The sequence below is a fragment of the Seriola lalandi genome, unplaced genomic scaffold, assembly GCF_002814215.2.
Source record: "Seriola lalandi dorsalis isolate HSWRI2012SDOR001 ecotype SW California unplaced genomic scaffold, Sedor1 jcf7180002054966, whole genome shotgun sequence".
Classification (NCBI taxonomy): domain Eukaryota; kingdom Metazoa; phylum Chordata; class Actinopteri; order Carangiformes; family Carangidae; genus Seriola; species Seriola lalandi.
The window spans coordinates 197,805-269,893 of NW_019525517.1; the positions used below are offsets into that span (position 1 = coordinate 197,805).

At 41.2% G+C, this 72,089-nt stretch overlaps 1 protein-coding gene across 1 annotated transcript; it reads right to left on the minus strand.

The window, feature by feature from the left end:
* Positions 1–17,027: 17,027 nt before the first annotated feature.
* On the minus strand, positions 17,028–22,332 carry spry2 (sprouty RTK signaling antagonist 2). Its single transcript, XM_023395598.2, has 2 exons — positions 21,849–22,332; positions 17,028–19,088 (listed from the first exon to the last, which is right to left on the minus strand). Exon 2 carries the CDS (start codon positions 19,038–19,040, stop codon positions 17,979–17,981), a length of 1,062 nt encoding a protein of 353 aa, XP_023251366.1. The 5' UTR covers positions 19,041–19,088; positions 21,849–22,332; the 3' UTR covers positions 17,028–17,978.
* Positions 22,333–72,089: the final 49,757 nt, after the last annotated feature.

Below are 72,089 nucleotides of genomic sequence, written 5' to 3' on the forward strand. Positions count from 1 at the left end.
CTCAAAGACAGCTGTTAGACCAGACTGTGCAACAAACAGAAAAGCTGTCTTTTTTTTATAAGCCTTGTTTGTCTTCTGCACCATTTATCCCTTGTTCCCATGCAGCAGTGTTTTTCTGGAACAGCACTTATACACACGTGCGCACACAGGTACAAGCTCAGTGTCGGCAAATATTGACATCCTACTGTGGATGTCACCTGGGAATAATATACCAGCGACACAGCCGCCTATTACTCAGCAGAAGTCACAGGGCGCCGCATCCAGCAGCATGAGGATGTCTCTGCAGGAGGGCGGCTGTGAATGTGGGTAGATTTGGTGATGCACATTTTTTATAAATACATGTCCATCTTGAGTCTTGTTTCCGAACAGCACCCAGAGTGTATGTCAAAGAGTACAGAAGGTCAAAGTCGCCTCACAGATAAATCCAACAAAAATGGCCTATAGCATCACAGATTCTGCCAATTACAGCTTCATTAGCTGTAAACGTATAGACACATGCATTTTTCTGCCTTTAGTATTCAGCAAACCTCATCTATGTTCTGGAGTTTCATGCCTGAGGAACTGACTATGGATCATAACATCCGTCATCACAGAGCATTTAATCTTATTTCTTATTTTCAGCATGCAGCTGGTTTCCCCCTTTGAATGTTCTTCCTCTTTTTTGTTTCTTTATGAAAACAGAAGTGTTCAACTGTGTTCAAGCATGTAATTAGCTCCATCCCAACAACAATGGAGAGTGATATGAAATGAACTAGAGTACATTATCAGCTAACTGTACCAGGAGTGCGAGTTGTTCAGTTATACTGACAATAATATAATGGGTTCTGCTCACAGAGAGCCGGCCTGGTGCAGTTCCTCCCTGATTGTTTTTCGTGTTTAAAACTAAAATGAATGTTGCTGTGAATTTGAACTCGAGTGATCCCTTGGCTTTTCCTCTAACGCTGCCATTAGGCTGCCATTTTTGTTTGTTAGTGAGACGTCTCAACGGCTACTTTTGCCACAGACATTCATCATCCCCTCAGGATCTATTAATACTTTGGTGATCCCCTAAATTTTCATCCTATGCAAACACTAGGTCAAAACTTTTATTTGTCCAATACTTTGGTTTCTGATCAAACACCTACTTAGGAAATTAAGATGATGAACATTTTACACATTATATCTCTTAAACATTAGCACATTGTCACTGTTAGTGTGTCGCTAGCGTGTAGCCTCTGACATATTCAGTAGGTGTGAATGGAGTTATCCCTCTTGCACACGGCTATAGAGGCTTGTAAAGACGCAAACGTGTAAATGGGATGGTGTGAGGTGGCCAGCTGGTGAACACAATGGTTGTTGTGTTCACCAGCAGAAGGGGGTGGGTGAGCGGCAGAGAGGGTAACGAGTGTAGCCTATGTGCTGGAAAATAGACATTTTAAGAATTCCGATGTATGTCCGAACATGAACTTTATCTCTCCTCAAACCATAGACAGGTTGGTGCGTCGACAAAAACCACTCTTCCGTTTAGTGTCTACAGAGCAGCTCACTTTCTATCTGATGACATTTCAAGTCTGGAGTCTGAGCTCTCTGGTTTCCAGAGAGACCTACATTCCCTTTAACTCCTTCATGTGTGGAGAGCCCTGACACGTGGAGTCGTGGAACTCCTGGAGAGCGACCTCTTCATATTTTCACAGTAAACAGTAACCCACCAAAAACTCTTGCTCCCTCTCCTTCATCTCTGAACAGTGGCCTCCTTTCAGGGCCATTACTTAAGGGCCCTATTAATAATTTGACAAGTTTTCTCAAAGATTAATTACGGCCAGCTTCGAGGCTGCAATTATGCAGGGTGGAGAGACTCCGTAAACCTTCTCCAGCTCCATTTCCAGGCCCAATTTTCCACTTATCAAGATGTCAATGGGGAGGAGAGGTTGTCTAACATTCTCTCTGATGCATAGATCCCCATTAGTAGAAAGGAATAAACAGCACTTACTGGCAAATGCTCTCCGATTCCCCAGCAGACGGCTGAGATTGAATGCGGGACTGGAGTCAATAGGAGCAATCTTTTAAGACCAAGACAAAATACAGCTGGGACTGGTCCCATCAGAGAACTTGGAGAGGGGTAGTCTTTCAAATTTGTCAGGATGATAACGCTAAGGTGAGTGTTTCCTCTTGACATGAAGCGATGCTGCTGAACTACAGGAAGGGTAAAGCAGCATTCAGACCAACTTGAGCAGGAGTACTAGGAGGAGGTAGGAGGCTCCAGCAAAACAATGTGGCTGGATCATCAATGTCTTTACAACATTAAATAGCAATCCATTTAATATTGGTTGAGAGATTTCAGTATGGACCGAACTGGTGGACCGACATCGCTATCTGTATAGATCCAGGCCAATGGCGTGTTCAAAAACCAAGTCAAAGACACGATGAGTCAATAGCCATTGCCATAAGACTCAGCATTTTAAATATTGATTTGCTTTTTAAATTGATTCAAGTTCAATTCCAACATGGAAAGCAAAGTCTAACAGTCCTCAGTGAGCAGACAAAGTAATACACTCACACACTCAAAACATTCAAGGCAATTATAGCTGGAGTTTGACCCACTTCTGGCTCTATATGATGAAGTGTTGAACTTGCGACTGCAGGGTGAGGTGGCAAGTAGCAGCCAGACACCATATATCACCGCTGAAGAGTGGAAGGCTCCTGTCCTCCACAGCAGATGGTTGGTACCGAGCCAGCTAGCCTGCGCTCGAGTGTGTGTGTGTGTGTGTGTGTGTGTGTTTGTGTGTGAGAGAGAGAGCAAGAGAAAGAGAGAGAGAATACAATGCAGCAAGTGTCCCCATGCTGTGGTCTGCCAGAGATAAGAGCCACCTGCCTGTCCCATTCTCCCCTCTGCTGAGTTCAAACAGAGCCCTCAGCTTTACTACAACCCATATACCGGACAAATTAATCACGTGCATATGTGTTATCAATTTAAATCATTTTGGGATGTAAATATTACTTGTCAAGTTAAGAAATATTTTGTATAAGTATCTATAATGCTGTTTTTGCTCCCCTTAAAGAAATGTATTTTTACTGGAATAAACAACATCTTCTGCGACTTGTCATCATATCTTGTTTTCATCATGTAAATATTGTCTTCTTTACATTGAATGCTGAAGCATTATCATCCATGTATGCGCTCAGTGAGAAAGAGAGAGAGAGCGGGGGACGGAGAGGTGAACTCAGAGCACAAAGGCCAGATTGTTTCTCCTTGCTGTCTGTCCGTGATAACAATGAGCCATTCATTTGCCCTGCGATGGGCCCTAATTAATTCCAACTTTACATTCTGACCTACAATCTCCCCCCTGCTCATCCCATTCCCCCCCCCCCAGATCCATCAATTAATCCATCCAGCCAGATGACTTCACCCTCTGTCTTCATCTCCTTCACTTCCCTCCTTTTCTGTTGAAAATGCCAGTTCACTGCGCCCACGAACCACATGTCCTTCCTCTGTCTCCTCTGCGAATGTACTAAAACAATTGTGTGTTCACACATCCAGCAGGAACGGAGCAACTTTGACATTCATTTGAAATTGTGTTTTCCTAGCCACCTAATTATTGTAAATCCAATATCCACTCTTCTTTTCGCTCTGGTTCTGTTCTCCACCAACTGCTGACTCCGACTCTTCAGGTGCTAAATGTGATGCTAATGTTCACCGGTCACACGTATTGCACAGTGGGTTTCTGAGGTTTATTTACATTTTTTTTAGGAATGTTGCGGGAAAATTAAAGTTGCAGGGATTGAAAAACAATGAACTTAAAGATGTGAAAATGCTCTGTAAAGCTCAGGGAAACTGCTGACTCGTACATCACTACGAGGAACACCTTTCACATTACACAGTGTATGTGAGCCATTGTTGATAATAAAAATACTGATTTGTGCAGCTTTAAATTTCACAAAAAAAAAAAGTGTTAAAAAGTGTTATTTTTCAGCCCCGCCTCCACCAACCTGCCGTGTGTGAGTAAATTCCCACCTAAATCCCCCCCTACAGAATTAAACTGTACAGGCACATTTTATTTTAGGCTCACTGAGGCTGCTGGAGACACTAACCATTCATGTCAATCAGTTAAATAAATCTCACTTTTGGCATTGAAAGCACATGTAGTCATTCCTCTTTTCTTCATCTGATTGCTTCTACTTGGATATGAATGTGCCTCCCTCTTTCTTCCAAAATGGATTTTCTCTTTTGTATACTTTTTGAATTATGGTGTAAAAAAGAAAAGAAAAGAAAGTCTAGTCTTTTCTCTTTGGTTCTGTGAGACTGACATCAAAGGCTGACATTTACCATTTATGTCCCAGATAACAAAAAAGAAAATGTGCTGAAAACTCCAGTGCTGCTGCTGCTGCACTGTGATAATAACAAAAACAACAACAACAAAAGATCCAGCAGTTTTTTAACAGTGTGAATGTCACAATATCAGCGACAGGCCAACGGTCTCCATCAAAACAGACACAAACAGTGATGACTGAAAAGGCAACAGGACACCTTTTAATTGACACAGAGACTTGGTTTAACTGGATGCAAAACTCAAACTGAAAATAACACCATGGTGTGGGCATATTATAGCTAGTGTTGATCCTCAAAAGAAAACCTGGTATGAGTTATATGTAATTCATTTATCAGAGCATTTGCTGGTTTATCAACTTATTTTCTGTTTTAAATACTACATGTATCGTGAACTGAGGAAGCATCTGCCCACGTGACAGAAAGTGATCAAACCATACGTCAGGTTTCTGATGTTTACACACAATCACACTTATTTATAGATCTATAGAAATGAGTAAGTACCAAAAGATGAGCATTATTTCCACATATCTTGATTTTTCTTGTTCCAAGATATTGATGGTGCAATTATAGCTTTTATTTTTGAAGTTGTTTGAAGTAAAAATCCTATTTTACAACTTTTTTAAACTACAGCAACTTATTTTTTTTCCAGTTTACAGTCTGTAAAAGGTTAAAACTGAGCAACTTTTGTTATGTTTGCAACCCTAGCAACACCTGCACGAGTTGCACCCTGCAGGTATCTGGAAAGCCCACAGCGATCTGTACATCAGATCTTCATTATTTTTTTGTCTGTGTGGGTACAAGTCCCATCCCTCTCCTCCCTCGAGACCTCACTCTGCTCACTATGGGTTAGACACACACACACACACTTCAAAATGGTCCCTTTGCCGCAGTCTCAGCCCCTGCTCTCCCCCTGTCAAACAGAGCTTGGCGCTGTTTCCTTTTTCCTGCCCTACATCCGAAATGCGAGGAGAGAAGTGAGCTGAATTAAGAGGACGAGAGCTGAGGGAGAAAGGGGGGAGGCTGGGAGGAGAGAGAGAGAGAGAGAGAGAGGGAGAGAGAGAGAGGATGGAGGGGGTTGACATAGAGACAGAAAAGAGAGGCAGGGGGAACAGAGAGGCGAGAGAGGGATATATAGCATGAAATGTGTGGGAGGAGAAGGGGGAGGGTTGGGAGGAGGGGGCGTCTGTGGTGGGGGGAGTTGGTGGGGAGGGGGGAGCACAAAATGAAGAACAGAGGCTGCTTTGTCGATAGCAACAGCAAACTTTACGGCGATCATTTGCTGCGCTCACTCTGTGGCCTCAAAGAGCAGCAGTCTGTTTGTGCGGGGAGTTTGTGTGTGTGTGTGTGTGTGTGTGTGTGTGTGCACAGAGTGTGTCTACACCCGCATGTGTGTCTGTTTGAGTCTAAACATGAAGGAGCTGTAGTCCACCTCCTTCCAAGAAACACATGGAAAACACACACGTCCACACACTCGCAGGATATTGGGTTGGTTAAAGAGGCCGTAACATGAAGCTTAGCTTGGCACAGGTAGACCAGATCCTTGATAAGTAACTTCCTCTTTTGCACAGAGGGGATTATGGGGAGGCCAACAAAAATAAGATTATAGACAGTATTTCTCCGGCTATAAAGAATAAGACATGAAGTGACTCTTTGGTTAACGGCCATCATTCACAGATCATATTCTGAAGACCGTGCCAAAATACTGGACGTAGCTTTTTATATAGCCTGTGATGCTACCAGATGCATTTAGCATTGTGTTTGCTTGATTACAGTTTTAATCACATAAACACATGGAGTGAATCCGAACAAATGTGTTTAATTTCTTCCTCAGAAAACACTAAAAAACATACTTCTTTTTTAATTATTAAAAACCTTTCCTGCTTTTCTGCGAATGTGTTGCTACTTTTGTTGGGCGTGACCACCACCTGCCGATCAGTGGAATAGTGTGAAATCATTTAAACCATCAGCCGTGCACGTTCACATGTGAAATACACTGCAAAACAAAGCTCATCAAGACGTTGCATCACAGCGTTCGAGGTTAAGATGAACTCTTTGACAAGTGTTTTATAGGCGTACAGGTTCACAGTATAGCTCAGGTGATACTGGGTTTTAAAGCCAATACTGAACATTTTATTTTAGTATTACTGAATATTGAAGGTGCCCTCCATCAATGTACACGTCAATAAAGTTGAAGATCTTGTGAGAGATAATAATGGTAAAAATCTGTGCAGCAGAGGAGGAGAAATGCTGAGTATTAGCCCCTAGTATGTGTCAATGTTCAAAAATGAAGCATCCTACATTTCCCATAATGCAACTCAATGGCATCTTTTTTTAGACCTCCCTTGCCTGTTAAGAGCCCCCATCTTTCAAACTACTTTCTACTTGTTTGTAAGAGCTTGTGTAACGTTTTCTAACTATGATTACATCATCAAGTTTGGCAAATTAAAAATGTGATTAACAGAGACACTCTGTTGACTCGGTTCAGGTTTTGCAAATTCGTTTGCAGTGGAAAACGATCTTGTTCCCTTAAGGAGCAGAATCCTGACCGTGACCCCACATAAAATTAGTCAAGTTGTACAGGTCTGTCATAACTCAGAAAGGTTTGATGGCTTCTCTTGTAGAACAGCACCTCGCAGCTGTTTTAAGACCAATAAAAGGTTATATCTTTGTTTATCTCTCGGGCTGGAGGAGGACAGTGCAGCTCCCTGAAAGGACTCCAAAACAAATGGTGTTTGACTGCTTTTATGTCGGAGGTAGTGACTGAACTTTAGTAAAGAAGAAAAAGCTGAGAGTCAGAGAGTCTTGCACTTCTCGAGAGCCTTGTAGGCCAGAAGCTTATAACTGCTAAGCCCCTCCCCCAAACCAACCAAAATCTAATTAAATCAACTAACATCTATTTCTCACAAAGTTCAACTCCAGTGCCAATTTTCATGTTAAACAGATATAACTTATTGACAGAAACCAAGTTCAAAAACTTCTAATAAATCCCAAAACTTTACCACAGTTTCATTAATTGTGTAACACAAGCCAAACATGGTTTCATCTGCATCATCAGCACACCTGTGCAGGTAGCGCAGGTGTGGTAGGAGGACCGTGATTATAGTGACCTTTGGTAAAAATGAGTAACTGAGACAAGAAACTGACCTGAATTGACTGATGTGTTATGTAAAGTGTTTCTTTTATCAGGCACATTACTGCATTTGGTGGTTTTAATTAACAATAATCCAATATGAATATAAACTGTCAGATTAAAAATAAACAACTCATCTACAAGTCAATTCATTCTAACTTCATCTACAGTTTGGGCTGCATACTAAAAAAGCCTTAAGCTTACAAGTGTGTATATTTCTCTAGGAATGTGAAAATGTCCCGACTCCCCCTCCTATAAAACACAATATTCATCACACAACCTCTCTTGCTTTCTGTCTTGAATGCAGCCACTGAACCTGCCCACAGGCGTGGACACCTAATAGTCCAGCCAACGGTGTTAAATAAGCAAAACTCAAGTAGGCATGATGATTTCATTGGCTGTCCCCCGCACCTGAAAGGGAAACTTATGTAATCTGACGCGGCGTTTGACTGTGCGTAGAAAAGTCATGCAGATTTGTTGAGTTTCATGAATTACCTCCACTGTCACTTGTAGAGGGAGTGAAATTATCTCACCAAACCCCCGGGTATTTTTTTTTTTATCGTTTTCAGAAGTGAAAAATAAATGCTTGTTTGAAGATGTCAGCAAGATTTAAAGGATTGCTGGGTTGAATCTTTTTTTTTCTTTTTTTTTTTACAGCGTTCCCTCCCTCTCTTCCCGGTTGCACTGAAGGTTTTTCTGAGGGCTCCATTCATCCTTCTTTGCCTGTGTGCCACAGCCAAGGCCTGGCTACAAGCATGTCGACAGCCTGGGTAGTACAGTGTGTGTGTGTGTGTGTGTGAGAGACAGTGAGTTTTGGTTTGTAAGGGTCTCTTTCTTCAGGGTCATTGAGCGCAGGTGACCACAGGAAGTTGTTTTCCAGAGCTTTTCCAGTGGTGTGTGTGTTTGTGTGTGTGTGTTCAGCTTAGGACTGTCTCACCACAGGAACTTCCTCTTTGGGCAAACACACACACAAACACATACACGGATACACACTCACCTGGACACACACAAAATTCCTAAAGGGACAAGCGCTCCCATGTGAGTTATTCATCCAGTGTTGGTGTCAGTGTGCGTGGAGGAAAATCAATGTTAATGCGGTGCGTTCATGAGCCCCTGGAGACTTTAGCATTGATTTTGACTTTTGCTTTAACTATTATATGACAAAAAGTCGATTTTTGTGTGGGCAGTCGAGACATCACAGGAAGTCTATTGCTCTTGATGAGAGTTTTGTGCCAAAAAATCCTCCATCCTCAATTCTGTGTTTTGACTCTTGTTTTTAGAAAAACCTAAAAAAGCTGATTGTTGTGCCCCAGCCTTAAATGGTCAGTCCTCCCCCCGTCATTGCAGACATGCCTCGTTATTTTGATAGGCAACTTAACTTGCAGGAAAGTGCCACACTTCTACACCAAATGAGCTCAAGCGAGACTCTGTTTTCTATATTAATCAAGCAGGCATTCCAAGCTGAAGGAATTCTGTTGCTTTTGGCTCTGGGCCAGCTGCAGTGCTGCTTCTTAAGACGCCTCGCAGTGAAATGACATGTTAAGTGTGCGGCTTGTTTTCTCTAACTTTGGGGTCCCAGCAATGAGGCAATCTCTGTCTAGTGGCCTACGGCGAATCGGAGATGAAACATACGGTAAGTTCTATGAAGACATACTTACATTTTGCAATTGATACATCTGTTTTGACTTGTTTTAAACCGTCCTTATATATTCTGGACTTAAAGATTGAGGGATATTGTGGGATATTTTATTTACTATACATTTCTAGTGGCCATTACACATGAAAAAAAACAGAAATTTGAATAATCCAAATTTCTTTCGTAAGGAAATATAAACTGTAATGATACCACAGATATTATGCATATTTTTCATATTCAAATTTTGAAAATATTACAAGACATATTAGTGGTAATAGCATGTAAGCTAAGCTGCTTGGTGGGCATTTCCCATGGCAGCAGCTGACTGCAAAATAAATCCGGCCCATACTTGGGCCAAGTGCTTGCTTTCTTCTGGCCCAGTATACACCCTGTTCCACGGGCCGAATCTGGCCCATATACAGCATGGTTGTAAGATGCTACTTCTACATCTGGACCTATTCTGGCACACACAGGAAATCCTCTGCCTGTCTGTCAAAGGCGAAGGATAACAGCCAGACTCTGCCAAGATGTAGCAGTATATGGGCCAGACTCGGGCCGAAGATCCAGGCATATGTTGGGTCAGAAGTTTCATTTTGCTATCTAGACTGAGGGCCATTTTTGTGAAAAGACTCACTATCAGCACGCTGGAGCATGTTGGGAATGTTGAAGTCAGTTTGTATAAATGGAAGCTAGCAAGCTAGGCTAACTAGCTTCCGCTCTGAAGCTAGTTAGCCTAACTTGCTAATGTTATGTTATTCCTAGTAGACATTATTTGTTGTAAATATTATTCTAACACCTATTTTGGCCAAATCAATACATTGCACTGAATATTGTATAAGCCTGTCATATACACATTCTCTGATTTCTGTTGATAGCTCCTCCTAAATAAACATATTTCTGACATCATTTCTGCAATATTTTAAGGCAATGTGATCATCTAGTGGTGTTTTCTCTAATGATTTCCATGATAATTTTAGCCTTTTTGCACACTGGCATCCCAAAGCTACGTGCCCCTGCTGCCTCTTCATATTCTCTGTATATCATGGCTGTAAAGCAGCTTGTTGCTCTGAACAGAGAAGCCTTTATCTCATGAAATATTGCACCTGTGCTCGTTGCAGAGTGGACAGATTTGGCAGAAAGCCTCTCTCTCTCTCTCTCTCTCTCTCTCTCTCTCTCTCTCTCATATGCCTCTCTCTCTCTCTTGTCTTGTCGCTGGTTGTTTGGAATCCGAAGGAATCTCAGGTATGCCGACAATCTCTACAGCCATTGACAAATTTCTGTCTTCAGGCTGGGGAAGCGCACACACATAAATGCTCTCAAGTGCACATAATGGACACACGCGTACATACACACACACACACACACACACACACACACACACACCTTGGCTTGGCTCGGCTGTCATCATCAGCTTGTCAGCGTACCGCACCTGTGAGTGGTAACAAGACCCCGTGGCTCGCAGCGCTCTCATAGCTGCCTGACAGACTCAAGAGATCAATTTCCTCCAGCAGGGAGCATCGAGAACAGTGCTTCAGAGAGAAGCAAACTATAACATATCTTTACGTTTACTTGAAAAACAATCAGCTTCAACACAACATTCAAAAATGATATCAGTGCACACAACAACTAGAAGTGTTTAGCAGTTGGTCTACTATGGGACGGAGGTTGTTTGAGGTTTTTGTAAAGCAACCCCCCATTTCCTCTGCAAACGTGTACATGCACACATTCAGTGGTTAACACCTGTAAACAGTGAGTTATTTGGAATTGTCAAAAAGCAGCAGTCTGACGCCACATTGCACTTAAGGGTAGTAAATGGTGTGAGTTCGCACACACTCACCCACGCTCTGATTCTAACACTGACCTAAAAACTACAGGAGTGCTAGATGTTGTAATGTGTTTACAGGCCTCGACTATGTTAAAAGAATCAAGTATCACTGAGGTCGAGACAAGATTAACGGCGTGTCTACACAAAGCGTCTTCTAGTTTGTCTGTCTCACTGACATGCGATGGAAAAGATTCACTCATATTTCAATCACACAGGCCACATAATAGCTCAGCTGTTGCTGCTCGGCTAGCATGCTGCTACAGCTACATCTTCTGTGTTGACAGTGTAAGGGTCATGCTAGCAAAGGTTTTGCCAGATCTCCAAGGAAAAGTGTACACGACAGTGAGTAGCAGGTCATATCCGGGCCAAAATAAAAATATGAGCACCATATCATTGTTTTCTAAAGCTGAAAGAGGCAACTGGCTTCCCCTCAGACTTCGCTGTCAAAAGAAATCAATTCTAAGATGCGATGCTCCACGTGTGCCAGCGCCTGTCTAAAAATTTACAAAAGGCAAAATCCAATTAAATACATGCCTGGAAGTCTTGTGTATTTCAGTGTTTCACACGTAATGGCACATTTCAGTTCAGTGCAGCCTGTCTTAGTTACAGTCTCTTAACTTCTTATGACATACCTGACGCATCGTTAGGTTTGAGCCATAGAAAGGGGAAATCTGTTTTTAATGGAGCTGAATGGCAGACAGGTTGATCATATCTTTTTCTTCAACAGCTTTGTTCCACATGATCTCACTCCCTCCCCTCACCCCAATCCCCAGCTTGCAACAGAAGGATGACAATGGAGACATATATAGTAATATCGCGCTGGCATCGCCTCTGAACTCTACACTGCTGCCTCGTAAGATGCACACACTAATGTAATGGTTAGCAGTGGTTAGGAGGAAGGACATTAGCAGAACAGGTTTTATATCTTCCGCTTCTTCAAAGCTTCGATTTAAAGTTAGTGTGTGTGTGCTGTACTCTACCATATCATCATTTTTCATAACACCATCTACATCTATGTAGATTTGACTTGTAAATGTCCTCACCTTCCTTCCTCACGATGTCATTTGAATAATGTGAGCCGACTCTCAATGACACTATTCAGGTAGAGGGTTACATGATGTCACTGCTCCTGAAAAAGGAAACGTTGGTTTGCAAATTCTGGCCAGTTAAACTGAAAAAAAAAAATCTGACTCAAACATGGAAATGTATTAGCCTAAAGCCCATTGTATGTAGCTTCCCCATTGTATTAAAGGAACCTTGTAGCATGCATGAAATACATGAAATCTAGCACATACACTATTTCACAGGGAAAAAGCAAAGATTTGTACCAATCTGTGCTGCTTAATCTTTGGTGGGTCATTGGTGGGTCCTCACCCCCATGTTTGAAATCACTGTATTAAAATGAAATTTTAAAAGCTGAACTCATCCATATCTTTTTAATAAAAAATGTATGAAATTAGTAATGTGTAAATGTGAAAGATGTCGCTCATGGCGACACACCCAGACAAAAAGATCACCCGACTGCTCATTATGACCGGCACCAAATTTCAATTCATCACGTGGCCAGAAACTATGCAAATGCTAACGCTAGTGACTGCTAACATTACTCCATGCCTGTTAGATGTGTAAACATGCATGTGTTTGCTAATATGTTCGCTAAATCAACTTTGCGGTGGTAATATGTCAGAGTCAGTTACCTTGTCCTCTGAATCTGCCCTTATCATAAAAGTATACGATATCACATGCGTGTGCTGTTAAAGCTCCCACACGTCAACAAGAAGTTCCACATCAAGATAAAAGAAAAGAAAAAAATAGATTCGTTTCATAGCATTAACACATTATGGTGAAGCAACTTAGAAATTAGTCATTTGACAATGTCAATTAATCATTTCTCTTTTTATTTACAGACATGTGGGAAAAATAGGTCCCTCAAGGTTTTTTTTTTTTTTATTTCTTGGGAGACGCTATCTGGTTTTCACTAGTGTAAGTGACCTAGTTTTATCTGTGATGTCTGCCAACAGTGGCGGCTGAAGGTATACTATATATATATACACTAACGTCTGCTATTCTCTTCATAGAACGTACAGTCTTACTATATAATTCAAAGTCAGTTACTGATTACACACATGCATCCACATGTGTAAGCACCCTCCCAAAACACACACACACCCACATACACATAATTGCCACCATCACACACATCCACACACTAAATGCGATGTGGTATAGTGAGCTGTCAGACCGCACTAATTCCTCTTTTTATGTGTGTCTGTCCTACTGTGTAGCACAGGGATCAGGATTGCCTTTCAGGATAACAACTGAAGCTCTAAGCTCTTAGTGTGTGTGTGTGTGTGTGTGTGTGTATGTGTGTGTATCTGGGTGAACAACAATTGGCCGCTAAGCTGTAAAGAGCCTTGCAGCCACGGTGTCGCCAACAAATATCCACTGGCTGTCAGCAACGGACCAACTTTGTGTGTGTGTGTGTGTGTGTGTGTGTGTGTGTGTGCAGATGAGCCAACTTCCTGTGCTAGATTGAAGTTAAGTGCTGCTATTAGACTTAGGCCTCCAGTCGGGCTTTATTGTCTGGGCCAAAGACTCGATTATGCTAACAGAAACACACACGTGTGCAAGAATACACATGCATGTATGAACGTTAGCACACATGCACGCACACAGGTGTTAATGTTCAACATGTGCAAAGACCTGTCTGCAGCCCTTCGTCCTGCACACACACACACACACACACACACACACACACACACACACACACACACACACACACACACACACACCCTCCATCTCCTTCACACCCACTGTTTATGACAGGTACTCTCTGGTGTCTCTCTTGCTCCCTGCGTCCTTGCCGCTCTAATCTTCCTCCTCAAGGCATAACAGTAGTTCAGCTGTCACAGAGCGAGACCTGCGTTGCATAAGATTTCGATTTCCAACTGTAGGCGCGCCCCGTAATTCACCTTGCAGAGCTGTACTCTCACCCAAAGGTGCGGAGGTGGACGTGTCTCCTAACATGTCTCTAAAACCTGAATATGAAAAAAGCCAAAAATCGTAAAATAAAAAGAGAAATTCCAGATGTTATGTTTAGTCATTAAAGGTAAAAAGACGATGAGGTGGAGTTTTGCTTGTCACTGATTTCATTTACTTAAAAAAAAAAACCCCAAAAAAGCTGCAGTTGTCTTTATGTAATTGGGCTGAACGCATAGTGAAGTGTGACAGTAGCAGAGGACAAGCTCAGTGGAAAGTTAAACCGCATTCAGGTGGGGTGATGCGCTTCAGCTCAGAGCTCGAGATGTGAGTCTCTCTTTCTCAGCCGCCCACATCGGAAAACAAGAAAGTGAAGTTCAGCTTCTGAGAAAACGCTCTCTCTGGTAGAGAAGAGAAAGGTGTGGTGGTGACTTTTTTTTTTTCTTTTGCACCTACAGTACGTTTTGTGGGGGTTTTAACACCATGGCCTCTTTCCATACACGTCAAACGGACTTTTCTGCAACAAGCACGGATCAGTGTGAATTATACCAGTACGAAACTTGATCTTAATTCGACCTATTAAAAGGTTTGGTTTAGAAAGCAGGTGATTTGGGGGCGTGGACTTCTCCAGACACTTCTTAAAAACCCTATCTCAGTTTAGCAATAATAACAGTGTAACTCGAAGAAAGGAGTTTATGCCTTTGTCACTGTCACACAATAAACCACAGGGACAAAGTCCACACGCTTACAGGAAGATGATTTACCACAAAACACAGAAAAAAAAGTTTGATCAGAGGTTAAACCTGATTTTACAGAAACGAGACGTCCTCTCCTTTCCTTCCTTCCTGTATTTTTACTGCGCTCAGATCAGTCAAACCGGTGTGTAAATGCTTGACACCAAATGTAATGCATTTAAATGCAACAGTGATTTGAATTTGCATTAATTGATACTGTTTGTAAATTTGTTATTTGGTAATCCGTCTATAATGTTTCGTATTTCTGAGCCACACAATGTGTTTAACATGCAGAGATTGAGGAAAACTAAACATGCAGCACAGAACTACAGAACTATACCAGTTCCCCTCGTAACATATGATGCACTGTCCAGGTTTAAACCACCTTCTGCTGCCTCAAACAATTCTGGAGGCATGAAGTAACAGTGGAAGTAACCACATTTACCCGTGAGAACTTTTAATTACATGTACTTTAATGTGTCTTACTGTGATTACTTTGATACTTCTTTATCTTTACTTTATATTGCATATATTTTGCCTCGCTGTGTGATATTTCTGCAGCAATGACCTGTTTCCTTCCGTCCAGGGGCCTTTTGGAAATCCATTTTATTCTCTTTATATGTTTTCATAGGGTGGCGCAGACCTCTCTCGCCACCCTCTCCCTCTCTCTCACAGTGCTGTTTGATTGCTTAAGCCTGGCCGTCAGACAGACAGACAATGCGTCCATGAAGAATAGCCTCGCTTCCTTCCTGTCTTCCTGTGCTGCATTCTGCCTTGGTGAGCAGGGTGAATAGGCCGCTCTGCCCCACAGCCGCCATGAACCGCAGGGGCCACGGCGGCTAAAACCAACAAAGAGAGCCGTTCTGGGGCCTTTTTTTTTCCCCAATTCACATCCCCTCCTCCTCCTCCTCCTCCTCCTCCTCCTCCTCCTCCTCCTCCTGCTAGTCTCTGCTGCCAAATCACTGGGACTGCCGGGCGGATAAACAATCTCTCTGCACTCTTGTGTTTCTTGTTTTTTATCCTTTTATGCACCAATTCTTGCTCTTTGCTTGTTTTTCTTTTCTTTTAATCATTTTCTGCACTAATTTTTACTTATAACATGTTGCCAACAAACTCTTCCACATAAAGAAAAAACAAAAAAAACTGAAATGACCTGAGAAAATCCAAGTGAGCCATTTTCTTTTCAAGCGTTCTCATATACTTTGTGACATAACTTTTTCCTCATTAGCACGACTGGAAAACTCACGTACTTTTACTTTTAAGCTGCATATTCCAACAGATTACTATTTTTTCTTCGACACATCCATCTGATCGCCCTACCCAACCCCAACAAGACAACCATCTCCCTATGGGAATACCAAGTAGGAGCAGGTAGCTGAGAGGAGCGTTGGGGAGCCAAAATAACCCCCCGACTATTGAAAACAGGATGAATGCATGCCGGGCTGAATACAGGGGTAAACTGTTAGGTCTTTGTCATTCAAAGTGATGCTTTTAACCCTTTGCGGTCCCTCTTCCTAACAACCCCCCCCTCCTCCTCCACACCCACCCTTTCCCTCTTCATTCACAGCTGAGACAATGCGGGAGAGAGGAGGCCTGCGACTGGAAAGATAAAGACTAAACACAAGATCAACTCTCCCTTTTCTGTCTCTAATGGGATTCTGCCCGTTATGTTTCCATCTCCTCTCCTCCTCACCGCTGTAAAATAGGTGAAAGTTGATAATTATGGAAAGAACCCCCCCACCCCTATCCTCTCCGTCAGTCAAACGCTGGGGGATGAATAACAAACAAGTGAGTGCAGGTTGGGCCTCGGCGTGTCAATCACAGCTCTGAATGCATACTGTGTCGCAAACATGTCCGTATGCTGTCAACAAGTGTCAGGGGCTTATGTTTCAGGCTTATGTTTCGCCTGCAGGGATATTCAAAACCAAGGAATTCCTGAACAAAACTTTGATAAAAAAAAAAAAAATGCATGGAGAAAAAAAAGGCTAAGATCTGCAGGATCATGAGGAACGTGTATGAAATGAACTGGGAGTCAAGCCAGATTGTAATAGTAGGTTTACATGAATGCATATCTGCAACAATGCAGGTGGAGTGTTTGATTTATACGATGAAAAAGAAGCCACAGAACCAAATTTTGGAGGTAAAGTAAGTCATTTTCTGGAGTGCACGAGCACATTCCTATACACACAGCTTTACCAGAGCCAGATGTCTCTGTTAAAGAGGGCCCAAAGGTGAACATGAACGCATCCTCGTTTGATCTGTCTAAACATCGTGGAGTGATTCTGCGGCACAGACAAAGTGGCAGAGGAAGGTCGATGACAGCTCTCGTGCAGATGTTCAATTAAAACTGTCCATGCAGACGCTTAAATGAAACCATACATTGATTTAAAAGAGACAATAACAGAGCAGAAAAAATAATCCGTCAGACTTCAAGGTTTAATTTCAAACGTTAATATATTTGTCTTCTAATTCATAGTGAACTATTCATCCAGCTTTGACAGTCCTACAGGTCACCTCTAATCTGCAGTGACTACAGAATAGCCCCAAAAAGAGGTGACACATTTAACAATGCGTTCTCAAAATAAATATTTTTCATTATAAAATAATAAACCTTCAAATAAATATATATTTTTTAACTTTACACTAAGCAATGTTGGAATTAGAAAATATTTTTTTCCATAAAAGGTCACTGTACAATTTACAAGTAGAAGGGATAAGATTTTTCCTTTGTAAATTACATAAAAATGATTGATATACATTCCAGTGAATGTAAAAAAAAAAAAACATTGTATGAATGACGTTTACTGATTCATATAAATGTGAATTTATCGAGGTGCCTCTGGTATGGCAGAAAACTTTTCACAGTTGAAGTATTATTATATGTACAAAAATAAAACATCTGTCAAACTCATTTTCTAATGTACATAGCCTTTGCATTTACTACTTTACATATAGTTAGTAACAGGAGTCTGTTCTTAGAATATAAGTTGTATTAAATGTTAAAAAAAAAAAAAAAGGCTATCCATTTGGACTCTCGTAGCAACAACACCATATCTGAGCTCTATCTGGGCAAATTATTCTTCAGGACAAAACAGTAGTTGAATGTGTCTTCATACCTTTAAACATGTGGAGCGCTTATTTTGGTTTACCTTTCAAGTGAAACTTATAACGCTAAGATGAGTGAATGCACCTCCAGCGTGGACCTGGTGGGCATGAATGATGGAAAACACTAACTCAAGCACAACAGCATCATTAGCTTCTTAATCGAACCTTCCCACTACACAGCTACAGGGCCAAGACGTCTATCAGTTCAGTCGACATGGAGTCTTTCCATCCTTCTGCATTTCAGCACACATTAACCATCTCGTCTACGTTTGCTTGCCGTCATCCTCACAGTGGATTGGTTTTGTGTTCTTGCACCGACAGCCGGGTCGTGTGACTCGGTCATAGCAGCTCTGGCACGCGGTGACACATCCTTTAGCCGGGAGGTAGCACAGGATACAGGGGAAGAGCAGGGAGAGGAGGGACACGGTGGTCCAGCGGACGCAGCAGTGAGACTGCGTGCACGAGAAGGGCTTGTCAGCGCACGTGTCCTCGTCGTCGCTGGAGCAGTGGTAGAACAGCCCCTTGACGCAGCAGACGCACGTCCCGTACTCCACCGCGTTCTGCGCCGAGCACACGCACCTCCGGCCGCACATCCAGCAGGAGGGAAGCACCCGCGGGCGACTGCACTCCAAACACTGGCACCGACCACAGTCCTCACACTTGTTTGAGTGTTTCCCGAGATTTTTATGGCCTCCGCTGCCTGGCACTGCCACCACCGCCATGGACTCATCGTTCAGGGGTTTCAACTCTTCTGAATTCAGCTCTGCTCGTTTGGGCTGGGTCCTGATGATCTGGTCGCCCCCTGCTGGGCTGCTGAGGAGCCTCTGGCCCGAAGAAGTGCTCCCCACGCTGGTCCTGATACTACTCTGGGAGTCCTCTACACTGGAGGACCGCAACACACCCTCCCTGGAAGAAATGGATGTATTTGTGTTTCCATGCTGAGTCAATGACTGCAGGTTGCGGAGGTTATTAGGCCTCTCTTCCCGAGTCTCCTGCTGCCCACTTGTCCTTGAACCAGGTGACGACAACAAGTCGTTCTTCTGTTGCCTTTGCTGAGTGGCCGGAGACCTTTGGGCGACTGTGGGCCCTTCTGAATATTCATTACTACTCCCAGTTATCCTAATCTGATCCAGAGATAGCACTGCTAGAGTATGGGGCGGCTGCCCGTTGTTCAGCCCAGTATCTAGCGGACCATTGTGGGTTTGAGGAGGCCATGGTTGCGGTGTCCCTTCGTCATGCGGCGTGCCCGACAAGCTGGTCGATGACGGTGACCGTCCGTGGTGTCCTCCTCCCCCGTCGCTGTCGTTCTGACTTCTGGAATCCATCTCGGGACTGAAGGGCCACTCTGACTGGCATGGGACACATCTGAAGTCCTGTAAAAGAAACACACATTTTATATCCGTCTGTTACCAGCCATGCAAATGATGCCATGCAAATCATAACTGATATCTGTACAAGCACCACTATGGAAATAAGGCCCAACAAACACACACATTGTTGGGGACAGAGATGGGTGCGTTTGATTACGTAGTTCACATAACATTTTAAGCCAGTAGTTGAGGGGTGGTTGGGCCTTTCACTCAAGAAACAGTCAATGTAACTATGGCAACAGGCTTTTTGTGTCCACTATGAACAAAATTTGATTGCACAAAGCTGTTGCAAGTTCCAGATCCAAACTTAATGTTTAAGAACTGTTAAGTTCCTGTTTTGCCACACATACTGTGTGACTCAATGACTAACCAGACTAATATTGATTGATTGACAAAAACCCTCCATAAATAAAGACGTTGGTTTGGACCTCAGAGCTAAAAAGTATTAATTAGTTGATGAACAGAAAATCAATCTGCGTAGCGGCCTCAAAAGTTAAGATGGCGGCCGTGAACTGCAACGTCCCTGGTTCAAGTTTAGTCTGGAACCTTTGCTGCAACTCTCGCCCTCATTTCCTGTCATCTGTCCACCGTCTGTAGCAAAGGCGTAAATACCCTAAAATACTTCAAAATAAATAAATACAGAAAGAAAATATTTTCGTAAATACTGACTGACTGCCACACTTCTTAAATTAATATATCCTGTTTTGTTTTTTATACCAAACATAATATTGTTAGATTTTGTGCTTTAATAAACTATGATGGACTTTTTTTCTTTTTTATTATTTTCTGTCATTCTATGGACCAAACGATTAATCGAGGAAACATCAGATTAGAGCCAAATAAATCAGCCGCTATCTTCTTAATCTAATAATCAAGCCGGTGAGGATGTCATACTTTTTTGTCATACATAATAGTAATGTGAATATTATTGGGTTTTGGATTGTTGGTCAGATAACACAAGACACCTGAAGACTGGGGGACATTATAACAGACATTTTTCTGACATATTATAGACGAAAGGACTAATCAATAAAATAATGAGCAGATTAATCGATAATGGAAATAATTGTTAGTTGCAGCCTTAATGGACACGTGCTTATACTTATAATTTATTACAGCGTGTCGAACAACAGCAAATATATGTCTTCAATTTACAATTTCCTTATATCTTGGAGGAGAGGGTGTGTATGCCGATGTTCAAAGTTAAGTTCATTTCTGTGGGTTTATCGAGGATTTAAGAAAGCAGGGCACTTTACTGAAGACTGATGAGGGTCAAACACAGACATGGGAAAAGATAAAGCACTTGTAAGAGGGAACTACATGGCTTAAAGGAGGGCACTAAATTGCTTTTTGTTAATTACTGGGCAGCCGTCTGATGCAAGACTTCAATACCATGTGTACATTTAAGTTTCTAACCCTGAACAACAATGCTGACCCCTCGTCTATAGGGACTCACATGCCCCAGATCAGTTATTACCTCACAGATTCATTGTATGGAGAGGGTAAGGATTAACATATTGCACTGTCACTCTGCATTAATCTAACATATTCAAATGCACAGCCTTGTTTTCACTAACATATCACACCAAAGTAAAGAAACTGACAGTGGTGGCCTTAATTCTCCTTCCTTGCGCTAATTAGCTTTCAAATGCCTTCTTTGGAGGGGGGGTAGGGGGTGGGGGGGTGAGGCCCCCCTTTCAATGACAATACAGGAAGGGCTTTTGTTTGTTGCATGACAAATGGCCTGCGGCAACCTTACCCCATTCTAACACATTTACATTGTGACACTCTTGAAAAGAAGATGAGTGACAAGATTAAAAAGTTTGGAGCATGAAAGAGCCCATGTAAACCGTGAGTGATGCGCTCAAGGGTGGTGATGGTGGGAGTGAAGCACTGCTCTGTGAGCATGCATGAGGGTTCTTTGGGATTTATGAGCTTTCTGCTCCACATGAAGGGCTTGCAAGGCACACTCAAATTTTAATCTAGATGGAAGGGGTGGGGGTGCACAGCCCCTCATCTCCTTATAGGACCTGTGTGCAAGCCATGTTGGCCACAGTGAGTGGGTGGCTGAGGTGTGAGGGCTGATGGGAGTAAACTGGAGCAAGCTGATGGCATCCGCTCTTAAAAATGACAGTTCAAGACTAAAGTTCTGCATGGGGAAAACTGACAAATGACAAGGCTGCAGCCAAATATTAACACAATATGCTGGGCTAAATATAGAAATCCTGTGAGTAATATTGTTCCTGATACACACAACTGATGAGTTAAGTGTTTTCCACTAGTGTTAGAGTCATAAAAGCTCAGCAGATACACAATGTGCTCAGGGGGAGGAAACGCAAGACTACACTTTCTGTGGACGCACATATGAGCAAACACATGTGTCAGCTTGGACACTACTTACCTAATAAAGCAGACAGCGGCAGCGTTATCAACAATTAAGTTAGACATTAGACTCAGTCCAGGGAAAGACACAGGCTGAATATTAGATAGTGCGAAAAACACCTGTCTTCCTTAGCGGAAAAATGCACTAAGTCAAAAATGGCCACGGATAAGAAGTTCAAACTTGTCAAAGTTACGACAGCCCTTTCTAGTAAAACCATAACATATGTAAAGCCTATAGTGAGCTAAAGGAAGCGGGGGGGATATGGGAACAGGTTACACATGATAACAAACAAAAAGTACAATAACACGTGAGTCAAGAAACAAGTGTTGTTTTGAAAATGAGTCTTCAACTGTTTGTAGTTTACAAAAGGCGACACTTACCGTGCTTCCGACACTTCAGCCCCCGTTTAGGTGAAATATATCCAATTTGGGCGAGAGTTTATTCCCTACATCAGCAGTTCAGTCGGGGAAGCCGTCGTTAAAATCCATTGAGAAAGTTTCCGAGTGGAGCGCATTTTCATTAAAAGCAGCGCTAAGACGTAAATCCCGTGTTTTGCGCAAGAGCACGAGGCAAAAACTTTCAGTCAGTCACCGCCGGAGGGTAAACTTAGCTTGACTCCACTTTTCCTGCAACAAGGAGGAGGAGAAGAAGAAGAAGAAGAAGAAGAAAAAAGAAAGAAAGAAAGAGAAGCGAGCGACAAAAAACTCCAGCTCCGAAAGTTTTAATTTGGCGTGTTTTATCCGCAAGGCTCTGAGAGGTTGCAAGTACTTTTCCTCGTGTGTGAGTGTTTTTTTCTGCTCTTTCCGGAGAGGAGGTCGGGATTTGGGCTGTAAATGGCGTCAAGCTGAAGGGGGGAACAGAGCGCTTGTTGTTGCAGCGGATATCTCGCATCCGGTGCTCAGCCATTGGCTGCTAGAGAGCAGCCATTCACACCCAGTCTGATCAATTCTACAGCAGCAGCCAAGCACTGCTGGTCAACTGCTGCCCTCCTGAAGTCTTTAGTTTCTTATCAGAGCTGACCCATTTTTTTCTTCCTACATTACCACTGCTCTGAAATGATCTGTTACAGCAGGTCATGCTGGTGGAGATGGTGGATAGTTCAAGTTTCACACAGGCTGAAAATGAGCAGGTTGTCACCAGATCACTAATGGAAACAATTACTCACTACAAGACTTTTGCAACATCGTCTTCATCTAAATTCATGGAATACATCATATAAAAAAACAAACTAAGTGTCACGAGAAAAGACAAAAATCTAACTCAAATATCTGTGGTTGTATTTTTGTATTGTATTTAACTTTAGTTTTTCCATTTCATGTAACTTTATACTTCCACAAAACTTCAGAGGGACCTATTGTACTTTTTACTCCACTACATTTATCTGACTTAACACAAAATATGTGATAATCCTATAGATCAAACTGCCCAATAACACAGGAAGTAGCTCATATTAGCTGCAGCTTGATAAAATACAATATTTAAATGATTATAATAATCCAGTCATATAATGTGGATGATAACTCATCATCATCATATACTCAATATATTTTTAGTATATTTTGCCAGTCATACTTATGTACTTTTACTTTGAAGGACTTTTACTTATAGAGGATTTTTATTAAAATTGTATCGGAGTATTTGTACATTGCAGTATTGCTACTCTGACTTAAGTGAAGGATGAAAATACTTGCAAACAGACCATTATTTCCCAATACTACTAGTAAAGTATTAAACATTAAATAGAAATAACAAAGTACATCAATACAACCACAGATATTTTAATAGGAATTATAGAATTTGTACTTTAATTTTGCCCACATATGATAGAAGAAAATCTTCTTTTTTATTTTTTATTTCTAACATTTCATAGAAAACTATGAACTTTGTTTACTTTTCTTCATTTTTATATTTCATATAACTTTAATTAAGATCTGGATACATACAATTGGAGCAGATAAGTTCAAAACAAAGTGAGTGGTGTTAGTGCAAGGACTGCAGCGTCAGATAACTTCTATCAAAATGAAGTGCACTAGAGTCACACAGGAGACACAGGAGTAGTTTTTTTGCATATTGACTCGCCTTTGACTTAGAGAGAAGCTAGTTAATCATACTGAGCATCCCTGGACACTGTTCATTCTGAACCATTAGAGGCTCTTTGCCAGGCTGATATAGATCTGAAGTTAAATGCAATCCACGGGAAGTGATACAACTAATTAGCAAACCAATACTCTGTTTACTCTCAGCTGTTGTGAATAATTGTGGAGCAGCACTCCCATGTGGACGCTCCCAAACACTGCAGCTTACAATCAATACAGGATAATAGGATTTGACACTTAAAAAGATTTAAAAAAAAAGAAGTCTAAATAAATGATCAGAGCAGCTTAAATGTCGATGACAACCATCTGGAAAGTTTATTAATTATTCTTATAATCAATTTTGATTATCTGAGGCTCTATTTTTGTTATACAGCAATTCACTCCCACATACAGTTTGGCCTGTTATAAAGCAATGTAATAAATAAATACATAAATAAAAACACCAGTGAGGGAACATGAAACAATAGCATGTCAGGATCCAAACACAGAGCTTCACTGAAAACAATGTGAGCTGAGACATCTCTCACCCTCTTTCCTCTATTTTAGTAATAGAGTGTGTGAGCAATTCCAGACAGAATAATTATGAAGTTGGGAGAACCACACCACTGGGAGAGGTCACTTTAATCAACTCAGAGTATGACTTGGCAAATTAACTTGGATCCAGATCAGGAGGCTTTCAGACTTCCCTATTTCTTTTAACAATTTGTCTTCCTTTGTTATTCCTGTCTCCCTGGTTGTTGTTCATTTACCTGCAAAGCTTTTTATTCTTGTTCATAGTGTTGCAATAATTAAAATGTTACATGCTTACAGCAGGAGCATGTTATGGGAAAAGGTTTTGTTGGAGATTTCTTGCACGTAGAGGCAGAAATATAAAAAACAAAACAAAAAACAAGTAATCTTGATGGTAAGCTCAGCAGATATTAACGTATATTTGCTGGCACTGACCGAAGTCCCAGCTCCACACATGTGCAACTCTTTGCCCATTTCTCGATTAGCCGGGAGTTCGGCGGAGTCAGGCACTGCCAAGATGGCAGACGTCTTCTCTGAGCTTCGAGACCGCTCTTCAGAAACCTGTGAGCGACGTCACAGAGGCTACGTCCATCTTTATTCACAGTCTATGGCCTCAGCACTTCACCAACTAGCCTTGCAAGTTGTCACTATATTACCAAGCTTTCGACCCCATTTACTTCACATGGATGAGCAAATGTCATAGCATAAAAACAAAATGACCTATTTGTACAACCTTTAAATTTATGCTGGTTTTCTGCACACAGATGTCCCAGCATTACCCCTGAACATAAGACCTGAATAAAGAGTATTATCTGCAAGAGCACATGATCTTCCCTTTTTGTTTTTCTCTTGCCGAAATTCACTTCCTTCTCATTTCAGCAATTTTCTGAATAAACAACAAGTTTCATTTACTTACTTTTCACATCTGTTGTGCTATGATGCAACGGCAACAAATTTGAAAAAGTATCCTCAATAGACGCACTTCTGCTGATGAGCTATGCAGCCAGGCGTAAGTATGAGTGAAGGGTGAAGAATTAGGCTGATGACTAATTTTCCTCTTATTTTAGATTCACACTGACATCCTGCTGATTATGTAAACATGTGACTTGTTTTTTTCTTCGCTGGGAAACGAGCACTCAAGTGGACAGACAACCCTCATTTCCCTCCTTACTTAGGGCACACCATGCACCTTCAATCAGAACTGTTTCCTTAAGGGACTTAGTGCAATCAAGTGTGGATGTACAACACTCAGGGCCTTTATAGGCTGTTTGCCTGCTCCACCCAAAGCTAGAAATAACTAAAAACCATTAAATTAAGGCACCTTTAGCATTTGCATTCACTAGATAAATACTAGAAAGTGTGATTCCTGGACTCCAGCGCAAGAAAAGTAAAGATAAATATACCTGTAGCACACTCTAAATTAATAACATGGTGATAGGCAATAACATTGCTTCGCCCATCTTGTTCCCAGAAAATCTGTTGATCCACCTTGACAATAAAAGACCACTTAGTTGAATTTAGCTTGCATTCCAGTAGTGTTGGAGGCTTTAACATCCATCATGTACGTTCGCTCAGCCATCTCTCAGGCTGCCGCATCAAACATGTTTAAAGTCCATTGACCATGGAGCCAGCCATGTCTGAAAATTGAGTATTTAATGACCACAGAGTTACAGCAATTCCAAAAGTTTTTGTCCTGCGCTACAAGCAATGGTCTTTCTTTTCTTCTCCCGGAATACCTGAACAGTGAATCTCACTCCCGCTGCGCCCGGCAGAATAAAAAAAGAGAAAATTGAAATGAAACCTAAAACCCCTGCTGCTGCGGGAGATGAACTGTGTCTGGATTGTCAAGCAGACACCGCAAACTGTTTGAAATAGCCTTGTAAAAGGACAGACTCTCAAAGTCCATCGCCTCTCCTCCCTCGCTGGCACACATGCCGAGACTGAGCTCAGGCTGCTGTATTGTTGTGATATGATCCTGATGAATGGGCCATTACAGGTGCCAGGTTTAGCATTGTTCTGCATTTATTCAGAAACGTGTCTATACAAATATAACAAAGACATTCATTTTACAATGTCTTTATCGATCGATGATTGATTGACTTTGCTAAGACCACACATGCTACTGTCAAGCTTTCCGTTCTCACATGGCTAACAGCTGCAGATTTATCACTGAGAAGCCTTGACAAAGACTCTTTGATTTCAGACCAGGTTGACAAAAGCAGGCTTCTCATTTCCAGCCAACCAGCAAGATAGAGCTTAAATTCAGTAATAAAGCAGAACCACCTTAAGGTCCTCATCATGCCAGTTGATACTGCACATCTCAGGCAAATTTTTCAATTAAATTAGCACAAAGCAGATTTGAGGACCTGAGGGAGTTTCCACAGTCAGTAAACCAGCCTGTGTTGGCTTGTAGCAGTGATTATTTTATCTCTTAAAGTAGGAAAGCAAAAAGAAAGAAATCATACTATTTGGTTGAATGCCCACCGCAACCAGTGGACTCAAGCAGCCAGTGTCGAAGGGGTCGCAAGTAGACATGACTTCACAAGCCGAAAAGGTTGGCAGCCACTCAGGTCCTCAAATCTGCTTTGTGTGGAATCTCACCTGCTGTGCCCGAACCAGCACTGTGCTGGTCACATTTTGGAATTGACTCAGAGCTCCTTTGACTTTGTCGACCTCTGAAAGGAAAGTTATTCGAGTCCAAAAGGGAGGAAGCTATTTATTTTTTATTTTTTGCACGTTGAAATGTATATGATTCTTCTTCTTTGGCGTAATAAATACTGTAATGAAGACGGCCTGCAGGATCACACATTGAGTGGATGGTGTAACTTGTTTTTGCTTTCTGCTTCGTCTGGGGCCTTAATTTGACATTTGTTTGGCAATTGATTAATTTAAAGTTAGAACTGACTGATTGATTTTTAAAGTGGCTATTGCCAACAGACACAGAACAATGTCTGATTGGCTCGGACCAAGAGGGTGTTATGTTGTAGCCGGTTGAAGAGAAATGACCTTCATGATGAATTGGATTTTCACTGTTATTGCTCCACATGTCAGAAATAAAATCTACTAAAATCTTATTGTCACATTTGAGGACATCACCACTTGTAACTTTGAGCACTTAATCCATAAAGTATGATATAGTCCCTCTCTTGAACAACTCCCAACCTCTGAACATAAACACATCATTCAGAATATCCATTAGTTAGTTTATTCTGTATTCCGCTCTGTGTGCTAATGTGAATAGCATGACCCTGTGGAGTTCACAGCTTTGAATACTGACTCTGTTCCAACTCTTGTTGACTTCTCTGCAGCCTCTGCTTTTCATTACAATACAGAGAATACGCACAGTACACTGAGGCTATGCTGAAGCGTCTCAGTGGAAACTCATAGCATGCCTGGTCGGGGCTGAATTGGAGAGGAGAAAAGGGAATCACAGAATAGTTGCTGTTGGTGCCACGAGTCGTGATATGGGTACTGAGTGAGGCTCGGCTCGCTCTGCTTTTGTCTGGGTGGTGAGAACCTGGCTATTGACTGGCTGAAAACACTGCAGAAATGTCCACCTCAACAAGGAATTTAATGTGGTGCATTTCCTATTTAGATTACACGCATTTCCAGTATGTTGAAATGATTTCACTTGGCTCCGGTAAATTTCAACATTGTTCTGTTAACTGTGGAAGAAGCAATTATAAAGCATTATTAATCTTTATACTCTCCATACTCTGCACTAACTAACTATCAGCCATGTAAATGAAAGCGTTACAGGATTACACTGAGTTACAAACTCAAAAAGTTTAGTTTTAAGCAGGTGGTGACTTGACTGACTGAATCCTGTTTTTCTCCTTGAGGCTTACCATCGCTGTATTTACACACTGTTCAGTACAAACCTGTATGATAGCCTCGACTCGGTGGTGCTGATACCACCTCTCATACATACTACTGGAACAAATGCGAAACATGCAGCTCGTACACTGAAGAATACAGAAGGAGCGACCGCAGAGCTTCAGAGCTCGCCATGATTCTTTCATATACCAGAGTCACAGCAGCTCCGTGCTTGTTAGCGTGTTAGCTTGTCAGCCTGTGGATATTATCCCAGGCTGTCTGCACACTTTGTGAGAGTCACTGCTGCACTGTGGTTGACAGACAACTTTTGGTGCCTGTTAGTGTGAATTCCTGTTTAGCATTTTGATTTAAATACTTTTATCGTCTCCGGGTCATTTTTAGTTTCTGCTACTGACGTGATACAACATCACTGCACATACGAGTTTTGTTTATTTACTGTTGAGATATCGCATTACACATGTAGCATCAACACAGCATTGTCACAGTAAGTTCTACAGAGAGTTTCCTGCTTTATGTAGACTGCAGCATCATATTTTGCGGATAATGAGGCATGTATGCAGGTATCCACTTGATACCTACTGACAGCCCTCCCTGCACTAATGGTCCTAACAGCTGGACTGAAGAACATGTGATGTATTTATAAACTGACCATGTTAATGTTCCTAACAGCTGCTGTCGACGTGTTCACACATGATTAGAGAACGTTGTCTACGTCCGACGCCTGATCTCCATTATATTACAGGCTAATTTAATGGGATTAATGGTCTAACTTCACCGCAGTTGTATGTTCTGGTGGATGGCACTGTAGGTTAGTGAGATAATGCTCAGTCATCACGAAGATCCACCTGTATCCTGTTTAGTTTTTTTGAATGAAATATATGCCAAGAGAAAAAAAATGAAAGATCCGCCCTTCAGCAAAAACAGGAAATCACATAAACCTCCTGCCCTCTAATAATAACCACGCAGTCCTTTCAAACTTTTGCTTCCTGTTTGGAAGAGTAATGTTGTGGTTTTAAATAAAACAGATAGCACACATATATTGATTAACGTACACGCTTCATTTCTCTCCCATCGATTTTTTTTGTTGAGTCTGACCTCTGCAATGCTCACTTCTCGTACTGTTGACACCAATATGGATTGAGCTCATTAAGCTGCTGTGGGCGAGAGGTCAGCTATAGTACCCCCCCCCCCTCAGAAAAATAAATCTCTCACATCAGGTTTCTAACAATATCATGCTTCAGGAAAAACTGGAGTTTACAATAATGTATTCAGCTTTAAAAGGAGGCTTCCACGCTCTAAGAAATGTCACTGATTAGCATGAGCAGGGAGGGTGTGGAAACCTCAAGGGCGTTCAAGTGACGCAGCTGCGTTCAGTGTGTGTGTGTGTGTGTGTGTGTGTGTGCCAGCACCGGGTCAGTGAGTACATACTATTTAATGCTTGCTTTAAAATGTATTAATGATATAGGACAAGAAAGAGCTTAAATCTTTGTTTGAAACAGTAATGGTAAAATTAAGAGGGGGAGAGACACACTGCATTTATCCAACACGTCTGAGGACTGAGGATATTATTCATATGAATGATTCAAATGGAACAAACCCAACAGGACCAGCTGTACTGGAGAAAAGAGCAAACTAACCGCCAGAGTAAGAATAAAACCAGCCACAGACAGTGCAGATGCTCTCTGACACTGAAATACTCTATCCAACCCTTCATCCAGTGATTCCGTGGTGTAGGGCCAGAGCTAAAAGCCTCTGGACGGGGTTTAACTTAAGCTTTTTTTCTCTCCCTCTCTCGGTGAAGTGATGAAAAGGGATAAAGGTGTGACCGCTGTGGGAGGTGCAGAGAGCGTCAGGAAGCCAAACAAATCCAGACATGGTGTCTAATCTCAGGGTTTTGTCTGTCCAGCTGGGGTCACTGTTGTGATACGTTGAATGGAGTCTTGTGTACATGTGTGCTTCTAGTCATCTGTCACAAATAAACTAGCAGGTTAAATGCACGGGAGGAAGCTGGAGCACTTGGAACATGCGTGTGCTGATGTTGGGAGTCTTTGAGAAGCTGGTGTGTGTGTGACTGTTACATATGATGTTGGCCATGAGCTCAAACAGCAAGTCGTTTTATTACTAAAGTCTACCGCCACGCTGGCGACTGTGAAGCTGCACCTCGCCGCAGCAGTGAGCTAACGCTAACATCAGCATGCTAACATGCTGGTAATGACAATGCTCACATGCTGATGTTCAGGTGTAAAGTTTTACCATGTTCAATATCTATAGTTTCACAAATTAGCATGCTAACATTTGCTAATTAGCACTTAAGTATAGCTGCTAGTGTAGCTAAAAAAGAACCAGTTGTGTGAAGTCATTAGATCTTCAGATACATGTCATTGTTAAGTAATTAAGGCTGATATGTAGGTGGTGTATTTTTCTTTTCATTTAGTTTTATATCGTCTCAAACTGTTAACTGTTTAAGGTAATTAAAAAGTGGAAATCCTTATAATCAGTGGTAGGGATGCGTTTAATTGTTTATTTGAAAATGACAGTTTTACATTTCCAAGGGTTCATACCCAATATTTAAAGAGACGCTCTATCAATTTTACACATGAAAGACGGTTTATTACCCAGCCTGTGAAAAAGAGTTGTATGATGTCTTATATAGCTCTGCAGCACATTTGTAAAGGTTAAGTGTGTGTGACAGAACACAGGGCCAATTATAGAGGTAGCAGAGTTACATACAAACTCAATGGGATGACGCAAACGGAGGTGTGAATTACGTTTTTTTTTTTTACTTTAACACCACAGCAACAAGTGTGTACAGTCACCCGAGACGTTCGTTAAGTTTAAGACGCATTTTGTGAATCTTTGTTGTTTTGTTTTTGGAAAGTGACTCACACACTAAAGACTAGAAATAAGGGTCTTTTGTAAAATCACTGGAGCACTTTGTGTTACAGTTTGTTTCCTGTTTGTTGCGGCACTTGGAAGTCGGTGCAATGAGCTGACATCAAAGGGGCGTCAATCTCTTCTGACAACGCACAGAAAAGAACATTTCATTTCATTCATTTGTGTGACCTGAATGTGTTTGAGACAATGAGACAGTGGAACCAGTTTCCTCAGACTGTCTGAGTTCAGATATAAAAATGCTCCCCCAGCTTTGTTAAAAATACATTTGTGTCCCTAACAGTAAGAGCAACACCATTCCACAACCAATTTGCTGTGGTAAACCAAGTCTCCAGCGACTACCTTAGAGGTGCAAAAGGCTGAACTCTTTCTCTATAATTCTGTTTTACACGCTGGAAAACAGCTCCACAACATGTACAGCCGCAGATGAAAATATTTCCTTTGGCCAAAATGTTACAACAGTAATATTTTAATAACTGTACATGAAGGAGTGGAGTCGAACGTACTGAAACCAAAGGAAAAGGAGTCTCATTGTCATGGCAACCTTTTTGGCAGAACGGCATGTTTTCTTTGCTCTCCAGGGAGTAGGGTAAACTGTGAATATAATAATGTGATAATGCATCTGACAAATACAGGAGGTGTGATGCGATGGTGCGCTTTGTAGGTTCTCTCGTTTGCCCTGATAGTAATGTGTTTCTCTAATTTCCTGTTCTTTTACAAGGGAGGGAGGTGTCACTCCGCGCACCGAGCTATCGGCTTTACTATGTGAATGCTATCTGGACAGTGCTGCAGTTTCACAACAGCATACTGAGAATGGAGTTCATATTTTTTTCTTTTTCATCCCACAGAGCCGCGAGTGTCAGTGTTTGACATTTATCATAATATTGCATTTTAGCAGATTTGTCAGTTTCTGTTTGTATTGTGCCCACGGATGTACAGTAATGATTTTTGAGGGAAGTTCTGGAGTTGTAAGTTCAGGTGCTGCATCCTTCAGAGGGTTTTAGCTCCGTTCATCAAGTAACGGTACAACTGTTAAAACCAAGGCCCTTCAAACATTGAGTTTTTGTGAAAAAAGTTAAGTGTTGTCAAGGTTTGCACTTTGTGACCGGTGACGCAAAGTGACAATCCTCCGTGGGCCAGGTTGTCTCATTTCCGTTCGGCCTACATAGTCTACGAAGGGGAATTGGGACAAGGCTTATGAGTTTTAAACAGATTTTTTATCATTAATTCATAATGAACATCGGAGACAATAATATCCCGGGAAGTGTAAGTCACATTGAATCTTGAAATATATGTATCATGTCCGTGTGTTCAGATTTGACACAGTTATAACTCTGATTTTGTTTTCTGCAAACGCCTAAGAGCTTGCTCACAGTTTGCAAACCTCTGCATTAAGGTTTATACTTCCAAAATAAAGCAGTCAGGAAAAACAAACTGACCTCCACTGCAGTCGAGGTGCCTCAACAGTTGGCAAAGAGCAACCTGCAAAGCCCAGCTAGCAGTTCTGAGACTTATTAACAGGATTCAACATGTCCATCAAACAGCTTGGCTAAAACTACCCATTGAGCAAACCCTCATCTATAATGTAAGCTGCTGTGGGATGAAGCAATTTTGTATAAAGCACCTTCCACTATAGTGAAAGCCCAGGTTTCACATCTCTGAGAGACTGTATAGAATAGCATACATGCAAGCAGGCGGAGACGCGCACACACGTACACACTCTCACACAACAATTTCTACCGTATCATTACTGTGCAGTCCCTTGCACCTTTCATCCTCCCTCTCCTCAAAGTCACTGGAAGCAAAATTTGATTTCCGCCTCATAACTCTCTCCATAATGCGATATCGCCAGCACTAAATTGCCAAGATAACCTTTATCAGAGTAGAGGTGAAAGCCCTGGATCGTTGAACGGTTATTCCTCTGCCAGGCAAGAAAAACAAGGAGGGGGGGATAATAGATATTTTCCCTCGGGCAGAGCCACGGACACCTCAGCGGCGTCACTGAGCCATTTGGATCGACGCCAGGTGGTAAAGAAATGTTTAGAGGAAATGGAGACGGACGGACGGAGAATCAGAATAATCCTTCCGCCGGGTGCCCGTCACAGAACTTCATTCTTTTTATTTTTTTTTGCCACATCCGAGGAGAGCAGGACATTTGCCAAGTCTTTCTCTGTGTGTGTGTGTGTGTGTGTGTGTGTGTGTGTGTGTCTGTGTGTGTGTGTGTGTGTGAGTATAATGTGTGGGCTTTGAATTATGCTCTTTCAGTAAATCTTTTACACAACCTTAGAGAGAGTATCAAACATCCCGGCGTCTTGGGGCTCGCTGTGCTGGTCTTGGTAGATCTCTGAATCAAAGAGCTTGTTTTCTCTCTTTGTTTCTGAGACACTTGTACATGCTTTTCTAATCTCTTTTTTATACATATAATATAACTAACTATACATTATGTGAAGCAATGATATAGAAGAGATTTCATAATATTGCATTTAATTTCTCTTTGATGCTGGTGGCCCCTTCTGATAAAAGCAAGTTGTGGGCCCTTGTTGGGTTTCAGCTGCCTCTGAGTTGTGAGCGCTTCCACCAAAGAGACAATAGTTTCACAGAAATGAAACAACTCAAGGGCAAATTTCACAAAAAGAAGCAAAGATTAGAGAACCGGCTGAAAAATAAAAACAAATTTCTCTATCAGAACTTTGTTTCTTTGCTCCCATTAATGATCATCTCTTGGAGGCACTGAAACCACTTCACACACTCTCACTTCCTCACATTTAGTTTACTGTAATGGTCTGCTAATTGGCATGAATCAGAGAAGAATTCACAGACTCCAAATTGTACAAAATGTGGAAAGTAGACCCGTAACAAAGACAGATCATATTACTTTCCTTTTAATGTTTAAGAATTGAATTGAATAATTTACTTATTTCCCTTTAAAGCACTTCATGGCCCCACCTCAGCACTGAAGGGGTTAAATGCTATAAGCACTTTTCCTGACAATACTTGCAGATCTTTTAATAATTAATAATTTAATGTTTTTAGACTGATTCATGGCAAATTCCTGCTTTCAAATTCATATTTCATAATAATTATTCACTCTTCATTCTCAACTCTGAGCAAGTTGGATATGATCTCAGTGTATCCTTCCCTCACTGCTGCGATCTATGGAGAATAAATGAAGAAAAAAAAAGAAAGACATTTGCAGATAAAATCTACCACAACAGGATAATCTGGGATTCCTGAATAAGCAACATAACCAACAATAAGAGGGAGATAAGCCATATTGGCCTTGAAATGGGAAGATTACGACGGCTTCACAAACTAAATACATCTAGACAAAGCTGACTGCAACAATTGGTTTGATAAAGGAAAAAAGAAGTAGAGACCATGCCTCAGGAAGCCATCGCCGGTGAGTCACAGCTTTGTAGATATTCACCTGCATCAACACATCCTGCTCTGACGGAGCTGGAGGGGCTAAAGGCTTTTCTCATGCCACGTTCTTATGGTGGGTATTGGTGAGTGACTGTTGGCCTTTTCCCCCCAGCATGATTTTCAAAGCCGGTCTGGGGGATTTGAACCTTTTCACGATGCAGCCGTTGCACCAGGATCCCATTCAGGTTCCTTAATGTGCAGCGCTTCAAAGTGTTATATTACTGCAGAGACGCTGATTATGGATGAGTTATCAGAAAATCCATACCTTAAGGCTGTACTGTATTTTTTCACTCTCCTGAGTGTGCATCAAATTGAGCATTTCTTACATCTGCTCTTGCAGAGGTGGAAATTACTGGAAGGACTGATTCATGATTCAGTCAGGTTACGTCAAAGATTGATCATCACTATATGTTTTGTATGTATATGTTTTCAGTCACCAGAGACTCCCCTGGCTGAGGGATCATGATCACAATCATAAAACTTTACTGATGATGAAAATATGCTGTTGCCTGCGCTTCACACAATACACATACAATAAAATATATATATATATTTCAAATTCTGATTTGTTAAAGATATTAAGATGTAAAATTCAACGCTTTAATGCTCATGGTGCCTTTTGAAAAAAAGAAAGCACAGCCAGAGTTTTTTTTTTATTTTTTATTCTGCTCAACCACCCATGACCTTCAGCAGAATAAAAGTGAAAATTAAAGTGGGACTCACATTGAGATACTCTCGGGCTCTTTGTAATAGTAGCTGCTCCGTTGCTGATCCACAGTCACACTTTTGGTTTCATTACCGCTGCTCATTCTAAATGGGGTGAAACAAGGGCAGCATGGCAAGTGAAGCCCAGCAAGCGTTATGCTGCCAATTCACTAATGCAAATTATCAATAGTGTTGCTATCAGCTGTGATTTAGAATTACATAATTATTTTTTAAGCAACACTTTCAATACTGGTTCCAGCAGGTAATTATGAAATAGGAATAAAAAAGGCTTTTCAATGCGCGTGATTGAATAGAAATAGGAAATTACTTCTACACAAAAAGGACAGAGATGTTTCAAGGTACTTTGTTTAGGCTGAGCAATGGTACCTGAGATAATAAGCGTTTTGATTAACTGTGTTCGCTAAATTAGAAAACAGAGACTCTCATATTGAGCTCGGCATGAAGTTAATGGGCTGATAGCAAAAGGAAAAACAGGGAAATTTATTATCCTCAATTTATTCTCTGTGTAAAATATGGTTAAGCGTGTTTCAACCACGCAGGTGATGGATGAGCCGGAGGAAGTATCTAGCAGCTCAGAGCCAACACGTCTGGATTTTGGCAGGATGGGGTAATAGCAAGTAAGGTACATCGCTCCTGCTCTGCCAAGCAACCCAACAACTCTTCCAGATAATTCAGAGTCATGAACATTAAAAAATAAGAAAAAAAAAATCTCACAACTTCATAGATTTAAACACAAAAGTTTAAACCCATATATATCAATGTTAACTTTTAAACAGAGTGTATCAGCAAACTGATGGCATACACTGTTGTTTTGTAGCTTTATTTTGAAACCGGTCACGATTCAACACTTAAATCACAAGCCATCAGTTCTGGAGTGCTGGCTCTTTGTTGAATAGAGTCCCAATATGTCTGAGTTTAGAAAAGATTAAGTTGTTGCCAAAGCTGTGCAGCAATGAAATAGGATTTTAGGTCACAGCAGGAACAAGATCCTGTTCTAAGGCTGCGTGTGTACAGGAAAATACAAGTTGATTTTTAGCCTAATGCATCCTTGATCGTATCTATTCTGTCTCAAAAAACTATTAGTTTTGGGTCATATGAGGTTAAAGATGTGATTTTCTGTTCCTGGGTGTGAATAAAACCTAAGTCGCCTGGTGCATATGAATCCCAAAGTCCCCTAAAAAAAGCCTTCTGGCTCAGACTATATGTCTATCAGCGAGTATTATGTGAGCACCAGTTCTTCCTCCGTTGATGTGTCAGTCTCTCTCCCTCCTTTTAAATCCTTCCCCATTCTCTTTCTTCGTGGCAAAAGGCTTCTATAGCGGGCCGTCTGCAGTAGAAAAGACTTTAATGTTTTCAGGAAGCCCATGATGCCTCAGCCATACCCAATGTGCCATGAGCCAATAGTGGTGCTGCGTTAGAGCAGGCAGGGCAATCTGCTGTTGGGCTCAACGTGAGCAGACTTGTGAGCAGCGGTCTGGAATAGTGTTTAATGGCCGAGCTTGGCTGCAGAGTTCAGAGTCAGTCGGGACTGTGAGACAAGTCCCTCTGGTTATGGATTAATATTGTAATAGTCTGTCCTGCTGGATAACAGCACAGCTGAATTCTCCGAAACACTGAGTTCTTATTAAAGCAGTGAAAAGTACAAGTTTTTGATTATATATGCATGCTGGCTTTAACCCTTTGAACTCCAGGCTGTTTGTTATGTTACTCAGGAATGCCATTATTTGGCATGTCAGTAGTGCAAGACATCTTCTAGGACTTTTCCCCTACATGTGCAGAGGTTTTTTTATACACATATAGATCAGTTTTTCATTGTTTGATAAAATCCCTTCATCTTCTGTTCAATCAGAGAGACTTTTATTTTATTGCTCAGATTCTCTGTGTATGTTTACCATTGATTCATGTTATGAATTTCTTTATTGCGGGATGTTAATGAGTTTGAGGTGAACGGTGCAATCCATTTATGTGGCACGTCTTTATGAAAAATGATTTTGTAATATGGATATGTCATTTTAATAAGGTACCAATCCTGTCGACAATCAATCAACACAAGGCGTTGTTCATCTCCAACAAACTAATTGTTTTTCTGGCGGTGAATACATTTCTGAAAGAGATTTCCAACATGGTTTTGTTGATGTAAACAAAGTATTATCCTATGGAGCAAACTGAGTCGCATCAGGGGCCCGCATCACAAAGCAAGTTCATAATTAGAAGCCAATCACATGCACCATCAACAGAAGCGTGAGTGGAGTATGTATTGACATGAGATAGAAGGCGATTATGTTATTGTGGCAGCAGAGTGAGATATACAACATAATCACACAACTAGAAAAGAATAAGAAGCGGTTCAAACATGAGAAATAACATGCCAACATTAAAAAGTACCATTACTATGTAGGCCCTTTAAATGCAGTTGGCACATTGTAACCCAGGTTAAATAATCTGCATTTAAAACTTTAAAGAAATCTATTCATCAACAAGTAATAAAGAGAATGTGCAGAAAATAATATGAACAAATAACATTTTCAGTATAAATGTACATGTAACAGACGAGCCAGTGTAAAAGAGGCTCGATCAGTCAGCCAGTCAGGAAGCATCATCAGCGTCTATACACTGTTGTTTTTATTGTATACTTTATTTAATTTTTTTTATTATTTGCATTTCTGTTTTTTATTGTAAAGCACTTTGTAACTTTGTTTTTGAAAGGTGCTTTATAAATAAAGTTATTATTATTATTATTATTGTGAACAGTTGTGTTACTTTGTTTTCAATTACCCGGGTAATACTAATTGTGTTTACATACATTTTATGTCTCTAATTTTCCTTAATATTTTACTGAAAGGAAGTGTTTCTCCTTCCAAAAGAAATAAGAGGAAGTGTGTAGTTGTTGACTCCTGTGTGTTTTATATATATAGATAAACACTTTCCTTTAAAAGGGTTACACCACTCTACAGAGTCAGTATCTATAATAAATTTGACAAAAACCACCTTAGTGATAGCAAAAAAAACAGAACAAAAACAATCAGGAAAGTGCTTGTTAGGTCACTGATCAGGCTTTGTGATACAGTTTTTGTTTTATTCTCATGTTTAAATGTGTATCCACAGCAATCCGCCGGATTACTTTTAACACCAAAGACTGTCTAAATTTGAGGCAGGATTTGCAGGAACATCTTTTCTTTTTTGTATGATTTCCCAAACAAAACAAAACAAAAAAAACACAGGGAAACATGTTTTAGAAATCAGTGGCGTTTGTAGGAAAAAGATGGAGCCAAAATAATTTTGCCTGATTAAAAAAACAGCAGCAGTGAGAGAAATCTTCGCTTTTGTTGTGACAACTCGTCACATTTTGTTGACATCCTGTGTGCTACATGTTGCACTGTGAGTTTATTTCTCCAGACAGCTGGAGGTGGATGAAGTGACCTGAAATCCATTTAACTTTTCAGTGAAGGTGAAGAAACTCTAACAGCTGGAAAACGGACGCCATCATGGCTCTGCACCCTCTCATGAACACCTGTCGTCCATGTGGCACAAGCACAAGAGGCTAAAGCCGGTCAAAGGTCACGAGAAACTGCTCCCTGATGGATGAATTAGAAGCTATTGTGGATGCCTGACCTTGCTGCGAGTGCTTCATGAAAGGAGATGAGAAAAAACATTCACTTTATCTCCAGAGTTTCCCGCTCTGGAGATGAGATGCGAGTTGTCGGTGTGCAAGAACCTGGCCTTAGGAAAGCTGCGCTCAACACACACACACACACACACACACACACACACACACCTCTTTTGCTGTGTGAGTGTTGACAAGTGAAAGTTCATTAGACGTCTAAGCATTATTTTAACAGCATTCAAATGAGCATATATGACTGTAGAAATACATTCATTTAAAAACATAATAACTTATTATTAGATGACATTTCATACCTTAAGTAGACGTACAATAAACTTCCACTTTTCAACCACATTTCGCCCAGTGATTGATTAATGTTTGTTGTCCGCCATGATGTATTCCAGACTTGAATGAACTCTTTGTGTGTTTTTTATTTTTTGGCACAAATGATGTCATGATTTCTAAAGTGTGAACTTTTTGTGCAGAGTCACTCGCTGCAATGACTCTAACTGAAAGCTGAAATCTGCTGTGCACCTGGAAATAGGATTTTCTTTGCAGGTACTTTAAGACTGAAAGGCGACCAGACAAGAGTAAACATCAAAAAAACACAATGTCTTCACACGCACATCTGAAATGACTCAAATGACAAAGTCCTCTCTGTTGTCATGCACACAGTTAAGTGTAGCATTCTGGCTTTCAACAGAAAAAAAGAAGGACCCAGTGTTTGAAATGTCGTGGGGTAAAATCAAGAAGTTCTTGTAATGGAATTATTCAAGGTTCAAGTGTGTCAGAAGACGTGCAACTGCAAATCGTCTGCGAGACTGATGCAGAGCATCATCCCTGCAGCAGGTTATATTCTAACAGTGCTCTCTTACTGTACAGCTGCCAAGGTGCAGATGAGAGAAGAGAGGAGTTGATCAACATGTTGATACTGCTTATCTGAGTTGCCTTCAAGTGCTGCAGAGCGATCACTGCAAATGAATTCAAAGAGCCACTAATCACCACTTTTTGGCTTAAACACACAACCGTTCACACATTCACAAACTGGATTTGAAAATTGATTTTTGGGGATCAAGAGGGTGGAACTACTGGATTTTCTCTAGCGAAAGGAAAAATGACTTCTGTTGCAATACACACTGTAACATGGGACCAGGATCAACAGATAGCACAGTAAAGTTACTGTACATGTAATTTACTAACTCAAAAAGGTGAATTAGTGTTACCAAGTGGTAGTACGGGCCTTTGTGGCCTTTTTGCCCCGTGTCCTCGGGTGTCGGTGGGAGTGGTTAGGTTTGCATGTAGCCTGAAAGAAGTGCTACAGGCACTGCAATAGAAATGAACATCAATCAGAAATAAATCCACTCCCATTTCATTTACTCATTTCTTTTAGCGAACTGTTTATCTGTTACTTCTTGTTATTTTAACACCTTGTCTGCTTGTTTGCCGTACTAGTTTTCTTGGAAGCTACTCTCAATTTCGATGTTACGTCTGACTCCGTATCTGCATATATAGATTTTATAATCAAATCACAGTCACAAGTAGAAGGGGACTCGGAGAGCGCAGGCCAAAGCCAAAGCCAATTTCAAACAACATACACCAGACTTCAGAGAAAAAATTCATAGTAAATGATCCGGATCTGCCTAAAATTTGCTGAGCCCTTCCCTGGCTCATGCCCCATCCTTCCACCAAGTTCAGGGCGAATCGGCTCAGTACTTTTTGCGTAATCAAACAAACAAACGAACCGACAAACACGGACTCGGATGAAAACATAAGCTTGGCGAAGGTAACAGAGTGCAGAAGTACCCCCTGGGGCACAAGTACCCCTGTTGGAAATCACTTAAAGTGGTTTCTGTTAAATAAACTGAATATGATTATAGAGTTAGCATGCTAATAATACAGGAATTTACATAGTAATCAGGAACCCCTGAAGACACTGACCCCCACTCGGAAACCAAAGCCACACCTGTGGTTTGTTGCATCCATGTTCTCCGCTGATGCAGCTGGAATGCACTTGACGACACTTATCCCTTAACTGCTCTCAGCTGCTGTTCACTGGCTAATCTTATTCTATTCAGACATACTTTGCCATGACGACCATTCAAATGAACATGCTAATTCTGTCTTTAATGCACTGCTGCCAATTAATGACAATGTAAAGAGACGTTAGCTTAGCAGACAGCAGAGGGAGCCACGTCATGACTGCTCGTCTGCACAAGCTAAAGACCATATTTTCAGTGTAGGCCTAATGTGTGTCCACCCACACACTGCAAGAGAGAGGGAGCAACCATTAAAACAAACGACATATGATAGATTACCCTTTTGTTACGTCTTATTATTCACGTCTTAAAACTAGAGCAGCAACGAGCTGCTCTCTCCCCTCTCACTCCTCTCAGTCTCAGTTTGTTATTGACCCAGTTTGCAGCGGCCGTGTGAAGTCTCGCTGCCTGTCATCTTCAGAGGAGGACGGGAAGGGGAGGAAGGTGGCGGCGGCGGTGTGGTTGGCGGGCAAATGACGTGGCGGAAAGCAAAAAGTTCTGTTTTGCAAGGGGAGCAGGAGGAGATTCCAGTGACAGCGGCATGCTCCTTCCACACGATCTTTTGATTTGAGTTGTAATGAGTTCACAGCCAAAGGCTCTGATCCTGCTCCAGAAATGTTTGCTCCCCCCCCCCCCCCCCCCCCTCTGTTGTTCCTCATAAACTGCCATTTACAGGACTGAAATGCCAGCATCTGCTCGCTTCTTCGCCATCCTCCACACTTGTCATTTTATATCTGTAAACAAGCAGGGTGAATAGGCTACATTGGAAACAGAATGATGATTTGGAAAAGGACCAAGACAGAGACTGAATCTATCTATGGAGTGAGAGAGGCCGAGGAAGACGAGAGAGCGAGATAGTGCAAGACCAGCTTTGATAGAAGGAAGAAAAAAAAGGATGTGTATCATAGCAACCGGTGTCACCACCTTGCTTCAGGCTACATGTTATGTTGATGCTAATAATGTTCCTCAAAGTACATGATCATAGATCTCATTATGCTGTGTTACTGTGGTACACAGCAATGTTTCTCACATGATAAACTCAGTTTATCTTCCTCTTATTTTGTTGAATTCACAACATGATTCAACATAAATAACAAGGTCAACTTAGACTTGCTCAGTTCTACTCTTTGTTGCTTAATTGCAGGATATTTGGATGCGAGGGTTCACACAATCTTTTATTTACGCGGACTGGTACAGCCTGCGGTTAGAATTAAACACATGCTGTTGTCCAAGATTTTTTTGTGACTTTAAAATGCAAATTTGGCTCCAGCACCTTAAAGCTGCTCTAATGAATATTTGCAAACGGACAGAATGATGAGGTTTACAGTGAAAGGGGTCGTTCGTAATGATTAATTAACAGAGAATCATCAGCTTTATGAGCGTTGTAGAGTCCTTTCACTGATTTTTTTTTAATGGTCCACAACTATACTGTTGTCTTTAGTGGCTCTCATTTGTGACATATTTAGCTGCAACTTTTTGAGTGAAAAAGCTTTAAATTCACTGTATTATGCTTCTTTTCCAGCACCGAGCACCTGACAGACAAAGTTAGCAACCAGCCAGTCGAACATAGTGGAGCATTTAGCTGCTAACGAGCGAGCTAAGTCCCCCAGGAGTTGGTGGAGAGTAAAACTGAGCTAAAGAAAATGAATACTGGAAGTATCGGTCAGGTGACCAGACGCATAAAGCATGAACAAAACATAAAGAACTTACAGTGCTTGTTAGAATAATGGGTAATAAAATCTTTATTTCTTGCATATTAATTTCCCTTTAGGAACTGCACTGTCCTCTAACACTGTCAGCAGATTACTCACTCATCAGGTGAGCTGTAAAAGACGTTTGAACTTTGGGGGGGGGGGGGGGTCACGCTGAACTGGCCGAACTCGAATCGCGAATGACTACTTTTTGTAGAAAGTTGACACTCCTCCATGGTTTTGTTGCAATTATCTGCTTATGTTTCCCTTGGAGAAACGTACCAATTTCACAGCAGCGTTTTTTCAAAGAGTAAAGCAGTCCAGCCAAACATTATTTATTTAATGACAATCCGCGGCTTTCAGCTGATGCCAAAGTGGCCCCCTGCTGTTAGCTTGACGTCGCAGTTTGTTGTTGGCGGTCTCACAAGAATTTATTCACTTTTAATTCATTAATTCAGCTGACGATCTCTGAAAGTCTGTCATATCTGTCCCTTATTTTCCAATCTAATGATGCCATTCAACAGAGGCTCAGCATTCTGACGCCATCTGGTACAATTTAAGACTCATCCTATTCTTGAAACGGGTTTTACGTAAGATATTCCACGCTGCCTTTCATAGCTCTCAAATAAATACAATTATCGCCATTTTTGTTTCTTGGAGAAACTGGCAATCAACGTGATCCTCAGTGAGAGGGAGAGTCATGTGAAGTTCAGTCTTGACTTCTTGGAACCACAACCCCGCAGCAGATGTAGACGTGTTTTCTGGGTGGGTTATGTTTCACCGCATCTGACTCTGAACTGTCATTTACCACGTTGCCGCTCTCACTGCAGGCGCTGATCAGCGACGGCGAATTAGCTATCATATTCTGCAGCAAACACGACTCTCTGTCAGCCCATCCCCTCTAAAGTTTATCTCCACTGTCAAGGCGCACGCTTGTTTAATCAGAACTGTCTCCCCGTACACAATAATTGTTTCCACCCAGGAGGGGGTTTCAGAGGTTTAGGAAATTGGCTTTTTATGCTGCATTAGTTCTCTTACCATTTATTTGTCTCCTCTATTTCTGTTTCTTTCTCGTGCTCAGTTTTGATATGGTTATCTTTATTGATTCACTCTACTTCACTCCCCTCCATCCACTCCGCCCCTCCTCTTTCACTTTGTCCCGTCTCTGTCTCTCATTTTTCTCTGCCGTCTAATCAGCTGCATTTATTTCACAAACAGCTCGTCTCCCTGTTTGCGCTAATGAACATGATTCCTCAGTTAAATTTCCCTTCCCAGAAGCAATAGAAGTTTTATTAGCAGGGCAACAACCCAACATCAGTCTTGTCCCAGAAATGGAGGTGAATGTCTTCACCCGAGATGCAGCAGAAAGGACAGAGAGCTGGAGTAGAGTAAGGTGTGATAACGAATGAAATCTAGACATTCATCACTGAAACTAAAACAAACCACAACTAAAGTTTCATCTGTCAACACTGAAGAAGACCTGGGTTTTCTTCACTGAAGGGCCCAAGGATCAGGCTCATATATCTCTGTTAGCATGAGCAGAAATCACGTGAGCGTAAACTGAATTCACCGTTAGCAAGGGGGCTGACACTTTTAAAGATTTTACCACTGCCACATTATGATTCAGTCAGTCAGTACTTCTGCATATTTTCCAAGTGCGAATCACATTTGCCATTTTTGGAACAATGCTATTTATAACACTTACATTTTAGTGCATTTACCTGCATTTAACCTGATTTAACATGATGGTCTTCTGCAATGTAAAAACAGATTTCCACACAGTCAAACAGATACGAAGGCGTGTGTTGTTGCCATAGTTAAGTAATAAAATTGTTATGCACTGCGCTGCATCATTGTGATTGTGCTGTCAGCCTAATCAGCAGCTTTACTTGAGGTTAGTCCAGGGAATCAATCTAATTCCTGGTGTAATACTTTCAGATGGTTTAGGAACTATCAGGCTGATTGGTCAAACAACGATCCCACAGCAACTACCACTTGTGAATAGCCTCTTTCACAAAATCAGGACGTACTGGGCGCCGCTAGCATTAACATCATTACAGGAGGTGAACATTTCTCTGTGTTTAGTGCCACTGAAAACATGCTTTCCAACTAGTTTAAAAAAAAGAAAGAAAAGCGAGGTACAAAGAGAGAGAGAGAGAGAGAGAGAGAGAGAGAGAGAGAGAAAACAGCAATGAGGCTACTTGGTGACTGAACTCACAAAATAGGAGGATTGTAGCAACTCACAGTACACAAAGAGCAACTACATGACTCAACTGATGATTCAAATCAACGTCTACAGGCTACGGCTGGTTGAGATATTGTCAGTCTACACTGCGATGTAGAACAACATGTAGAGAAATGACTTTTAAAAGCCCCCACAACATATTTTTCAATTAGCGTCTTACTGTGAGCAGCGTGGTCCTACATGAACACAATATTTTCTTACAAAGTTTGAACAGTTTTGGTTATTTCACATGAGAGATTTCTGTCTGTATTGTTTCATCTCTGAGGTTTGAGGTGTATGAGTCAGGGTTTAGAAAGGGTGACATCATGTACCTCGGTAAGATTTAAATACAAGTGAGTTTGAGTGTTAAACTCTTAATAAACGTTACCTAACAAAGCTTATTTTTACATTCTTAATCCTTCCACTGCTTGTGGCTTTTTTCAGTCATGAATAGTGAATGCTAAATATTTTCTGCGGCTTTAATTTCGCTGCCACTTAACTAGCAGAAATAAGTAAAAAGAAAAAATATAATTAGACTTTAAAACAGCTCCTGAAAGTCATCTAGATGAAAGATGAAGCTACTGTAAATGCATCTGCTTTGTTTTCTGAGCAAAAAGAAAAGCCCTTTTAACTTTCTATAGACTGAACGGTGTCACTGCTGTGGTTTACAGAATTTACCACGTTACCCCCCCCCCCCCCCCCCCCTTCATGCTGTTGACATTTTCAAATCGAGTATTAGCGGAGGAAGTCATAACTCTTGAAAGTCTTTTCAGGATCCTCCAGATGATTGACAGATGCCAGGGTGTTATTTAATGCCCAGAGGAAAACATAATCTGTTGCAGACTCAGTTCTCCCAAAAATGATGCACACTGCTTCATTAGTAGAGCTATGTTCGTTAATTAAGGTTTTTATGTTAATTGCTCAAAATAGTGCATGCAGAGGATGTCCTGTCCGGCCCATAAATGGTGTGTGATTGTTTGCGGGCATTTAGTACATCTACCGACACACAAACATTTGCTTGTTTGATGGAGGGTACTTTCTTTAATTCCCTAAATGATGTCTGCTTTTGAACCTTTTAACCGTCTGGCAAAGAAGTGAAGCCAGCCTCTACGTCTTTCCCCCTTCCTCTCCCTCTTTTTTTCTTTCTGTCCTCTATGTGATGTTTTTTACTTTATGCAATTTCAAATTAATTAGAACATTTCCCGAATAGGCCTGAAATTCATGGTGATGCACAATTACGAGGTTATTCAAGGGCAAAAAATGTAACATCTGAATTTATCAGCTTAGTGCACACAGAGTTCAGAGGGGAGCAGCACTGGTTAAATACCACAGCAAGGTAGAAATGAAGTGCGCCAGGACTTTAAATTATTCCTCTGCACTCTGAACTTAGGAACCCAGTGGACACCTCTAACCTGCCACTGATGTCTCTCCTGCAGCCTGAGGCAAATGAACCCCCTGGAGGTCAGAATAAAAGCCTTTATTTCAGACTTTTCTCTGTGAGACTGTGGTTTTTGTCCTTTTCCACATTGGATTCTGCTGCCGCTTGTTAATTCTGCTTGTCACAACCTGTGCAGGCCCTCCTTTGGGGCAATTAGTGATAATCAAGATTTCCATTAGGCCAAAGGCCTAACATCTTAACCATCTAATGGGATCAATTCATTTATTCACCTGCCCTGGTCTTCATGTAAATGAAGTTTCTTTCATTTGTTTTTCCCCTTCAGCGTGGACCTAGAGTGAACTAATTTTACCTTTCTGTGGGAATCAGGCTCATTATATTAGCAGCCGACTCCAGCTCTGTGAGAACATTTATTCAGGGTATTGACCAGGGGTGAGATTGGGAATGAGGAGGAGGAGAAATCATAAGTTGGGATGGTGCGCAATGGAGTTCAGATTCATTTGCCAAATGTTCTCACAGAATATGTCTTTTGAGAACATATTAGATATAAAAAGACAACCCTCTTTTTCTTTTAATTCATAAGTTTAATTAGAACGACATATTTCTCTCAGATTTTGATCTCTTTTATGCAGCAGCAGTTCGCAGAGTTATCCAGCCTGTTTTTGGTTTGAGTGGTAATATGTAACTTTTGAAAGAAAAAATAACACAGTTCAACTTATACATAAACGTTGGGGTTGCTCTGTTGCTCATTTCAATACACGGAAGGGTTTTGCTGCTAGAATCTTACCTGGTGGCTATTGTTCACATATGTGAGCAAAAGCAAACTGGGTAAATACTGCTGTATAACTGACATTGCTGACATAACTGTCATTTCATTTGCAGCTGCAGTGGCTGCTGTTTAGCAAAACATTTAAATTGTAAACAAACATCATATGAGTTAATATGGTGGGCATGTTAGCAAACTTGCTTATTTACAAATCAAGCAGATACAGAGCAACATTAGCATTCCACTGAGCCGCGTTTGTGTCCACTTAATGAATACAAGTCCAACATTCATTCTTTAGCTCTTTAGCTAGCTGGCTTTTTAGCTTTGAAATGCTCCATTATGTTCGCCAGCTAATCACTAACTTTGTCGGTCTGCTGGGAAAGAAGCACGCTGTGAGTTTATCAAAGCTCTCTCGCTGGAAAAAGCTGCCTGCTGCTTGTGAAAACAACTCTGAGAACGGTAGGTAAACCAGCACAGTACATTTGTGGATGTCAAACCAAAACAATGGACTGAAAGGTTCTTTAAAGCTCCACAGAGCTGAAGGGAAAAGCAGAGTTGGTGATAATTCTGTGGGTTTGCCTTTCAAATACGAATAATCATGTGACCCATTATTAACATGAAAATACTGATTGTAGCAGCTTTAAGCCATTGTATTGCATGCACTTTTTTAGCATATTTTAGCATATTACTTTGAGTCAAATATGAATCCACAGCTCCGTGAAGCAGGCCTGAAATTTTTTTATTATATTATGTGATTTTATAGGATGAATCTAGTTGAGTTATCAAATATATTTGTGCTCCCACTCACCAGCACTCCTACACAAGGCCCGGTCGTCTACCCTGCCAACTCGTTTCAGCGATTATCAGTCTCTTTAAAACTGATGTGTGTAATAATGTGCAGTAGATTAGTTTGCAGGGGCAGCTGTGGCAGAAACACCCATGATGTGTCTGACCTGTGCCTAGACACATTTCCTTTGCACTTGTTGTCTTCCCACCCTGGCTCATGGGAAATCATGTCTCAGTTGTGTTATTCATAGGATGCTACATTCACTCAACTAATGTTGCTGCCTTGCTTAATAACTTTTTATAGTGCAAAGGTAAAAATGCTTGCCATGTGAAAAGAGAACAACCTTGAAAATAAAGTGTTATTCCGAATGTAATTTCAAATCTTTCAGCTTGGTAAAATGCCCATTTCAGAGCCTCACTTCTTCTTGCTCTTAATGTAGGAATGATGGTGCACCATGGGAAGCATACATGCATGAAAAACATCTCCGAACCACCACCACCACATTCCCTTTTCAACTTCTGTCTTATTAGATTGAAGAAAAACGCAGTGATAGAGACAAATGGAGGCTGAGGGCAGGAAATATTAATGCTCGGCATGTCCAGGCCTCTCGTTTCTCCTCCCCATATCCTCGTTTCTCCCGTCCTCTCCATCCCCAATGAGTTCTCCTTCTTGTCCATCTTATTGTGCAGCAGCATGATTGTACCATCACCTCACCCTCAGGCCTTTCTGTGCCTTTAAGGGAGAGAAATTAGTCACCAAGGTACATCAAACTCCTCTAATTGCTTTTTAAGGGTAGAATACGGGTCATTCTTTGGCAAGTCTCTGCCTGGCACCGTACAGGCTGTCTTGACACTTTTGGTATTGTCCTGCACACTAAGTCAGTCCATCGAGGCAGAACACTTTCTCTCTTAGCAAGATACAATAGAGCTCACCTCCCCAACCCTTCCTTTGAGGATGATTTCTATTTATATTGCAGAAAACGAGCAGTCACACAACACATTTCTATTGCCCAACATCCCTTGAGTGCCTCAGTGCAGTGGTGATAAGGCACATTTTGTTATGGTGGTTAGCCAGTGAAAAAGGAAAGCCACCCACTGCTGTGGCAATGCATTTATTTTTACTGACCTTGAACAATAATTTAATGAATTTGTTACTACTTTCAGTAACCGACTAGCAATCATTCATTCAATGTGAATTGAAACTCAAAGGTTGAATTTCATGCAGATTTCCTCTGACATGCCTCAGGGAAACTGACGCACAGCTGTTAACAGCTACTGTTGTTAGCCCACGCTGAGTCCGACATTAGTCCTGTGCAAGAAACCTCAGCCTCTTCATTCCTTTGAATGAGGGCAGTCTGGCAATCCAGTGAGCAAAATATAAGGGAGTTCACTGCAAAGTTCAAAAGTTAAAAATGTCATTACTGTCCCTTACAGGGAAATTTCCAGACTTCTTGAACCTGACTCAACTTTGAACTAATGCTGAAACATATTGTTCAGGAAATCGACAACTTCCTTATGTGCATTTGGCCATCGACCAAAGTATTGGAAAAGAAAGATTTGAAATTTTGCTGACAGATTAAAAGTTAAGGGATCACCAAAGTTAACACAAGTCACGCTTTTGGGAACTTGAATGTATGTACCAGATTTCATGTCAATCCATCCAATAGTAAAAACAGTAGCAAACTGGAGTTCTTCTTTACCATAGCCACTGTAACAATGCCCTTTAGCAAAGCACAGAAAATGAACAGCAAAGGACTGTGGCATCTCTTTTATTATATGTCTGTGCTTGTGCAGCCAAAGAATTGGTATGAATATTAATCATTTCACTCAATATTCATGCTTCAGTAGAAGCTAAAAATATTCTCTCATGCATCCACTATCCACAATTCAAAAGTCCAATTGTGTGCTTAATTCAAGCTCACATCTATCTCTCCATCTGTTGTTTCCCTCCATCCCTTCCTCCCTTTCTCCATCCCTGCCATCCACATTGAGGTCTTTGATCATGGAAGGCTGCAGAAACTATGAGCCGGGGGGCAGGGGATGCATGTGTTCTGCCTTCAGATGTGGTGTTGTGCCTGTAAACACTGCAATATTTGTGAGTTTGACTGTAATGTTGGTAGTTGTCTCCAAACCCCGAGCAGCAGACAAATTCCCCAACACTTCTCATGCAGAGATAATAAAACTTAACTTATATAAAACCATAAACCTTAACAATCGCACAAATTTCCGAAGCGTGTTTTATTGTTAAGCGACTGTGTGGAGCTGTTACACTTTTGTCACTGTTGTCTCTGTAGTTCAGGGTATTATTTTGTACTGGAAGACTTCACTCGGGACAGCGAGCAATGCAACAGCCGAAAAAGAGGTGAAGTTTTTATCTTACTACCTTTGTATAGTCTGAAAATTGAAGTCAAGCAATGCCAGAAGGATTATTGTGGCTTGAAAGTTCTTTTTTTTTTTAAAACAGAAAGCCTGGGTTACGAACAGGGGGTACGGGGTTTGAAAGATGTGTTGACCAAAGAGGGTCTGACAAAGTTTCTAATCATGAACACGACAAACTTAATTGAAACAGGCTGTTCTTTTTTGACACACTATTAGCTATAGGGTTAGAAAAACCACAGTATTTCAGACCTTCTGTCTGTATCAGCTTGTTCCTTTTTTTGAAACTACATGGTGTTTTCACTTGCTGAAATATTTCTTCTTCTTTTTTTCTTTTTTTTTTAATGCAGCACCATTCTTCCAAGTCTAAATATTCTAGATTTATTGTCTTTTGTACAAAGTTTCAGTAAATTCAATCTGACATATTTGGTATTTTTGGAGCAGCTTTTGTTCGGCTAGCTGTCTATGCCTGCTTCCAGTCTTTATGCTTCAATATGCTGTACAGTTGCTTAGCATAGCATAAATTAGTAAGATTTGTAAGTTTTGAGACTTCATGCTAAGCTAAGCTAACTTCTCTGCTGGTTTTAACCACATATTTAGCCTACAGACACATGAGTGGTATTAATCTTCTGATCTAAATGTGCCTTTAAAGTTGACATGCTGTAATTTATCCAGTAACTGGGCAGAAAATAATGATTTAACCTAATAACATTAGTGAAAAGGGCCTTACAGTCATCATTGATTAGATTTTCATGGTACTTGGGATGAGTGATTCCAATATTTTCAAAACTTGTGCTTTTTCCATCATCTTGTGGACAGCTGCAGTTTATCTAGATATCTGAACCAGTTAAGAAATGAATCAATAAAAGCAGAAACTCTAATGAGAGTAAAATTGAATGCTGTGTTTGTATGTGATTTCTTTAAACTATGACTCCTTCATTTTAAAACCAGACAGCGATGAAATGATAACATCTGCTTTACACGCATCTGTTTGTGTGCTCGAGTGGATACAAGAGAAAATCAGCTCAGAACCTGAAGAGAGTCAAGCCTGAGAGGAGGTTTGGATGAGGCAAAGGACGAGTTCGAGTGAGACGGGATCGCTAACCTCTGCAGAGCTGTTGGCCCATAAGAGCTTTCATCTCGGACACATGAGAAGAGGTAGAGGACGGCGGCCCAGGTGTGTGTCACGCCGATAAGCTTCCCCCAATTCAGCCACTTGCCGCCTACCTCCCTCCTCACCTCCATTTGATCCCATCTTCATCCTTGTCCTTTGTCTGCCTCCTCTCACTCCTTCCACTTCCTTTCTGAAGCCCAAGTATAAGCCAAGATAGGGTGGAGTGATATGAGTTAAATAAACCCCAGGAATTAATTTTTTTCATCTTTTTCTCCTCTCTCACCCTCCGTCCTTCCGGCTCGCTCGCTATCTACCCATTTTCTCTCTTTCTCCTTGAGCAATTCGATCGGGAAGGCTTAAAAAAAAAGGTTTCTATAATAGAATATTTAATCCACCAAGCAAAACATAGTGAAATTAGAAGCCTGGTCTCACAAATGGAATGGCACAGTGATCTTGACTCAGTCTCTTTTAAAAAAAAAAAGTACCACTACCACTCTCTCCTTCGTTATTGTGCTCCTGTCTGGAAATGCAAGGCCTATCTATATTGATTGCCATGCAAAAGCAGATTTTCCCAAGCTGTATTGTTGGCTAAAAATTCAATATACTTTAGCCTCTCCAAATCTGAACCCATGAGGAACTGGAATCCGTCTGCGGGATCAGAACCTGATGCTGGAGCATATTTCTTTTTCCAACAGTGAACCGAGATCTGAAGCAGGATTTCTTTCTACTGTTCACAAGTTTTCACAAGAAACGTGACCTAACAAACACTGCGACCCGTCACAGTTACATAAGGACTTAAGTCTTATTGATTGTTGCTTATCATTGTTGCTGTCTGGGGGAAACCACTGAAAACATGTAGTGATGATACTGTGTGAAAACTGTCCACTTAAAGCTCTATGTACCCGTATGTATACATGAAGTCACGCTCAGGCACGTTGTGTAGTATTGCATTATGACTGAACCCCAGTGTATTATTTTTAATGTGTGTATCTGTGGATAACAGCAATTTTAAATGAAAAGTTATATTGTGTTTTAAACTCAATATGAACCACTTTCCCTCCGACTGTGAGACTGTGAGATTATGTTTAACAAAGGAGCGAGTAGGTGTAGCAGTGTTCAAGCACAGTACTGCGCTCGAAGTCACATTCACTGACTATGTAAAATGCAGGAAAATAGAAATGGAGTCACTCTGACGTGTTTTACAGCATGAAGAAAATGCAAGCTGTCACGCCTCCTGTGGAAACAGCTGGATTGATTTATAATAACTGCATCTGTTCCGTCAAATGTGTAAGACGAATGACTCATACAAAGCTGAAAACAGTCTCGAGGCATGAGGTTGTTCTCATGGACTGTAAAGAAAGATGGATGTCGCCTCCGTGACGTCACTCATAGGTTTCTGAAGAGTGGTTTTGAAGCTCAAGCCCATCTGTCACTCAAAGCGGAAAGCCCCCAATTATTACGTTTTAGAATCAAATTCAAACAGGTGAGTTTTATAAAAAGTGTGTCCCATGTTCACTATCTTAGTTTAGCATGCTAACATTTGCTAACTAATCGGAATGACCCAAAGGTTTAACTATATGAGTTAAAGTTAAACTGGGTCGACAGACGTATCACTCTGTTGGATTTGTAGGCACCACAGAACACTCGGCCCACTTCCGATTGTACAGTTATGCTACAAATGAGCTTTGGCTAAGTACCGACGTCGGCTGTAGAGAGCACTTTAACTCACATATGCAGTGAAATGCTCCAAGTGTAGAGCCCAGCTGTCATTAAGGAGAGCAGCTCCGCTACACTAGACAAAACACACCAGAGGACACTAAAGAAAGGATTGAAATTTGACTGGCTTTATTGTAGCCGGGACTGATCCAGGCCCAGATTGGCTCAGATACTGATCCAAAGGACTGGCTCCCTAATTAGCAAGGTCGGTATAATTTATCCTGTGTGGAACATGGAGGTCTGAAGCAAATTCCATGGCAATCCATCCATCTCAAGTTGTTGAGATATTTCAGCCTGGACCAAAGTAGCGGACCAACTAACAGAACATTGTTATCTCTACAGGAAAAAAAAAACTAACAAAAAACTACACAATTCACAAAATGCTGTGAGGAAATAAATCACGAGTGTGTTATTTAGCACATAAGCTGTGATTTTTAGATAAGACACCAGTGAAGACACACAGGATACACTAATGCAGCAATGTCAAATATTAAATCCAAACACAGGTTATGTAAGGCTCGAAACCACAGCAACATCTCCTACAAAACATTGTCATCTGATAAAAAAAGCACATCTTGAGTGAAGAACAGTGATCAAAAAAACATGAATTTCATATCTCAATCCACACGCCTCATTCATAAGTCAGCAGTCTAAACACAACATACAAAAAAAAAAAAACTTGAAAGTCTTCCCACTGTTTAAAGCGGAGAGGGACTTAAGTGGCAACTCAAAAGGCTCAGCTCAGGAAACAGCATCGAGCTCTGAGCAGAGTTCAGCTCGTCAGCGGTGAAACGCTAAAAAGAAAAGTACACAGCGGTACGCACAGTGACACAATGCTACACAACCAATGATAGGTTTGCCAAGTTGTGAGCAGTCCAGAGTCAAAAGCTAAACTGCATCTTTGTAAATTTTTCCATAACTCATAACAACTACCTTTTAGCTCGTTTAGCAGGAAGTGAAGGTGCTTGCACGGCACATGCTGCTTCATTCAGCACAGGATTCTTGGGAGGAAAGGAGAGACTGTTGGAGCTAAACATCACACAGAGAAGCTATTGGCAGACTGCAATTTGCAACCACTTGTACAAATTGTTAGGAAGTTCTATAGCCTTTTGAAAATTACAAGTTGGAATGTAAAGCTACCTTCTGTGTCTATTTCAATATCACAAAAGTATTTGTCCTCTTTGTATTTGTACATGTATTTGGATGAAATAGCGGAAGTGGGTCGATGTGGTTTAGACTGCATATTACTGCAAAAACCTGGATGTTTGTCATGTCAGTGCAATAATACGTACACATATTTGTTATTATTTAAGTGCTGTGCTTTGTAGCTTTATTTTTCCTATGTGTAGGGTGCAGGGTTTCATTACTGAAAGGATGAGTCTTTATATACTGTATGTTCACATAACTAAAAGTATGTGCTACTCCCTGTATGCAGTTTGTTTCTTAGACAGAAATGACAACACTCCACCTTAGTGAAGTGAAATGCAGCGAAGCTTCTCTCCTGTCTGTGGATGACAGATCTTCAAACCACTTTGGGTGGTCTCTGACAAGACCTTGGGCAGACTGAGCCCTGCAGAAGAGCTAAGACTGATGTTTGTGTTGAAGATCAAATGTTGGGGGGCAAACTGCTGAGCTCCCTTACTGGTGACAGAAGGTGCCAGCTTTCTTGCACTGTATGTAATGTCTAGTCCCCTTATCACTGTGTCTGTGCAAGTGCTCTTCACACTTGAAGACCTCAGTCAGATTTTATGGCTATGAATAGGTTAAGTGCTGCCATAGAGGGGGTGACATCAGTGCCCTCCCACTGAGAACAGAGACCATTTGGCTTTATACACTGGACACACTGGCACCAAAGGGACTTAATGAGGGCTTTGACATTTGTCCCCTTCTGTAATAATTATGCTGTTAGAGAATCTTCAGCTCGGCTGTAACCTTTTTCTAATTGAACTGTATGCTCCACTGTTGATGGGGTTCATATCATGGGCCATCATTTTTTACAAACAAAGACAAAGTGATTGTGGAAGTTCATGGGTGATGTCATGCACTTTGGTATGAAGACCTCAACGCCACAGCCAGATTTATTTTTACAGCAAACGTGGAAAAATGGATGGAAGTATCATTTTAACATCTTGTGCTGGTGGTAGCATCATATTTACCCAACAGAATCTCATCCATCTCTCAGACAGAGCGCAACCTTCATTCCTTTGCTGACCGAAAAAACAGCCCCTTTAACTGCCCCTTAGGTTGTAACTATGGGTTAAGTTTGGCCAAAGCCCATCGGAGCTGAACTCTCACATGTGGCTTGAAACAAACTGAGCAGAGCTGCGTGCAATGCACTCTCATGGCAGAGCAGCGGTAACATCAGCTATAGTCCAAATATCTTTTCCTATGGAGAACCATAATATTATTTCTCTGGCGAGTCAAGTGGATTATTACAGTTTTCAGTTTGACTGCTTAAATGCAATGATATTTGCAGAAGTGTCATTCTGCAAGCAGGGAACTTATCCAATCACTTAAGTAAATAAAAGATAAGGAAGCAGATAGTTGGCCTAGTAATGAAAACACAATTTATTGTGCAAAGACTGTAGACACTGTAGTTGACTCAGTGCAAAGATGCGTCTATTTTTACATAGGAGAATAGGAATTTCAGTGTTTTATGAAACATAAATTAAATTCAAAAACAAAACAAAACAAAAAAAGCATCTGCCACTGGCATGGTCTTTGGGTATATGTCTATATATTTGGGGTGTTGTATTAGTGTCTACTGGGACTTCAGTGTTTCGTTCATTTAAATTCATGTAAAGGTTTGCTTCACTCAAATTGCCAATGAATAAACGCAATGAAACTGAAATTGTTCTCACTTCTCCCTCGTGGTATCAAGTCATTTAGATTAGATTCAATCTGAGACATCGATCTCTGAAATTTTACCAATTTCACTGTCTTACAATGGAGGTGAAAAAAGTTTAGTTTGTGGAACAGCTTTAAAAGAAATGGACATTTAGACAATTAATCAGCAACATCACTTTCCAGAAACAGTGCCATTGTTATTCTGGACAATCCATATCCACAAACACAATGCCTGTGGCTGTTCCCCGGAAAAAAGTACATACCAGTGCAGACTCAGTGCTTTGGGGAGTTTAAAGTTTCACAAGAGACGTACAAGAGATTAGTCTCCTTTGTATCCTTCAACATAAACAAGATATTTGAGGTCCATTACTTACTATAACTAGAATTACTTGGTTATATGCCTCCGCCATCCGCTCAAGTTTCAGTTCACATCCACGACTTATATAATATATGTAGTGACGACTTTGAAGGGATTTACTAAAAAGTGTCTTTTGTTATAATTGGTGTATTAATTCTTGAGTTATGGCCAAAAGCTTGTGTAGGGAGGTCACAGTGACCTTGACCCTTGACCTCTGACCAACAAAATCTAATCAGTTCATCCATGAGTAACGAAAATTGAGCATTTGTGCCAAATTTGTAGAAATTCCCTTCGTTGAGATATCACGTTCACGAGAATGGAACAGACGGATGGACAACTCAAAAACATAATTGGCTGTCGCCTGCGTGGAGGCATGATAACTGTATTGCTATTGAGGACACAAACAAAAGTGGTCCACATGGAGACAAGCAAATCTTAGGGATAAGTTCCAAAAAGGGCTTGAGACCAAGACAAAACGGAATTAAAATAAACACAAAATGCATCCAAGCTGTCAAAGAAGTGCTCTCAGAACCATGTGCCGACAGCCTGCCACCATGTGTAACAACAGCAAACTGTCACTGTAATCTTATCTGTGGAAATGTTGCTGCATCAGTGTCCCCAAGACAAACCCCAGCCCGTTTATGTCTTCCTGCGCAAATAAACTTATTCCAAATCTGGGAGGATAGACAAATTCCCACTTGTCTGGAACAACAACAATTCACTCATTTACCAGTTCAACCGTGACGAGAACGTGATGGAGCCTGGCACAGGGAACAGCACATACATCACGCGACGCCGCTGCACGTAGCAAAACACACATAAGCGTAGTGTGCTCGTTAACCTTTGTGCTGGTATCTGTGCGTGTGTTTGTCGCCTGTCCTGCGGTGACAGATGAAGCTGAGGATGATAGAGTGTGCCTGTCTCCCTCTTGATCGTGCACACATATACACACACACACACACACACACACACACACACACACACACACACACACACACACACACACAATAGCTGAACATACACACTGAGATACACATCTCTGGATACTTGCACAAAGAGAAACTTCAACTATTATGCTGACATGTACCAGTATCGTTGCTGGTGGTTAAATGTAAATGTAAGTCAAATGCTTGCATGCATGCATGCACACACACACACACACACAAACACAACACACATGCACTCACACGCTGGACAACAGATCAATGGCAGCAGCGAGCAGATTCCTATCTTCCATCTGTGTCTAAATGCATTTGACACTAACATTTACCATAAAGTAGCTTGTGTATACACTCCATCACGTACGCAGAATGTTTGTGTGTGTTTGTAAAGGAGAGAATGTCGAATTTATTCATGAGGAACATTTTGCAGAGCGTCACAAAGTGCTCAGCAGGGAAGCTAAGGACACTGCGAACGTAATTAACAAGCAGGAGAAGTGGAAAAACAACAACGACAACACACAAAAATCGAACATCTCGAGTCAAAGTGTGTCTGTGCGTGCGCTGCTATGTGGGCGGCTGCATGCATTACGGCAGAGCAGTGTGTTTGTGTCTTTACCATCGTGCCTGTCCCATTGTAAATCCATTCTAACATGTTTTTTCTCCTCTCTTTCCCTCCTTTTCTCTCCGACTAATGTACATAAACAACTCAAGACAAATCACAAGAGATGCTGAAAGAAAATGGAAGCAGCAGTTCTTGCACTAATGTTGCCTGGCAACCGGACCAAGGTGATTTAGTAATTGAATACATTCTCTGAATATTTGTCTTTAAAGTGGCGTGTCCACAGCGTAGAAGCTGGTAACTGTCTGATAAAATGCATCAGGCGCGACTGTGCGGTGTGGAGATGCAGGCTGCTGAGTGCTGGACTGTAACTTCAAATCCTCAGCCAGACTATTTGGACAAATGCAGGCAAAGAAACTGAATGAGTTATGCACTCCTCTCTTTTAAGAACCTCTGTGTGGGGTGCCCTTTAACATGACAGACATGAATAGCCACCAGCACAAAGCTACACCTGTGTTGGGCACGGTGTGAATGTAACTATGAATGGAAAAGAGAGACAGAGCTGGTGCTGTATCAAATACCAAATCTAAGGCAGTTCATTAATGATTGAAAGCATTTTCAAGTATATTTAAGGTCTAAAAGACACACGGACAGGACTTACATTGGAACTGGCCTCATCATTCATCTTGTATTCTGTCTCAAAATCTTAAAACCAAAGTCTGTCTTGAGGTCCGGAGGCCTGGAGGGATAATTTATTTAACATAACAAATTTTTGGAGGCTGGAGCCAAAGTTCCCTTCCATTCGAGCAGCCAGGATATATATGGAGGGAGAGAGATGTTGTTTGCAGATCTATCGAAGCTTAGAAACCATATTTAACATTGAAAACTATTAAATATAATAATAAATGGTGAGATGTTTCCACAAAATGCACCATGCTTTAATTCACTTTCTGTCTTTTGTCATAGCGCCCAGATGAAAAACCTTGATATGCCACTTTCTTTTCAAGTTTAGTCTTTGGATTACAGTAGTTTATTTTACAGAGATAGTATAAAACTTCTAAGCCAGTAATAACGTATTCTTGCACTTGACAGTTCTGGTTTTGCGAATTTAAAGCTCCTCTCAGACACGCATTTGGTTACAAAACCATGATGGCAATTGTCCGAGTAAGTGCCTGAGTCACCTTTACATAAAAGTTATGAAGGCAATCTTATGAGGTCAGACCTAGTAACATTTCTGAAACACTTTCACGAGCCTGTGTTGAATTCTGTCAGATTAAAAGTAACGGCGGCGGCAGCACGAGGTGAAATACACACAGAGGTGCGACTGGTTTGCGGTGCCAGGAAAAAGAGGTGACAAAAAAATAATAGTCACAATATTAATCAGACCTGTACTCTGTCCCTATATTTTCAATTTTTCAATTCAAAAGGAGTATCAACATTGTGCTACTCTATGCTTGGCCACATTCAGAATCCATAGAATAGGCAGCAGAATTTGGGATAATCTATAATCGATGTCTCACAAACCAGGTGCCAAATATTGTATTCCCTGAGTATTGCAGTTCTGTCATGTCTGAATGAACCATGATGAACATTTGCACCAATGTATGACTGACAGAAAACCTTTACTTCACGAGACAGACGAAGCCAGCTATGATATGTGTTTTGATGGTGATTGTCTTTCTAAGTAAAATCGCACCTCTATCCTTCATTAGGTTCAGCATTTAAGAAAACAAAGGTACTCTATATGTCTTCACCTGTACTGGTTAAGAATGTCATTCTTAAATAATTATGAATTTCAAATAACACTGGTCTTAACAGTCACAATAATGTAATTGGTTAGGATAAATGAAGTCAGTCTTTAATAAGCTCAACTGTGTCTTTGCTCTATCATGACTGAGCTTATGAGCAGTGTGGAAACACAGGCCCACGACTCAGCAGTAAATAAATAAAAATATAGTGTATGATGTAATTAATGAGAGAGTAAGATATTGATCTATCAAACATTACATGTAGCACCTTTAAGGTTAAAGCTTAGCGGTTAGAAATCAATATGATCGATGTAAACTCCTCCAGGGTGTAGACAGAAATATGTGTCACGCACAGAGCATGAACGACAGAATAGGAGGAAGAAAAGAAAAGGAGAAAAAAAGGATGATTACAGTATGACAGATACACAGGAGAGAGAAAGTAAAAATCGCCTATTGTTTTTGGTGAATATGATTCTATTCACAGTATTGTGCTTCACCACCAGGTGCCACTGTGAACTCACAGCAGCCCTTCCCCCAGCCTTGCAAACCCTCTCCCCTCTCCCCCCTGCACTCTGTCTATGCCTCTCTTCCTCTCTCTCCCTCTCTCTTTCCCTCCCTCCTTCTTTTTCCTCTAAAACAAAGTAATTGCCTGCAGCACAGTTCAGAGTCTCCTACTCTGTCTGACGCAGATCAGGCTGCAACCAGTCAATCATTATTCTCCACCACAACAGTGAATACCTCGCGTGGTTCAAGGAGTCACTGAAACCTTCTGTTGACACTAGCATGTGTGGATGCCTCTGTGTGTGTGTGTACATTTGTGGAAGTGGTGTGTAGTCTCACTTAAAGCCGAGCAGCCATATCTACGCAGTACTTTTTCGCGATTACAGCAAGAGTTTGAAATCATATTTATGCATGGCTGTGTGTGTCGTTACACACACACAAGGATAGTGACAGACATTAATTTCCTCCCAGTATTCATCTGTCACTCAGACATCTATAATTCAAAAGCAGCCAGTCAGAGGTCCTGGCGGGGTCTACTTGCAAATAGAGCTGCATTTTTATTATTAACGATTCATTATTCATCTAATTTGTTTTGCGTCTCTCTCGAGTAAATGCATTCACCAGCACAAGTGCAGCCCATACATGTACAGTATGAGTATCTGTGAGGATGTATTTAAGGATGTTTGTGTGTAAAGTGCAGGTCTGTAGTGAGTGTGCAGCTTCTATAAGCTTAAGGATTCTGCTCTCCTGATTTTTCTAATAACTGCGGGTCTGACCAAAGTGCTATAAGAATGTTATTGCTCTGCAATTTGAAACCCGCATCAATTTCTGCTGACGGAGAGAAAGTGCAGGAGGGAGAGATAGAGACAGAAAAATGAAAGGGTGTGAAGGCGACAGAGTTAGAAGTCAGTTAAGCCATTTATTCAACCAGTTCCTTAGAGAAGATGACAATCTCTTTTTCAAGGTAAGACCGAGCCAAGATGGCAGCATATGAAAACCAAGGTGCTAAATCCTCTGAGTATCCTAAAAAGAGCCTTTATGCTTTTGGTAAAAGACACTGACAAGCGTAAATCCAAGTGAAAAGCTATGATCTCATGTGGATTTCTTCAATTGAATCTTTGAATCACGATAGGAGGGGGAGATGTAAATAAAAGGTGGAAATGTTCCCAAGTCATCAATATTACTTCACCTGCAAGTGAGCGTGTAAAGACAAAGATGGTCATAAGTGTGCAGTGATCACTGGACGGCTGCGGAATCTCAATATATCTCTATAAGGTCTCTTCATAAATAGGTCGACAATCTAAAATGTCAGCGGTAAGGGAGCATAAATAGCGGGTTATTCACAAGCTTTTTTGCCCCACAGCTTTGTCAGATGAACTCAGGTACCGCCTCATAAACACCACCTGTCATGTTCCAAGTGCCCCCTTCAAACGGGAAGGTCAGGTTGGTCAGTTGCATTTGTACTGTTACCGCTTGGTTTGGTAGAAGCTGAACATTTCAACGATTTTCACTTATTTATCCAATATATTGAACGCTAGCTATTTCAACTATTTATCCCTTACTTTTAGCTAACTGTTCCAACTGTTTATATCCATTAATTAGTAATCTTTACTGTGTATCCATTGCTTTTAGCTAACTATATAAACTGATTATTGATTACTCTTAGCTAACAATTTTAGCCGGTGCCATTACCTTTAGCTAATTGTTTAGACTTCTCTGTGAGCTTGCTAATAAGATTTCATGCAGTTTCAATCACAGCATGAAGGGTTTATTTCTATGTTTTTAATTCAGCTGAGCTACTCTGCAACTCTCCCATGTACCCCCTGGTAACTTTGAAATACCCCCTGGGGTACAAGTACTGCTTGGAAATCACATTAATAAATAAAACAATTAAAAAAAAGCAATCAAATCGAGAACAAAAGAGTGAGGGAGAGAGTGATGTGTGGGCATGACAGGATGAGACAGAGAGTTGTTTTCAGATTTACAGACCTTGCTGGTGAATGCTGCTGTCAGAGACAGAGCAGCAGAGAGAGGCCTAATTAACACAGAGAGCACCAGCATCCTCAAACAGAGTGAGCGAGTCTGATCCAGCAGCATTATCACCCTGCCATAACACTGCCAATCCAATCTGAAAGTGGCTCCGCTGAGCTGATCTTCCCAAATCACCTGAGGTCATGACTTGCTGCTCACTCCTTCTGAATGGACAGTGGTGTTTTCTGCATAGTACCGGTCCCGTAAGATGCGGCATGATCATCAGGGTTATTACTGCTAAATGCACTGAAGTATATTCACAAGGGTTGCACTTTGCAGATGTATCATTATTATCTCCGCCATGCATTTTAATGATTTAATATAATCTTAAGAGGTGCCATAATTTGTTTTAATTCAGTGCTTTAAATTATTTCTCAGGTGGCACTTTTTAATAATGGTATCTCTCCACAATGTCAGAGCCATATAAATTCAGGGTTAATGTAATGTGTTTATCACTCTCAATTTATTTCAGCTATCAGAGCAAGTGTACGGGGAGTATGTGATGTAACCAATCCTGATTTTGAGTTATTTTGAGCATCCGGGGAGCGTAAAATAAAAGTCTGGTTCATTTACAGTAGAGTAGATAATGCAAGGTCATGTTAAATTTAATTCATTCCTCATTGACTCATCAGTGCAAAAGAAGAGCAACTGTGTTATGTTTCTTGATTAAAAAAAAAAAGTATATTCATAAAAACTTACGGACTGTATGGAAATGATTCTGCATGATAACAAACAAGTGCAATATGGCAATGTGTTGTGTAGCTGTCTACAACAAATCTCACAAGTGATAAATGAAATAAAATCTAAATATGAGGTGAGAAAAAGTAACCTCCCCTGCCAAAAACCTAAACAAATAATTAAATAAAATAAGCCCCCAACTCACAACCCATCTCCTTTTCTGCCCAGAGAATCCAGAGAATATGATGTATTATACATGATTGTTATGATGTGTGATCCATTAAACAGCGTACACCTAAAAGCCTAAATCTGAGCTCAATGGTGGAAGCGTAACAGTGGCTGTAAGATAAATTTAGGCTTTTCACACATCCTGCACATGCACACTCACACACACGCTTTAATTTCCATCTGGCAAGGATTTTCACGCATTTAAAAGGTCAGTCGCCCTAAAAAAAAAAAAAACTAAAAAAACCCAACACTTTTAGAGAAGTAAAATGTGTGTATGTCAGTCCCATTCCATTAATGCAACACAAAAAAGGGCTCAAATACAGAGGTGACCACAGGGAGGGAGAAAAAAACCGTGACTAAAAAATGTCACAGTGAATGGAAGCTGTTACATATGCCATTTGATAGGCCCTTTTTTCCCGAAGCAAGTGCAGGCAACATGCTGAGTGCATATTTCTCATTTGGCTCTAAGGGACATGTGTGCGTCCAGGGGCTCGGGCCTGAGAAAAAACTACCTTAAAACCTCCTCTGTCCTGCCTGCTATCGAGACTATTTCACTCTCCTGTTGAATCAGTTCACTGCAACCTCACCACTCCCCCAAAAATTCTAAATGCTGAATGACATTTTGCAAATTGCCGTTTCCTTATTTGCGTGAAATTGCAAGGGTCTCAACTTTTCCCCGCTCCATTTTTTTTATTTTTATTCTGGCACGGTACGCCCTGTCCTTGCTTTACCCTATCAAAAAATGAGTTGCAGTGAATTGGCTGGGAAATTTTTCACCAGACTGCAAGTTTGGGATTAAGATCATGTTATGGCATTTAGTCCTTTAATTGGCCCTCAAAAGGAACAGGCTATAAAGTGAAAATTTTCCATATTTGCACATGTTAGCCAGGAGATTTATTCATGGCAGAGCAGAGCGGCGGTCCAGCCAGGAGCTGGCCGACAAGCAAACATCAAGACTCAAATATGGATGTGTTTCGCTTACTGCTTCCCCATTTCTGGCCATCGCCATCACCTTGGACAACACGCTGGCCAGAAATTTGAGCCCATTCCCCTTGTTTTTCTGTGATTGTGCCCTACAGTGAATGCTCATTAGCATTTTTCCCTCCACAATAACTGGCCTGCAGTGTACCCATCTGTTGAGTGAATTTGTGAAGCCAGGTGTGCTTGTACACATTTGTTTGCTCCTCTTATTTGGAATCAAATAGTGTTATTAATGCTAATTTGCACTGTGATGTTGGCCGCAGTCAGGGCTTGTAATCTGCGGACACACACACACACACACACACCCTCAATTGGATACCCTCAATGGCACTACATCCTGAGCTTTCATGTCAGCAATCATTTTCTAAGGAGTAGGTGTCAATATTTTTAAAGTGGTGGGTATCTCATTTTGGATGGCAGGGCTTTACAGCCTCTGTCCTATAAACTTCACTACAGAGGGGCCCCTGGCTGAGCTGGGTGAGGGCTCAGGTGCGGCTGGTTTTATAGGACCCTTGCCTATAAACTTTAACAGCTAATGTCAAAGCTGTAGCAAGAGAGGAAGAGGACAATTTTTGGGGGATTTTAGGGATTAAAAAATCAGAGTGCAGATATGTGAGATTACGTTGCATTTAAAGACACATTGAGTGTATTTCAGCATCATCATCAGTGTGAGAATCTCTGTCTTCACCCAATCACAACCTTTCACGGCGGCCTTCAGCCAATCACCTGTAAGCTGTCAAACTTGCTCTCTCTGTGTGCTGTCATTTCAACACCGTGAAGAATCTGCAACCCACCTCCACCCACCACTTCTCCACCTCCACCATGGACGCCAGACCAGCTCCAATCAAACCATCCGATCACAAGTTTCCCCTCATGAAGATGTCCCAGCCTCGAGCTCCATTCCTCATCACCACCACCAGTGTCTCGGCTCTGGGGGAAGGTTCCTCTAATTTGAAGGACATTACACCTATGGATCGTTTCCATGGTGATCCACTTTCTGCCGGGGTCTAAGTGCCAAAGTCTGTTCCTTCTGCTCACAATAAATTTCACTTTACTTAAATTCTCATACTCCCTTGTTCCTCTGATTAGTCCCTCCTGATTGAACTGTCCATCACCCTCTCGTAATCTGACACACCCTCCCCACTAATGCATCCAACAGCTGCAGAGCCAGCGGAGAGCTTCTGTAGGTGGCACATCTACGTGTCCTGCCTGAAATCCAAAGTGTGACGAGACAGTCCCCTGTGTTGCTGCGGGACTGCTCAACACTGGGCTCACAGCGCTGTTCAGTTCGGCAGTCCAGGATCCAGGAGCAGCTACATGATGGCATCATCCACTCCAACATCCAGTTGTTAGGGGGAGTGGAGGGGGTCAAATCTACTTTAGTTGATATTAACACTGACTGTGACATCACAGGACCATGAACCTTCTGTAATTAATTCCATCTGTTCCACCACAATAATGCCAGAGATTAAACTCATATCTCACTTATTGTATCACACCGTTGACTCACAGGAAATGAATGGGACAAATTCTGTAATACCTAGCCAATTACTGCTTTTCAATAATGTAATTCCATGGAGACCCACCCTTTCCACCCACCGCTCTTCCTCCTTACAACGAATGGCGATTGTGTACAGGAACGACGACTGGAAATCAATGCTGTGTTTGTTCAGGATGGCAGTTTCCACCTGCATGAGAAGAGTCTTTTATTTCCCTGCTATAACAAAGGCGGCACATTGTGGCATTTCAACTCCTACTGTATACAAGAAGCAAACTCATTATGTGTATGAAGACGTCCAGAATAAACCAGCGTGATAAAGGAAGGTGAAGTGGGGCCAGGTCCTCCCAACGCCTCATTATCTGAGACACGATAAGGCCAAAAAGTTGGGAACTACGAGTTTAATCTTTAACAATACAAATGATTTAACATACATTTTATAAGTAAAATTTGTAATGCTTTATTTTCCGGGTATTGGAATGGGTCCAAAAGTAACTAGTAAGAAGTAGAAAGCTATAGAAATGGAAAAAGTCAAATACTACGAAATCCTTTCCGGAACAAATACATAAATCATGTACAGCATGTGATATGCAGCAATGTTTGCTTTTTCTCTGGAACATAAATGTCAACTGCCAGTAGTCTTTTATTTATATTCTGTATCATTGTGTGCCCTGTATTTCCATGTGGGTGGACCATTTTAATGGTTCAACACAAAAATGTATTTATTCATCCAATTTAGTTTTCATACTTTCTTTTCATATTTCTGTTTGCTATTCTCTTAACACATACAAGTAGCTATACAACACACGGGTCAAAGTTTCACCTTTTCCCATCATTTTATTTTATCTTCATTAACATTTTTTCAATGAATTCAGGACAACAGACGAGTCGATTTGTCACAACTAGAAAAAAAAAAAAAATCAAGGTAAAAAGTCGCTCCCATTAAGGCACAGACATCATGTCATCAGATGTTGGCCTCCTCTGAAGGTCTTTTCTCTTTTATCCTCGTGGCTCTTTTCTAACCTGTGTTAATAGCTTTTTTTTTTCACCTCACAAAAGTGCAGTCTGGTTTCATAATCTATCTGTATCTATACGAGCAGCTCAGTCACATGCATCAATCAGAGGACGTTAAAAACAAAAAGCAAGACACAACTGAAGTGTTTTGGTTTTTTTAAAGTCTAAATCTAACCTTAAAATGACACTTTCCCCTTTGAAGTCTTGGATATTGAATTCATAAGTGAGCACTTCACTGGTGGCCTGACTTCACAAACTTAAAAATACATAGATACTGCAGCACACTGACAAGTATTCACAACCACTCCACCAGCCACACACTCACACACAGAAAGACACACCATCTCTCCGAGCCACAGCCGGCAACCCGTCACTCAACCGAGTTCATAACCCCACTCACACACACAGCAGCCACTTTGCCAGCAAAACACATGCACACATGCAAATACAAGTGCATACTCTCACCATAGAGTGCACTCACATACATATCTACACACACACACTCACATACGGTTATCATCCCACTGCTCATCTCCCTTCCCCTGGCTGTCCAGTCTAGTCCAGGTTGGTCGTCTGGAGAGTGAGGGCAGGCTGAACCTGTCCGCTCTGCTTACTATCATTGTCTGGCAGCAAACCTACAGGGTCAAATACAACTTTACTTCCTCCCAAATGCCTCAGCAGGGCTTGATTGATCCCGCCTGGCACCACAGAGGCCAGTGGAATGGAGAAGGGAAACTGCAATCCTCTGCAGATCTGGCATCAGATTGGGGTCAGATTGCTACCAGGAATGGATTCAGTTAGAATGATGGATTGATGGATGTATTATGATTTGGGGAATGTAAGAATTATGATTGCTCTCTAAAGGCTGATGCACGGTAAACTCAGGGCTTACATGCATGAGCTGCCACGAGCAGGCGCCACAGACAGTTCTCACAGCAAAGTTATATATTTTTGCAAGGAAAGAAATGTCTTTTATTCCCTGTGTACTCACAAAACCGTCATGCTTTTTTTTTGTGTTTGTTTTTTTGACACGAGTAGGTAAATTTATCCAGTATTTCCCAAAGGAAGTAAAAGTTAGAAAAAATAATGTCTATGTTTTTTTCATAGAAATAGATACACTTTAATTATATACACTATAATATGTTGGGATCCTATAGAGGGTCCTGGCCTGTAGGTTGTGAATTGCTGATTTAAAAAATAGAGACATGATATGAAGTTATTTCACACATATCCAAGGTTGCTTTAATAATGTGTGGTATACAAATGTTATATAACATTAAATGCTTTTTACAGTGACTGTGAAGCTAAGTCATTTTTGTCCATAAGCAGTGACTAGAAATGTCTTTTTTATATTCTAAATACCTGGCAAAGAAAGAGACGCTGTATAGGAGAAGGTACATTTGCTGTTAGAGATTATTATTCAGCCATTTTGGCATTTGAAACTTTAAGCAACAGGAAACATTTCCAATATTTTTAGATGCTGGCATTAAAATTTGCTATCCTCCTCCTTCATGCGTCTGATTAGCCCTGGCAGCAGCCGCTGCAATCCATCGCTGTGTGTCTGAGCGAGACACTTAATGAGAGGGATCAGTCAACAGGGACTGGCAGCCAGGCACAGGTTGGATACAATTGCAGTTGCTGGTTTGTGTAGAGAAGCATTTCCTGAAGGAAATGTGTGTGATTGCTGCACACTGATGCTCATTGGCTGTATTTCTGGTTGATTTTAGAATCATATGAAAACCACTGACAGGTGCAGTGGGAGGTAAAGATCTGGGCTTTAAAACATTAGAAGTATTCCTCATAAACTGCACATGTCCCTATAATGAGCATACTCACTGTTTATCGGTGCAGTGCTGTGCATTTTCAAATATGAATGCAGTCTGCACACGTGACTTATAAATACTGTATGACTGGATGGGCCTCCACATACTTCACTGTATTATGTAACCCATACCAACTCATAAACCGTACATTTCAAATCATAATTAGCTCTTGTACAGTTTTACAGTCACTGTTAATGTAACTTTAACTGTTAAAAATGACTAAATAAGACAATACAACATCAGTGGGAAAAGTCATAGCACCCATCTAAATGGAATAGCAGGTGTATATGCAGTGAGTGTGAACTCTGGCTCATGGTCTGACCCTTTCTTTAGGGTTTCTTGTGATCATCGTTCACTCGTACGCATTTCAAAACACCTGGTCAGATGCTTCAACTCAATGCCTCCTTTCAATTTTTTTGCAGATGTGGCGATCGACACAATTTTCATAAAAATGTGAGATTCTTTTCTGTTGGAATCTGCACTGACTTGTTTGTAAATGTGCATATATGAGCTGGCTTTAGCATGCACAGTAAGTCTCGCCAGCAGTAACGACCCTCACGTTCACATTTACTAGATGCAAAGGGATACATTCAGCTCACCGTTCACCAGAAAAATGAGCAAGTAAAATAAAAAATGGGTTTTTCAAGAAAGTATGTATGCAATGTATGCAAATTGAATGGTATATGAATTATATACATTCATGTTTTCTATGAAGAAATGCGTGTGTTTGCTGCATAGCTTCAAATCATAGATATCAATTTAAATTATTTAGCTGCTACCGACCGTACATGCAAATATGCCTCTTGTTGTCGCTCATACAGCAATATCTGTATGCAAGACCTCCATCTAAACACATATGGAACATATTAGCATTACATGATTATATAAGGCCCAAAGCTGGGCTGCATAGGTTAATATGTAAACAAACTGAAGATCACAGCTTACATCGTTCATGTGCATTCAACTCACAGGCCTGATACCTGAAGGCAGGACAACACCGGAGAATGCCAGTTACCCTATGAGAAAACATTATGCTGCCACATGTTGACGTGCAACATTTACATTGATCTGTCAGCTTCACTGCAACCGCATAATTTAATTTATGACATCTGATCACATTTGCCCAAAAGGGACAGCTGTGACTTCATTTCCCAGCCTCATTTTTACATTTTTAACCTGCTGGTTCTCTGTGCTCCGACGTTAGGTCAACTCATCTGCAGCTTGTGCTCCAAATTCAGCCACTCGCTGTCAGCTCGGTGTGGGCGTTGGAATGAATGAGAGTAAAGATGGCAGGGGGGGGTGGACTCATTAGATGTGACCCCCTCCTCACTGACACACCTGAAGCAGGTTCCAGTTTACATCAGCACTTCCAAACGTCATGGGACATTTCGAGGTGATGTTGGACGGGACCCTTGGTGGACAGGTGGACTACAGCTCCAGATGGCCAGTCCACCTCTGACACTGGAGTGGCCCACGTCTCAGAGAGTTGCTTAAGGGCCTTTTATGATGGGGAGGGACTTTCTGACAGAGAGTGTCTTTACTGACCGACAAAAAAACTAACAAGACTGTGGAAGACAGAGAAACACCATATTACACTTGTGCTCTGGACTGTTACAGCTTATCTTTTGAAAAATGTTTTTAAAAAAAAAAAGGCCAAGATAGGATGTGCTTGTGTGTCCTGAGTTACTGATGAGTGCCTCATCATTCCTTTCCCAGACTGAAAGGACCTCGCAATGACAACCCAAACAATGTGAATCAGGGGATGGAGCAACAGTGCATCATTAGTTTGCTGTTGCCATGGTGCCCGTGTTGTTAAAAGTAGTACATCTACAGTTGTTACATCTGCAGGAGATGGTGAAATAAAAATGACTTTTTTGGCCCCTGATTTGGCACTGTGGGCACGCTAAAGCAAACACAAACAAGGATGGAAGGTAAGACTCAGTTCAGGATGCAGGAAGAGCACACACACACACACACACACACACACACACACACACACACACACACACACACACACACACACACACATTTTTGGAGGCATAACTTCATTCACTTCAACATTCTTGCTGTGTTGTTCCAATAGCCTGCATCCAGCCCTGTGAAACCCTCATTTTGGGGAATCTTCCCATCCGCTCATTAACCACATTATCATTTGAATTTGTCTTTGGGGCTGCCTCCCTCAGCTCACTGTCATCTGCACTGGTGGCAGGACGGTTTGTGAGCCATCGCTCTGTCAGAGCTACTTCGCTTATGGCCACATGTGAACGCAGCACAAACGGCGTCCAGATCACAAATAAGCCGGTCTATTCACAGCGTTTGATGCCTGTGTGCTCAAAGTGCCACAAACCACTGCCAGATCTTTGAATCATACAATTGGAGACATCGCATGGCAATTGGGAATATATGAGGGTAAGAATTGATGGGGATAGACCAAGACATCTACTGTTACACTGTTTAACCCAAACAAGGAACATCCTGTGTTAATACATGAAGGCTTGAGGACAAAAAGTATAAGCACTGATGCAGCTCTGTCCAACAACTGCATCCAGAAAACTACAGTCGCTGAAGCCGACTCCACAGACGTGCAACAAACAAATGCAAAGAAATAAATGTGACAAAGCCTATAACAGGATAAAAACAACGCAATTGACACTTTAAACAATAATCTAATACTATCAACACACCAGAGAATGTCACTTGCTAATGCTCGTTTACTCAAAATATCACATTTACAGCTAAATGAAACTTCTTTGCTGATGTGACAAATCCTTTGACAAGTAATCACATTTTTATTGACTCTTTCACACTCTTGTCTTGCGACTCCGGCTCCTGAAAATAACATTCATTTAGGACTCATTTGGAGCAGCAAATATGCCTTATGAGAAATTTAAAAAGGAAACTTTATCTTGAACATATCTGCACTGTTCACTATCACTGTGTTTCCATTCATTTCCGTACAGTTTGCCCTCCTGGTTCAGCTTGAGCAAAAGTTGTGCTCTTGCTTGAAAGTTCCAAAAGTCAAACCTCCTTCACACTGTCTAGGTTGAAAAGAATAATCCAAGCTGCAAATGTGCTTCCTCCACTATTTATTCGAACATAAACACACCTTATAGGAGACGTGTAAAAAAGTGAGCTTAATGTCGTCTCTACTTTGCTAAGGAAATAGCACTCATGCTGTTAATTAACCCCTTGCACTCTTGCATTCACACACAGCGTTGTGTCTCGAATCGTTGATGACCTTCTCACTTAGAACATTGTATAGAACATCAAGGTTGATGTTACATATGGGTGGTTAACAATATGCCAGAGCACGCACGTTCAGGCGTCAAACGTGGAGCCTGAGCTCTGCAGCCTGGCCTTCTACACATTCCCAAACACCCACATGCTTTGAAGAGGAAGTCGAGCTCTGCGGAATGACTTCAGACAGACACCGGGTGCAAGGGAGATCACACTGCTCTTGTTTTATATAAGGTGTTTTTTTTATTTGATCCAGCTTTTAAAAAAAAAAAAAATGCCACAATTTATCCGACAGAGCCAGTGAAAATGATAAAAGCGGAGAACACAGAGTCATATTGACATGGCCTACATTCTGAATTGACTAACGCCAACAAATTCACTTTGACAGTGCTATTTTAAGTATCCCAGCAATGACTCATTTGTGATTGCACTTGATGCTATTGTCCTCAGTGATGATAATAACGCCAGCTTTAAAAGGCGCAGCCTGCGTTAGCTTTATTGCTCATGTGCATTTCTCCCCGCTGTACTAACTCTTAGTGAAAGACACAAGCTATTAAGGTTGGAGGAGATGTTTTAATTGCAATAGCTTTTTTTTTTTTTAGCCATGCTAGCGGCATGGCTCTAGGGGTAGCAATGTTGGTTTGTTGGTCCACTTTGGCCCAGACTGAAAAATCTCAACATTTATTGAGGGATTGCTATGGAGGTTTGTAGTAACCGGAGGAGGGCTTCTCCTGTAGCGCCACCATGAGGTAGGACTTTCTGTCTGTTAGTGAAATGTCACAACAACCTATACCTGCAAGATCAATGACATTCTTAGTGCTCCAATCTGTCCTGAAGACAAAGCAGTATTAAAACCATTTCTATTGCCAAGACAACAACGGCTGAAGCGATTGTCAAGATACAATCACCACCAACTGCTCTGGGTAAGAAACCAGGTTCGGCAGCAGAGACAACCTACAAATACACCCTTTAAACACACTTTGA

What these genes read in the sequence shown, in the direction of transcription:
- spry2 (XM_023395598.2), bottom strand. Translation starts at nt 19,040, where the DNA reads ATGGATTCCAGAAGTCAGAACGACAGCGACGGGGGAGGAGGACACCAC.